Source organism: Hyla sarda, chromosome 2 (assembly GCF_029499605.1).
Source record: "Hyla sarda isolate aHylSar1 chromosome 2, aHylSar1.hap1, whole genome shotgun sequence".
Lineage (NCBI taxonomy): Eukaryota > Metazoa > Chordata > Amphibia > Anura > Hylidae > Hyla > Hyla sarda.
The window spans coordinates 338,931,260-339,003,348 of NC_079190.1; the positions used below are offsets into that span (position 1 = coordinate 338,931,260).

Here is a 72,089-nt window from a genome sequence, read left to right on the forward strand (position 1 = left end):
CTATATGGTTGTGTATGGCTATTGCACAGCATTGTTCAGTGTATGCAATCAAAATATTGCATGTAATAGTACCCATGGTAAAAAAAATTAAAATAAAAAATAAATAAATGAGAATAAGCCCCTCCCTAATAAAAGTTTGACTCACCTTCCTTTTCCCATTTTATTAAAAAATAATGTAAACAAAAAAAAGACATCTGTGGTGTTACCATGTGCAAGAAATGTTTTTAAAATGTTTAAAAGTGTTTTAAACTATTAAAATATAATTTTAATTAAGCCACAAAGTTAATGGCATATACGTCCAGAATCATATATTTTTGGTCACTTCATATACCATAAAAAAAGTTTAAAAAAATTAAAAAGTCCCATCAAAGGAAAAATGGTACTGATAAAAATTACAGATCACAGTGCAAAAAATGGCCCTCATACTTCTCCATATATGGAAAAATAATAGCAGTTATAGGGGTTAGAAGGGTAAAATTTTCAGCATACAAATTTTTGTACAAAAAAAATATTATTTTTTAAAGTAGTAAAACAAAATAAAATTCTACACCTTAATTGTATGGACCTACAGAATAAAGATAATGAGTAATTTTTTCCGAAAAAAGTGCACATAAATTACTTTTTTTTTGTATCACTGTAGATTTGGTGGTGAAATCAGTGATGTCATTACAAAATACAATTAGTGGCGTGAAAAAACAAGCCCTCATATAGGTCGGTAAGTAGAAAATTGAAAGTGTTATGGCTATAATAAGGCAGGGAGGAAAAAACTTAAGTGAAAAAATGAAAAATCCCTGCATCCTTAAAAAATGCTGTCTTGTCAATGCAACTATTGCCTATGTGTCTCTGGTGGGGGAAAATACAGGAAGTGTGGCTGGACAAGCAGGGCTCTGTGCACTTAGGACAAGCAGGGCTCTGTGTAGTGAGGCTTTGTGACATGCCCCCGTCTCACACAGCAGGATGATTGACAAGCCAGGAGCCTGCACAGAGCCCCACTTGTCCCGCCCTCACTTGCAAAGACACAGGCATTAACTACAGGGACAAAACAGATTTTTTTTCACTCATAAATATATACTTTTTCACCAATGTATATTAAAAATAACATATAATGTTACAACGTGAAGAAGAACAGAGGGAGCACTCATGATTAGGAAGTCATTTCAAGTGGTATCTTTAATCTTGAAAGTCGGTGCAGTGCAAACACTCCATGAAACAGGATGCCAGCGGTCCGCGGACAGGTCCTGTCCTGTCTTGTCCACGGACCCCTGGCCTCCTGCTCCATGGAGTGTCTTTCAAGACTAAAGATACCACTTGAAATGGCTTCCTAATCATGAGTGCTCCCTCTGTTCTTCATGTTGTATGTTTTGAACTGTTTTTCTGAGGGGTTGAGCACGGGAAGAACCTTTGCAGTGGTCCCACTTCCGTGCTCTGCTGCTGTTGCTGTTGCTATTGTGCATATTGGAGAAGCTACAAGGTATACACGGCAGTGCTGATCTCTGTTTCTTCCACTACAACATATAATGTTATCACATACAGTACACCATGTTCAAAATTATTATGCAAATTATATTTTTCTCATTTACCCAAATAATTGATGTAGATAACAGCATAATTCTCATGTTATCAACTATTAAGAGTACAATTCAAACAGTATTTTTTTAACCCCTTAACGACCATGGACGTAAATGTACGTCCTGGTTTGGCGGTACTTCGCGCACCAGGACGTACATTTACGTCCTGAGTATGACCGCGAGCATCGGATACCCTTCCCCAATAAAAATGAAAATTGTCAGTTTTTCCCATTTTATCCCAAAAAATGTAAAAAAATTTTTAATAAACATATTTGGTATCGCTGCGTGGGTAAATGCAAAACTATCAAAATATAATGGTAATGATCCCGTACGGTGAACGGCGTAAATGTAAAATATTTATAAAAAGTCCAAAAATACTGCTTTTTTTTGTCACATTTTTTTCCCAAAAAAAATTATATAAAAGTTTTATATATGCAAATGTGGTATCGATTAAAAGAAAAGATGACAGCGCAAAAAATGAGCCCTCATACCTCCCTATATACGGAAAAATGAAAAAGTTATAGGTGGTCAAAATAGGGCGATTTTAGATTACTGATTTTGTACAAAAAGTTTTAGATTTTTTTTTAAGTGGTACAAAAAATATAAAAGTATCTAGCCATGGGTATCATTTTAATCATATTGACCCACAGAATAAAGAACACGTAATTTTTTCCGTAAATTGCACAGTGTGAAAACGAAACCTACCAAAATGTGAAAAATTGTGGTTTTCATTTAAATTTCCTCCCTAAAAAAATATTTCTTTTGAATTCGCCGTACATTTTATGGTAAAATGAGAGGTTTCATTACAAAGTACAATTGGTCACACAAAAAACAAGCACTTATGTGGGTCTGTAGATGGAAATATAAAAGAGTTATGGATTTTAGAAGGCGAGGAGGAAAAAACTAAAATGCAAAAATAAAATTGGCCCGGTCCTTAAGGTGAAAAGGGGTTTGGTCCTTAAGGGGTTAAACATAAAAAACTTACAATGCACTGTTCCAAATTATTACGCAGAGTGGCTTTTATTTACTAAGAATGGAGTGTAGGTTTGTTTGTGGGTTTTAATTCCCTACAATTTATTTTCCATGGTATTTACTAAGGTTTCCCTACATTTTCCACTTACCCTACATTTTGCTTTTTTTACAGCTGAAATTCACCACATTTTCTGTGGAAACCTTAGTAAATATGTTGGGATTTTGTGAAAATGTCACAAACACGCCCCTTTTCCAGAAGACCACGCCCCTTTTCCAGGTTTTCTTGATGGAGAGTTAGTCGGGGTTTTTTCAATTCTGGCGCAGACAGATCTGGCGCACAACTTGACAAAACATGTCGGGTTTGCAATAGTAAGGGCCAGTAAGCTTGTAGGTTGTAAAGAACTGAAAATTGTCATTTGTTGTTTTTGCAGCATATTTACTGAAATCAAAAGCTATTTCAATCAAACTTTTAACAACATTTTAACTTTTTAAACATTTTAACAGGTCACGTTACATTTTAACATAGGACCCCTTATTTGATAGCAGCTTCACAAGTCTTGCATCCATTGAACTTGTGAATTTTTGGACAGTTTCTGCTTGAATTTGTTTGCAAGATGTCAGAATAGCCCCCAGAGCTGCTATTTGGATGTAAACTGCCTCCCACCCTCATAGATCTTTTGCTTGAGGATGCTCCAAAGGTTCTCAATAGGATTGAGGTCAGGGGAGGATGGGGGCCACACCATGACTTTCTCTCCTTTCAACCCCATAGCAGCCATTGGTTCAGAGGTATTCTTTGCAGCATGAGATGGTGCATTGTCATGCATGAAGATGATTTTATTACAGAAAGCATAGTTCTTTCTTCTGTACTAGGGAAGAAAGTGGTCAGTCAGAAACTCCACATACTTTGCAGAGGTCATTTTTATACCTTTGGGGACCCTAAAGGGGCCGACCAGCTCTCTTCCCATGATTCCAACCCAAAACAGGACTCTACCACCGACTTGGAACAGGGTGGCCATCCACCAACCATCCACTACTCCATTCAGGGCTGCACGTCACTCATCAATGAACAGGACTGTTTGAAAATTAGTCTTCATGTATTTTTCTTCCCAATGCAGCCGTTTCTGCTCATGAGCATTGGTTAGTGTTGGCCGAATAGAAGGTTTATGCACAGTTGCAAGACTCTGGAGGACTCTACACCTTGATGTCCGTGGGACTCCAGAGGCACCAGCAGCTTCACAAATCTGTTTGCTGCTATGTGATGGTATTTTAGCAGCTGCTCTCTTGATCCGATGCATGGATCTGGCAGAAATCTTCCTCAATGTGCCTTTATCTGCCCAAACCAGTCTGTGCTCTCAATCAGCCACAAATATCTTAATAGTGTGATGATAATACTTAAGTTTTCATGAAATATCTAAATGTTTTCATACCTCATCCAAGGCATTGAACTATTTCACTCTTTTCCGCAGCAGAGAGATTTTTTCTTACCCATATTGCTTGAAAATGGTGTCTGCTTAATATTGTGAAACACCCACCTTTAGTAGCTTTTCCTTAAAGTGAACCAATCATCAGATTTTACCCTATGTAATGGTTGGCAAAGCATTATATAGGGTGAAATCTTTATCCTTACCATCCCCGAGGGACGCTCCTGCCCCCAGGGATGGTGAGGATATGAACTTATAAACTAGTCACCGCTACGCCCATAAGTAGTCCACTGGGCGGGGAGCTCCTCTCACCTAGTCCTGATCTTTGGACGGCAGCGACACCCCCTCCGCTTGATTGATGGTCTGCGTCATTGCTTTGCTCACTGAACAGATGGAGCAGATGATGATGCGGCCCATCAATAGAGCAGTTTCCCGCCTAGGGGACTACTTAAGGGCGCAACGGTGACTAGTTTATAAGCTCATATCCTCAACATCCCTGGGGGAAGGAGCGTGTCATGTCTGTATTGGTTTGTGTTCACTCACAGCCTATTGGTTTTGCTGTGTGTGAACAGTTTTATGTTTCCTGGCCAGGGAACGGTTAAATGTTTCTTGCCTTTTCAGCCCATGGCCTCTGTTAGCCAATAGCCTTTCGGGTGTGTCCATTTATAGTCAGCCCAGCATAGCCTCTGTGCTGGTGAATACATCATTATATCCTGCCATGCGGCTAATGGAGGCTGGTTGAAACTCTTCTTATTTGAGCTTTTAATCTACTATATCTGTTTTAGCATGCACTTTGTATTTTCTGGTTTTAGCCATGTTTATGTTTAAGCTGTGTTTATTTAGTCGGTTTTAGGATTTGTATATCCTTTCTGTGATGTGTCTGTTCACACTGTGTATTCTCTTGTATCCGTTTATGTGAAGTTCTGTGTTTTATATTTCTGTTTTCCTACTGGGCCAGCATCCTGACCAAACTGCAGTGTGTGCCGCTGGTCAGTAGTCTATTTGGATTTATTATTAATCGCTTTTCCTATAGTGGAGTGTCCACTTTGTCTGTCCAGTGTGAATAGTGTCCTATGTTAGGCATCCCTGTCAGAGGCAGGACACAGTCAGAGGCTATATGCACAGCAGAGGTGAGTTATCATGTTAGGGTCCCATCCGATATGAGGCCACCTCCGTGGGGTGGATGGGGGGACACATTTTGATCAAAAAGTGCGCTAAGAGCCTCAATTTTTTGACCAAGAGTGCTGTTGCAAGTTTCTTTTTTGTACATTTTGTATTTGCCACAGCAGCGGGCACCTGTGTATTAGGTTGTTGTGCTGGCTATTTTTCCTTTTGTTTTTACTTTGTAAGTTGGGGGGTGTGGCACCCTCTTTAGCCGTGCACCCCACCCTTCTCAGACTGGAGGTGGTTTAGTCAATGGCTGATCCAACATGTCACACAGTCAGAGGCTATATGCACAGCAGAGGTGAGTTATCATGTTAGGGTCCCATCCGATATGAGGCCACCTCCGCGTGGTGGATGGGGGGACACATTTTGATCAAAAAGTGCGCTAAGAGCCTCCATTTTGTGACCAAGAGTGCTGTTGCAACTTTCTTTTTTGTACATTTTGTATTTGCCCCAGCAATGGGCACCTGTGTATTAGGTTGTTGTGCTGGCTACTTTTCCTTTTGTTTTTACTTTGTAAGTTGGGGGGTGTGGCACCCTCTTTAGCCGTGCACTCCACCCTTCTCAGACTGGAGGTGGTTTAGTCAATGGCTGATCCAACATGTCACACAGTCAGAGGCTATATGCACAGCAGAGGTGAGTTATCATGTTAGGGTCCCATCCAATATGAGGCCACCTCCGCGTGGTGGATGGGGGGACACATTTTGATCAAAAAGTGCGCTAAGAGCCTCCATTTTGTGACCAAGAGTGCTGTTGCAACTTTCTTTTTTGTACATTTTGTATTTGCCACAGCAGCGGGCACCTGTGTATTAGGTTGTTGTGCTGGCTATTTTTCCTTTTGTTTTTACTTTGTAAGTTGGGGGGGTGTGGCACCCTCTTTAGCCGTGCACCCCACCCTTCTCAGATTGGAGGTGGTTTAGTCAATGGCTGATCCAACCTGTCACACAGTCAGAGGCTATATGCACAGCAGAGGTGAGTTATCATGTTAGGGTCCCATCCGATATGAGGCCACCTCCGTGGGGTGGATGGGGGGACACATTTTGATCAAAAAGTGCGCTAAGAGCCTCAATTTTTTGACCAAGAGTGCTGTTGCAACTTTCTTTTTTGTACATTTTGTATTTGCTACAGCAGCGGGCACCTGTGTATTAGGTTGTTGTGCTGGCTATTTTTCCTTTTGTTTTTACTTTGTAAGTTGGGGGGTGTGGCACCCTCTTTAGCCGTGCACCCCACCCTTCTCAGACTGGAGGTGGTTTAGTCAATGGCTGATCCAACATGTCACACATTCAGAGGCTATATGCACAGCAGAGGTGAGTTATCATGTTAGGGTCCCATCCAATATGAGGCCACCTCCGCGTGGTGGATGGGGGGACACATTTTGATCAAAAAGTGCGCTAAGAGCCTCCATTTTGTGACCAAGAGTGCTGTTGCAACTTTCTTTTTTGTACATTTTGTATTTGCCACAGCAGCGGGCACCTGTGTATTAGGTTGTTGTGCTGGCTATTTTTCCTTTTGTTTTTACTTTGTAAGTTGGGGGGTGTGGCACCCTCTTTATCCGTGCACCCCACCCTTCTCAGATTGGAGGTGGTTTAGTCAATGGCTGATCCAACCTGTCACACAGTCAGAGGCTATATGCACAGCAGAGGTGAGTTATCATGTTAGGGTCCCATCCGATATGAGGCCACCTCCGCGGGGTGGATGGGGGGACACATTTTGATCAAAAAGTGCGCTAAGAGTCTCCATTTTTTGACCAAGAGTGCTGTTGCAACTTTCTTTTTTGTACATTTTGTATTTGCCACAGCAGCGGGCACCTGTGTATTAGGTTGTTGTGCTGGCTATTTTTCCTTTTGTTTTTACTTTGTAAATTGGGGGTGTGGCACCCTCTTTAGCCGTGCACCCCACCCTTCTCAGACTGGAGGTGGTTTAGTCAAAGGCTGATCCAACATGTCACACAGTCAGAGGCTATATGCACAGCAGAGGTGAGTTATCATGTTAGGGTCCCATCCGATATGAGGCCACCTCCGTGTGGTGGATGGGGGGACACATTTTGATCAAAAAGTGCGCTAAGAGCCTCCATTTTGTGATCAAGAGTGCTGTTGCAACTTTCTTTTTTGTACATTTTGTATTTGCCCCAGCAACGGGCACCTGTGTATTAGGTTGTTGTGCTGGCTATTTTTCCTTTTGTTTTTACTTTGTAAGTTGGGGGGTGTGGCACCCTCTTTAGCCGTGCACCCCACCCTTCTCAGACTGGAGGTGGTTTAGTCAATGGCTGATCCAACATGTCACACAGTCAGAGGCTATATGCACAGCAGAGGTGAGTTATCATGTTAGGGTCCCATCCGATATGAGGCCACCTCCGCGTGGTGGATGGGGGGACACATTTTGATCAAAAAGTGCGCTAAGAGCCTCCATTTTTTGACCAAGAGTGCTGTTGCAACTTTCTTTTTTGTCCAACTATCCAAAGCTACAAGTCCCAGCATTGCAGAACTGCCTTAGGATGATACACATTAATAACAAAGGAGGATGTAAGTTACACACTCACCATATTGTCTTTGGTGGTAGAGTACAGGCAATCTTCAATAATCACAGCCTACATCCAGAGAGGAAAGGGTTATAGAGCAGGGCTGCCAGGCTCGCCCGCCCAAGAGCAGTGAGTCAAAATGGTGAGGGAGGGGGAGGAGTCATCAACGTGCAGGCAAGAGAGGACACGCCCCTTCCCTTTGACAAAATGGAAAAGACATTGAGCAGCTGTAATATGCTATTTTTTTGTGAAATATTGATGATAGAGACATCAAAATTAGATGTACATGATCAGGAAGAGGTACTGAGTAACATATAACAGGTTTTTTTTTTTGTGGGATCTGACAGGTACAATATAGTACAGGCACAATATAGATAAATACATTGACATTAACTCTCTAGTAACATTAATGCACTATGCAAAGCCTTTTACTCTCAGCTACACGACAACTTCTTCAAGCTCGAACACTACATATAACTTTTACCATGAACCAAATAGTGCTTATCTCTTGTGTTATTTGGTGTGAAACATGCTTCTCTGTAACATCTATCCATGCAAGTATGTGTGTGTTGTCTGTGTGTATACTACAGACTCTTGATGTTCCTGTCACATAAGCCACATGAAATGATGTCACCACACTTTTTTTGTGGTTTTACTGCAGCTTTGTTGATGTAGGTGTTTTATCTCTTCTCACTCACTCTCCTTTTCCTCCTTGTCACTAAGTTATCTCTTCCCCTGTACAAAGATCTGTGTTGTATTTCGGACCTTTCCTATCAGAACTTGACGCTTTGCACTGATCCAGCAGACTACATGAGCCATTGCAGACAATGACACGCACAGGTGCAAAGCAGAGGGTTGCAAATCCATATGAGGATAATAAATGGTTAGCCTGCTGTCTGTCAATGTCATGCATTTTACAGATCTTGTATCATCTCTCACCCACAAATTATCACTTAGTTTCCTAGCAACCAGCCTGAACGGAGAGGTTGGGGTGAGGGGATTAAGAGGGGATTCATATGATTGATGAAAAGGAATGTGGTAATGAGATTTTAATCTGCAGATTTACCTATCCGTGGCCTCAAATTTACATGGCTCTATGGCCTTAGCAATATCATTTGGATTCTGATATGTTGATTTCCTTGAAAAAAGAAATCAGATAAAATGGTTTATTTGTATGCATATCACACCTTTTCCTAGAGTGGATATGATAAACCAGCCACGTGATGAAAAGAAGAAGAAATAACAGTGATCATGACAGGTGAAACAGCCATTTTTTTACTGTGCATGTTATATATCAAGGTATGCTGTCCAAAATCCCAGCCACAGGTTGGCATCAGATGTTTTATGTGCAGGGACAGTTATGCAGTGGTGAGTGCTTGCCACTGGTTGGCACTGCCCCCTACCTTTACCCTGCGTTTGTGTGTATGATTGCAAATCAGTGGGCTTGGAAATGGAAGCTGCCCCTCCTCCCATCCTGCTCCCCCCCCCCCTCCATCTCTGCTTCTGCATCCCACTCACATCTTCCAGAGAAGAGAGAGGGAGAATACAGTCTGCAGTGCCAAGGAAAAAGGGCAGTGTGGGTGTCACTGGAGGACTGGACTTGGCATCACGAGATATCAGGTTGGATGGTGAAAAGCATTTACCCATCCACCCAGACATTTGACAGATCATTCCTATGTGGAGAGCAAATAACACAGTGACTGCAGGCGGAAGGAGTATCCTGAAGGTAAACATCCTCTGTACACGGGCATCGATAAAAATTAGGCAGATTTATTAGATTTGGCACATCAATAACTTACCGACAGGAAAATGTTCATCGGAGCTGCCACACAATGTCTGTCAGTCCCCATTCCCTACTTTCCCTGCCTTCATGCTGTACGATATATCCGTCATGTATGTGTGCTTCAATACATTGTAGCTCTGGGAAAAAGCGAAGTATCAGTCTCAATATGCAAAAGCTGGTATTCACTGAAGGGTTAATGGAACCATCTTTTTTGTATAATTTATTATTTTACCGTCCCCCTTGTTGCTAGTAGGCAATATTGCTGCTACCAATTTTGAATTTAGGATGACTATTGTTACTATTTTTATGATTATTACTGTTGTATAATATTACACCAAGTTAGATATCCTCACATGTGAATCCCATGCCGTATCCTCCATTTTTACTGTATTAGTGATTGTATTAAATGCATTTGTTATTTGTAAATATACACTATGGAAAAATGAATTTTTTTAGTCATTTTCTTCCATCTTTTACAGTTGTTTGATCAATATATTTTCCCCTGAATACGCTTGACTGTTAGTACTGTGTGTATGTGACATGATGGGGTGCCACATGTTGCAGGCCTCATTCATTTCAGGCTGAATAGTGTAGGGTAGCCTAGGAATGTAAAGCAGATCAAATTATCTCTCACAGGATTTTCTGCTGAAAGTAGACACAGATCAGTCAATGAGAATTTTACATTTATTTGAGATTTATATATATCTGTATGAAAACATCTGCATGCATTTTATTTATATGTACATCTTACTGTATCTACAACATACATTAGATTTCCTAGTCTCACCAGGCAGTCTCTTTTTGTCGGGGTTTTAGGTCCCTTTCTCATATCCTTTTTATTCTCATGTCCCAATCCAAGTGACTGTTTATTCGCTCACGCTCATTCAGATACCTTTATGTCTTTTCGGCAAGTATCTGTTCCTCTTGCATAAAACCCCTCTGTCCCTTTACAGATGGTGTCTATATAGACTGTGTTTCCAACACAAGTAAATGTATGTTCCCATAGAGGTCTGGTGTGTTGGCTTTATGCCTTAGCAGGCCACATTTGATGCTTGTTTCTATGGAAACGGCACATTTTCTATCTTGGATTTGTGTGACAGGTCTGATGGTTCCTCGCTTCAGTGTGAGAAGTGTTCAGCACAAGATGGAGCCTCCTTCCTCTTACATTCTCATGATCGCACCACGATGCCTTTTCCCCCCATTAATGTGTCTGCCTCCTCTGTTCATCTGTTTTTATTGCCTTTACACTTGCACTGGCTCATTCCATCCAGCACACACATTATCTAAGGGGCAATTTTACAAATATTAAGTGAAAAAAAAGAAAAAAAAACAGTAATACAGAAAGCAATTTGAGGCACTGCAGCAGTGAATACGGGGAGCTATGGATTTAATATATACAATTATGAAGGCAATGGAAGGAAAGGCAGGTAGATTGCAGGGGAAAAGCATGTCTGACAATTATTTCATTATTATATGAATACATTGAAATAATTGGGTACTAGCAACAAATGCGTGGGCTCTGACGAAAGTTGTGCACAGGAAGGCTGTGACTCATTCTATACAGTCAAGTGTTATCAGCAGATGTAAGGGTTGGATTGGATGAAGCTTCTGCTCTTGTTTAGTTTAGAAACTGTTTTATCAAATTTAATCTACTGGTTCTTCCTTCAACTAAGTTGTAAATGGATTAAAGTTTTGGATCAGAGTTTGACAGAAAGTGCTTGATGTCATTTAGGGCAGAACTCAGCAATGAAAAATAGCCATTTTCATGGAAACAGTACTGCTACCAAAGTTTTTGGTAACTCATTCACACTTGCATACGTTGCTCCACCTTTTGTCTGTATGGAGTGGATGCAGAATAATCAGCGTGGTGCTATGGAGGTGTTCACACATGTGATGCCAGTTTCCTGCATGCATTGCATATGTATTGTATTGCCTGTGTAAGGGCTTGCCTGTACAATCTTTTCGGACAGTGACCTCAAGTATCATGTGTCACTACCTAGATAGTGTAAAACTGTGCAATCCTCCACCTCTGTACTAGCACAGCAATATCTTGCACAAGGAATCAGATTTACAATATCAAACATGGACCATGCTCTTGTTTCCAGTAAAGAGAAGGGTACTAGAATGTGGGGGTGGTGGGGGGCATTGACAGCACTTCTACAGAAGTGCTCACTTACTTTTAAAACTCTATTTGCACCACAAATCAGCATAAAACTAATTACATTTGAATGCACCATTAAGGCACTTGTTCACACAAGTAAAAGAAGCTCCGAAAGAAACTGCAAAAGAACTCCCAAAAGAAACTTGTTTGTTTTTTTTTTAGCTCCTGTTGACTTCAGTAGGGACATGACATATAATTTCTTTTTTGCTTTTCTCTTTTTCCAACATTCCCATTAAAATCAATGGGAGATGAAAAGCACACCTTATTTGGAGCTGCTATTTGAGCTTCTTAAGGGCTTCTTTCCCAGCTTCTTTTGCTCATGTAAGCATGCCGTAGGGTATTTGCACATGGGACAGTATTGCTGCAGAAATTCCAAACAAAATCTATTCTGAAATCCATAGCACATAGCGTCCCTGTGTATATATGCCCTAAAGCTGGGCTCATACATGGTATTTTGGTCAGTATTTTTAGCCCAAACCAGAAAACGTTTCCAAAAAGCCTCAAAATGTGACACCAGCCTTATTGTTGCATGAATGCCCCAATACAAGTGCAGGTACAGGAGTCCAGCACACAGGTTTGGCTTTCAGGACCATTTGCTGTGTACCAGGAGAACAGCAGAAAAGGTTCATATACGCTTACTAATAGAGAGTATTGCCAGCAGGGACTCTAATATATTGTACGTCTATCATGCTTAAACACCAGTGTATAGATTACATACAGAATCATTCCACTTGAAGGCGAGCTGTCTGTTCTGCTGACATGTCTGTTTTAGTAAATACGTGAATAACAATGATGAGCAACTTTCTTTTTGTGCCTGTCTTTTATTCCTGTAAATGTATGAATAAATTGACAGCCTTTTTTCCTCATAAAAGGATGACAATAGCGTTATATTTGGCACATGATACTATGGGGGGAAGAGGGTTGATGTTACAGATTTTGCATAGGGACCCAAAGTTATGGGGTCCTGGTGTCTCTGGACCAGAGACCAGGACCAGGTATCTCTGGATCAGCACTTTTCTGGACCAGAATGGGAAGAAAAATGGTTAAAAAAAAAGTTGAGGAGTGCATTTCAATAATACTGCAAGTTATTAACTGTCCCATAGATTAGCCAGAAACAATTTTATTTCACATTTAAAAAAAAAAAAAAAAAAAGAATAAAAAAAATAAATAAAATAAAGATATCAATGAACAAAAGACTGGGGAGTGGAAAGGGAGATAAGGGAAAAGGAAGATAAAAAGGATAAAAGACATAATACTGACATCATCAAACCATCAAATATCTTGTGCAGCAGTCTTAAAAGTGCAAAACGTAATGTACATATTAGTGGTTAAAGTAACAGTGTGACATAATTAAGGGTATTTTAATCATACCATACGTATTTATGCATGAACAGTAAAAGGGATTACCACTGAGCTAGTTACCACAGCTTACAATCATATTTGTGTCGGGATGCACACAGGGAAAAAGAACAATATTTTAAGGAGAACAAAATCTATTTTACATGTTTACATGACCTAAGGCTAAATTAGCCTTCTTTATTTTAAAGTGGTAAGGAAGTCAATCCATGATCTCCAAAAACTAAATCAGTAACTGAAGATGCTATAAGTTCCTCCATTTTCTGGAAGTAAAATATTTCTTGGAACCACTTTTGTACGGATGTGGGTTAGGAGTTTTTACAGGGGCATGGGATCATCATTCACGCTGCTAAAAAAAAGTGAATCTGAGTAGATTCCGGGATATACACTTTAAGGGTGCAAGAATCATGGAAAGCAATAAAACCAGCAAGTCATTTGGGATGAATATGCCCATTATATTACCAATCAGATCTACAGCCTTTTCTCAGATGAATTTTGTCTTCATGCCCAAAGCCTACCTACTGTGCTAGCATCCGTCTGTAGGAGATAACACATGCAGACCTGTAGGGTTTTTCTTCCAATGCAGCATGAATTTTGAGATTCTAATGTTCTACCCTGTGAATACGTACATCACACAGGGCTGCTGTATTTTAAATTACAATGCATTTTTTCATAGATGCTTAAAATATATTGGTTATCTTATTGCATGAATAGAATTTAGCTTCAATGACTTCAGGGTGCTACTAGGGCAGGAGAGCTAGTCTAGGCAATAGCTTTAATATGGCACTATTGCACAATGTCACTCCTTCATCCATTTGAGTCATATAGTAAAAGTATGTGCATATGGCAATGTGGCTTTTATGTGTCATCCATTCATTCATAGGGGCCATTGATCCATTTGCTTAACTCATGTTTAGACGAAGAGCTTAGTAAAATAATTAATCTGAATTTGACATTTGCACATAAGTCCTAGGTGTAATACATGACAATGTATTCAGCCCTACATGTACAAATATTTCAAGAATAAATAATGCTTATAGCAGAAGAAGACCTGTAGAGCTAATAGCAAAGCAATAGGCGCATCATACATTACTATTAGAAGAATAATATCTATTTGAACTGAATAGATAACTATGTGATTATTTAACAAATCACTACATTTTGACAGCCTGTACTACAGTCCATATTCATAGTTGAATTCACAGTTCTGCCAGCTATTGTGCTTAAATTATATGCAGGCTTAATGGTAATGCAAAGCTTACTCTGGTGATTTGCATTCTAGTAAGTTTAGTCTTCAGTAAGAAAAATGAACTGTCCCAGAATGCAGTGCAGTCAAGGTAAGACCATACAACTCTTCAGGAAGAGACGTCAGGGAGATTCAAAAACTGGTGCACTTGTATTGCACCAGTTTTGACATAGGATACATTCCCAACCTATAGCATAAGATTTACAGATAGTCCATATGACTCAGCACACCCCAAAATTAATACAGAGACCCTAAATAAAAATTGTACAAACCCCAGACAACACTGTATACAGATCCCAGGCCAGAATGCCAATGTACAAACCCCAGTGCCTGATGAAGGCCAGAGGCCTGATTTTCACCCAATCAATAAGATAGAGGTAGGCCAATATCTGAAACTGTCAGCATTTTTTACTTTACCAGTTCACCTAGTGAGTGTCTGAAACAAAACTGTATACACCAGTCCATGGCAGCTCCTGCTGCCATACTGTTGCCAGTCCCTCATATTTTATGTAGTGTATGTACTATTTTAGCTTTGAAACATATTGCCTATTTACCTAAATAACTTGTAAATATTAGACGAGCACCTGAAAAACACGGGAGAATAAAAAAGACAAAAAAAACATTAGTTACCAGATATATTCTTGGCCACTTCAGCACCATCGCTCTTCTACTCTTCGCTTTGTTTACTTAACTGCACTGCCTGTATACCCACATGACCACTGAAGAAGCACAGAGCAGCAGTGACCAAAAGCTGTCAGAATGTCTGACTTCCTGTACTGCAGAGATCACTCTTCAGTAGTCATCTCATTATCATCACCGGCAGGATTGTAATGAAAGTCAAAGGGGTTGTCCTGGATTTTGAGAAAACTGCCTAAGAGCAGAAAATGTTTTAAAAAAAACACTATGGGGGAGATTTATCATTGCTTTTAGAGCATTTTTTTGTCTATGTTTTGGCGAAGTTCAGGCGCAAGCAGCATATTTAGCGACTTTTATGCGTCTTTTGATATAGACAGTTTCACTCTTTTTACCTACACATAGAACTTTTTCTTTTTGACCATGCAGTGGTCACGTGTTTATTATTTGCGACTTTTGTCAAAAGTAGCTATTTTGTAAGCAAAGGTACTTTTGTAGGCGCAATGCTAAAATCTATTCTACCTTCCGCAATTCAGCCTTTAACCTCTTGTGGACGACAGCATCCCACTCCCCTTCTATGACACGCGCTCAGCTTCTGGCATCTCTAATGCCAGACATCACCGATCACGGTGATGCCTGGCTTTAACTCCTTAGACACCACAATTAAATTTGATAGTAGCGTCTAAAATGCAAGTAAAAAGGTCTCTGTGAAAGTAAGAAAAAACACCTAACCTGTCAAATTCAGGACCCGGGAAAGTGTCTACTTCCCTCCCTCACAAGCTCTAGAAAAAGTGTATGTGGTAGAGCTTTTCCTACCACAGCAGAGCTGCGAAAAATTCATCATCCTGCTGCACCTTCTTGATAAATAAGATGCCCGCTAGTCAAACCCACCACCCAAATAAATGTAGGAAAATAGCTCTACATAGACATTTTTTGATAAATCTGGGCCTATGAGTTAACTATCCATTAAATCCCCTGTGGCTTCAGTGCCACATACTATGACCACTATAGTCAATCACTGGCCTCAGTGAACTTGTGCCGTACATGAAGGCATTAATGCCTTAGCCAGTAGCCACAGTGGTCACTTGAATGATGTATGTGATGCCATTGCTGTATTTTAAAGCATATGCTCTTAGAAAAATGTTCTAATATCTCAGGCAACTCTGTTAATATGTATATATTGTCTAAAAAACATAGGATCAAATTATTTATAATAGATGATGGTCAGAACACTCCACTCTCCCATAGAAGTCAGCAAGTCATATGAATTTCGATGATCCACATGCTGTAGACCATAACTGTTACGCCGAGCGCTCCGGGTCCCCGCTCCTCCCCGGAGCGCTCGCCACATCCTCGCTACTGCAGCGCCCCGGTCAGATCCACTGACCGGGTGCGCTGCGATACCGCCTCCAGCCGGGATGCGATTCGCGATGCGGGTGGCGCCCGCTCGCGATGCGCACCCCGGCTCCCGTACCTGACTCGCTCTCCGTCGGTCCTGTCCCGGCGCGCGCGGCCCCGCTCCCTAGGGCGCGCGCGCGCCGGGTCTCTGCGATTTAAAGGGCCACTGCGCCGCTGATTGGCGCAGTTGGTCTAATTAGTGTGTTCACCTGTGCACTCCCTATGTATACCTCACTTCCCCTGCACTCCCTCGCCGGATCTTGTTGCCATCGTGCCAGTGAAAGCGTTCCCTTGTGTGTTCCTAGCCTGTGTTCCAGACCTCCTGCCGTTGCCCCTGACTACGATCCTTGCTGCCTGCCCCGACCTTCTGCTACGTCCGACCTTGCTCTTGTCTACTCCCTTGTACCGCGCCTATCTTCAGCAGTCAGAGAGGTTGAGCCGTTGCTAGTGGATACGACCTGGTTACTACCGCCGCTGCAAGACCATCCCGCTTTGCGGCGGGCTCTGGTGAAAACCAGTAGTAACTTAGAACCGGTCCACTAGCACGGTCCACGCCAATCCCTCTCTGGCACAGAGGATCCACCTCCTGCCAGCCGAATCGTGACAGTAGATCCGGCCATGGATCCCGCTGAAGTTCCACTGCCAGTTGTCGCCGACCTCACCACGGTGGTCGCCCAGCAGTCGCAACAGATAGCGCAACAAGGCCACCAGCTGTCTCAACTGACCGTGATGCTACAGCAGCTACTACCACAGCTTTAGCAATCATCTCCTCCGCCAGCTCCTGCACCTCCTCCGCAGCGAGTGGCCGCTTCCGGCCTACGACTTTCCTTGCCGGATAAATTTGATGGGGACTCTAAGTTTTGCCGTGGCTTTCTTTCACAATGTTCCCTGCACTTGGAGATGATGTCGGACCAGTTTCCTACTGAAAGGTCTAAGGTGGCTTTCGTAGTCAGCCTTCTGTCTGGGAAAGCTCTGTCATGGGCCACACCGCTCTGGGACCGCAATGACCCCGTCACTGCCTCTGTACACTCCTTCTTTTCGGAAATTCGAAGTGTCTTTGAGGAACCTGCCCGAGCCTCTTCTGCTGAGACTGCCCTGCTGAACCTGGTCCAGGGTAATTCTTCCGTTGGCGAGTACGCCATCCAATTCCGTACTCTTGCTTCCGAATTATCCTGGAATAATGAGGCCCTCTGCGCGACCTTTAAAAAAGGCCTATCCAGCAACATTAAAGATGTTCTGGCCGCACGAGAAATTCCTGCTAACCTACATGAACTCATTCATCTTGCCACTCGCATTGACATGCGTTTTTCCGAAAGGCGTCAGGAGCTCCGCCAGGATATGGACTTTGTTCGCACGAGGCGTTTTTTCTCCCCGGCTCCTCTCTCCTCTGGTCCTCTGCAATCCGTTCCTGTGCCTCCCGCCGTGGAGGCTATGCAAGTTGACCGGTCTCGCTTGACACCTCAAGAGAGGACACGACGCCGCATGGAGAATCTTTGCCTGTACTGTGCCGGTACCGAACACTTCCTGAAGGATTGTCCTATCCGTCCTCCCCGCCTGGAAAGACGTACGCTGACTCCGCACAAAGGTGACACAGTTCTTGATGTCAACTCTGCTTCTCCACGCCTTACTGTGCCTGTGCGGATATCTGCCTCTACCTTCTCCTTCTCTACTAAGGCCTTCTTGGATTCCGGATCTGCAGGAAATTTTATTTTGGCCTCTCTCATCAACAGGTTCAACATCCCTGTGACCAGTCTCGCCAGACCCCTCTACATCAATTGTGTTAACAATGAAAGATTGGACTGTGCCGTGCGTTACCGCACGGAACCCCTCCTAATGTGCATCGGACCTCATCACGAAAAAATTGAGTTTTTGGTCCTCTCCAATTGCACTTCCGAAATTCTCCTTGGACTACCAAGGCTTCAACGCCATTCCCCAACCCTTGATTGGTCCACAGGAGAGATCAAGACTGTCTTAAACCGGTTCCCAGTACTCCCTGCCGTGACCCTGTGGTTCCTCCTGTAACCGGTCTCCCTAAGGCTTATATGGACTATGCTGACGTATTTTGCAAAAAACAAGCTGAGACTTTACCTCCTCACAGGCCTTATGACTGTCCTATTGACCTCCTCCCGGGTACTACTCCACCCCGGGGCAGAATTTATCCTCTGTCCGCCCCAGAGACTCTTGCTATGTCTGAATACATCCAGGAAAATCTAAAAAAGGGGTTTATCCGCAAATCCTCCTCTCCTGCCGGAGCTGGATTTTTCTTTGTGTCCAAAAAAGATGGCTCCCTACGTCCTTGCATTGATTACCGCGGACTTAATAAAATCACGGTAAAGAACCGCTACCCCCTACCTCTTATCTCAGAACTCTTTGATCGCCTTCAAGGTGCCCACATCTTTACCAAACTGGACTTAAGAGGTGCTTATAATCTTATCCGCATCAGGGAGGGGGACGAATGGAAAACTGCATTTAACACCAGAGATGGACACTTTGAGTATCTGGTCATGCCCTTTGGCCTGTGCAACGCCCCTGCCGTCTTCCAAGACTTTGTTAATGAAATTTTTCGTGATCTCTTATATTCCTGTGTTGTTGTGTATCTGGACGATATTCTGATTTTTTCTGCCAACTTAGAAGAACATCGCCAGCATGTCCGCATGGTTCTTCAGAGACTTCGAGACAATCAACTTTATGCCAAAATGGAGAAATGTCTGTTTGAATGTCAATCTCTTCCTTTCCTAGGATACTTGGTCTCTGGCCAGGGACTACAAATGGACCCAGATAAACTCTCTGCCGTCTTAGATTGGCCACGCCCCTCCGGACTCCGTGCTATCCAACGTTTTTTGGGGTTTGCCAATTATTACAGACAATTTATTCCACATTTTTCCACTATTGTGGCTCCTATCGTGGCTTTAACCAAGAAGAATGCCAATCCTAAGTCCTGGTCTCCCCAAGCGGAAGACGCATTTAAACGGCTCAAGTCTGCCTTTTCTTCTGCTCCCGTGCTCTCCAGACCTGACCCATCTAAACCCTTCCTATTGGAGGTTGATGCCTCCTCTGTGGGAGCTGGAGCGGTTCTTCTACAAAAAGACTCTTCCGGGCATGCTGTTACTTGTGGTTTTTTTTCTAGGACCTTCTCTCCGGCGGAGAGGAACTACTCCATCGGGGATCGAGAACTACTGGCCATTAAATTGGCACTTGAGGAATGGAGGCATCTGCTGGAGGGATCAAAATTTCCAGTTATCATTTACACCGATCACAAGAATCTCTCCTATCTCCAGTCTGCCCAACGGCTGAATCCTCGCCAGGCCAGGTGGTCTTTGTTCTTTGCCCGTTTTAACTTTGAAATTCATTTTCGCCCTGCCGACAAGAACATTAGGGCCGATGCTCTCTCTCGTTCCTCGGATGCCTCGGAAGTAGAGGTCTCTCCGCAACACATCATTCCTCCTGACTGTCTGATCTCCACTTCTCCAGCCTCCATCAGGCAAACTCCTCCAGGGAAGACCTTCGTTTCTCCACGCCAACGTCTCGGGATTCTCAAATGGGGTCACTCCTCCCACCTCGCTGGCCATGCAGGCATCAAAAAGTCCTTGCAACTCATCTCTCGCTTCTATTGGTGGCCGACTCTGGAGACGGATGTTGTTGATTTTGTGCGGGCCTGTACTGTCTGTGCCCGGGATAAGACTCCTCGCCAGAGGCCTGCTGGTCTCCTTCATCCTCTGCCTGTCCCCGAACAGCCTTGGTCTCTGATTGGTATGGACTTTATTACAGACTTACCCCCATCCCGTGGCAACACTGTTGTTTGGGTGGTCGTTGATCGATTTTCCAAGATGGCACATTTTATTCCTCTTCCTGGTCTTCCTTCAGCGCCTCAGTTGGCAAAACAATTTTTTGTACACATTTTTCGTCTTCACGGTTTGCCCACGCAGATCACCTCGGACAGAGGCGTTCAATTCGTGTCAAAATTCTGGAGGGCTCTCTGTAAACAACTCAAGATTAAATTAAACTTCTCTTCTGCTTATCATCCTCAATCCAATGGGCAAGTAGAAAGAATTAACCAGGTCCTGGGTGACTATTTACGGCATTTTGTTTCCTCCCGCCAGGATGACTGGGCAGATCTTCTACCATGGGCCGAATTCTCGTACAACTTCAGAGTCTCTGAATCTTCCTCTAAATCCCCATTTTTCGTGGTGTACGGCCGTCACCCTCTTCCCCCCCTCCCTACTCCCTTGCCCTCTGGTTTGCCCGCTGTAGATGAAGTGACTCGTGATCTTTCCACCATATGGAAGGAGACCCAAAATTCTCTTTTACAGGCTTCATCTCACATGAAAAAGTTTGCCGATAAGAAAAGAAGAGCTCCCCCCATTTTTTCTCCCGGAGACAAGGTATGGCTCTCCGCTAAATATGTCCGCTTTCGTGTCCCCAGTTACAAACTGGGACCACGCTATCTTGGTCCTTTCAAAGTCTTGTGCCAAATTAATCCTGTCTCTTACAAACTTCTTCTTCCTCCTTCTCTTCGTATTCCCAATGCCTTTCATGTCTCTCTCCTTAAACCACTCATCATCAACCGTTTCTCTCCCAAAATTGTTTCTCCCACTCCTGTTTCCGGTTCTTCTGACATCTTCTCAGTTAAGGAGATACTGGCCTCCAAGACGGTCAGAGGGAAAAAATTTTTTTTAGTCGATTGGGAGGGCTGTGGTCCTGAAGAGAGATCCTGGGAACCTGAGGACAACATCCTTGACAAAAGTCTGGTCCTCAGGTTCTCAGGCCCCAAGAAGAGGGGGAGACCCAAGGGGGGGGGTACTGTTACGCCGAGCGCTCCGGGTCCCCGCTCCTCCCCGGAGCGCTCGCCACATCCTCGCTACTGCAGCGCCCCGGTCAGATCCACTGACCGGGTGCGCTGCGATACCGCCTCCAGCCGGGATGCGATTCGCGATGCGGGTGGTGCCCGCTCGCGATGCGCACCCCGGCTCCCGTACCTGACTCGCTCTCCGTCGGTCCTGTCCCGGCGCGCGCGGCCCCGCTCCCTAGGGCGCGCGCGCGTCGGGTCTCTGCGATTTAAAGGGCCACTGCGCCGCTGATTGGCGCAGTTGGTCTAATTAGTGTGTTCACCTGTGCACTCCCTATGTATACCTCACTTCCCCTGCACTCCCTCGCCGGATCTTGTTGCCATCGTGCCAGTGAAAGCGTTCCCTTGTGTGTTCCTAGCCTGTGTTCCAGACCTCCTGCCGCTGCCCCTGACTACGATCCTTGCTGCCTGCCCCGACCTTCTGCTACGTCCGACCTTGCTCTTGTCTACTCCCTTGTACCGCGCCTATCTTCAGCAGTCAGAGAGGTTGAGCCGTTGCTAGTGGATACGACCTGGTTACTACCGCCGCTGCAAGATCATCCCGCTTTGCGGCGGGCTCTGGTGAAAACCAGTAGTAACTTAGAACCGGTCCACTAGCACGGTCCACGCCAATCCCTCTCTGGCACAGAGGATCCACCTCCTGCCAGCCGAATCGTGACAATAACGTAGAATCCTGTACACTGGTATTCGGCCAATATGGCTGCCCCCATAATCATGTACAGAACATAGAATAAAAAATATATCAAATTAAAAAGACATTCAAAACGTAGACTATGTATCAGAATTTATCAGAATCTGTATTTGTTTAATAAAAAAGGCGATACATTACCTATAATACTTTAAAAAAAAAAAACTCACTGAAATCTAAATCTGAATGTTTATTTTTGTTTCCATTTTTAAAATTTTGTACTAAGAGGCTCATTTAAGTAATGTATAAAAACTTTTGATAAGCAACAAAATTGTAAAATAAGCATTAAGACTCACTGCTCTGAGATCCTTTCTTTTCCTATTACTTTGTCAATTAATCGTGCTTCACACCCATCATTGTCACATATAGATCTAGTTTAATGATAAGTATTACTATAGGATGTAGAGACAGGGCACAAAGTACGAATAGTTACTGTAACTAGAAGTAAATGCATACAAGAAAGAAAGAAGAGATCAAAAGAAGTAGAAATGTACTTTTTTGCACAGGGTCAAGATAGGGCCAGAGAAGGGGGGCACATTATTTAATCTTAGCCATAGGCACCAAAACAACTTGTCCTAATTCTGCAGAAACTCTTCTTTATTCACACAGCAATATGCACAGCCCAGCAAAACCAGTTTACAAAGAATAAATATTGGCTTTGACCTACAACCTAAAATAAAGACAACAAGCTAAATTCTTTGTTAAATGGGGGCAGTTACAGCTTTATTTTAAGGTGGAATCCAACCATTAATTTTGCAAAGAGCCAAAACAGAAATATACTGTATAGTCAACATTACTTTGAAGCTGTATGCTGTTCACTGGACTCCCGGCGAGCAAATCCGCCATCAAAGCTCCACTATCTGTATATCATTGACTAACTGACTGCTGTGACTTGAATATTCACAAGGACAAAACAGTATATAATAGCAACTAGGAAAGAGAAAACAGCCATAAACACTAAGCCTGTACAAAATGTAAACCATAACAGAGAAAGCAGAAGGAGAAGCAGGCAAGAATGTTCTCCAGGGCCTCTTAATGAGAAGAAAAAGAGTTACCTAAAACAGGCTTCACTTACCACAGGGTCTAAACCATGTCATGGCAAGGCAACAGGAAATAAGACAGTAGACAACTGCACATGTTCTTTTCTCCATCCTGTTTGCTAACGTCCCCCCCCCCCCCCCCCCCCATCCAAAAGGTGTAGTTACCAGACAAGTGACACTGCAAAACCAATCCACAAACAACTACTTTGTACAAAAACACCAGGAGCTCAGGTATAACTTCTAGGTGTCCATGACTTCTAGCTGACCATGGTCCCACCGCATTGCTGCAGTCACCAAGACTTTCACCAAACAATTGGGCTCCACTAAACTCCAGAGAAGGGGTTGCCCTTCAAATCTGCTCCGGATGCAGCTGTCTAACTTTCTTCCAACAAAGGGCCCTGAACCAAATTTGGTAAGGGCTGTGAGATGCAGGACAGATGCCATTACCCTAGGGCCAGATGGCATAAACCCCTTGTATTCGTGACGCCAGGGCGTGGTTTATCCTCAATACCACCCGAAGGTATACCGATGGATCCTGGGCCAAGTAACGTACAATGGTAACTTTACTGAGTGACAGATGGTACAGTCTATACAGTGTAGCCAGGCCCACGGAGGTGACCACTGACTTCAGAGACCTTAAGGGCTTGCTGGGACATGCAGTGGTTTTGGACAATTTAGTGCAGGCCACGTTGACTTGACAATAGATGACAGTAACTGACTTGACTTGACTGGAGACAGACTAAGCTGTGACTTTAGCTTACTTGTAGACTTGTAGCTTGTGACATGACTCACGTGACAACTGATGATTACATGTTAAACTTTCTTAAAGATACAACATACATAACATAGGGGATAATATACAATATACAGTAGAACAGATCCAGGGGGGCCCAGGGGACTCTGCAGGGAGGCTGCCTGACAGGGCAGCAAGGGTATGGGGTAACAATTCCTGTACTTGCCCACCACAAACTCCCCCTCTTAAACACAGCCGTCCTCGGCGCCCAGTCTTAGAGGATGGATGACTGGAAGTGGCCACTGGGGCCTAGACTGACAGTTCCTGGGGCATTATTATCGAATGTCCTTTACAGGTCTGAAAAAAAATAACTGAGACGAGTCCATGTAACATTTTTGTGAAAACGTCCATGCATGTTCCTTTCAATGATTGGACATAAACATGTGGGATTCATTACCCTTATAACTACACTTTTATCTAATTTAATATACTTGAGTCGGATCAGGCTGCCTGAGGCTCTCTACCTGATGCCTTAGTTACTGGGGCCCCTCGGCACTAACAGCTTCTCCCCAGAACTCTATACATGTTTTTATATACCATACCAGTATTACCCTTACATACAGCAACTCTGTCGCTCTACGTGCTTTATTTATATTTTCAGGGGAACCCTCTGGCCAGGAGAGTACCCTGTACATGTGGATGTATTCCTTATATCTTATATCTAGCTGGTAGTTGTCCTTGCATCTCAGGAGCTGGTATTAGTTCAGGACTGGCTAGACTCAGAGTGTCTGGCAGCTGTGCTGGAGAGGCTGGTGACAGGGTTGGCACTCTGGAGACTGGTGTATAGGCTGGAGCCAACGGGGACAAGACTGGGAGGTCTAATGTGGGTGGAACCAGCCCTGGGGTTGGTGAGACACAGAAAATCGCAGGCTGATTTGGAGAAAACATGGGGAAATCCATAGATGGGTGGATTCCCTTGCCTGGGACATACTCTCTCACAGGTCTGACAGCAGGAGGAGGCGGCGCTGGGAGCATTGGTAGATCTTCTTTGGGACATAACTCGAATCAATTCCAGTGAATGACTTGTGGCTCATACCCAGGTTTTTGCACTTCGTAGACATGAGACTCAGCATAGGGTATGGCCGTCACTGTGTACGGTTCTGTCTCCCAGATAGAGTCTAGCTTGTTGGTCCTTGGAAACTTCCATAGCCAGACTTTATCGCCCAATTGAAGTGGTTTGGCAGAGGCATGACAGTTATAGTCCTCTTGTTGTCTCTGTTGAGCCTCGCCCAACTTCTTGTTGACAATTTCTTTGGCTTCTTGGATCCTTCTCTGGTGGTCAGAGACCCATTCTAGGGAGGTTTGCGGAGAGTTGTTGAATGGGGTCCGAAGCCCAAATGCCCGGTCTTTAGGCAGCTGCCCATGTCACCCCATCATCAAGTAGAAAGGGGTATACCACATAGAACAATGGACTGTGTTGTTATATATCTCCAGTAATTTGGGCAGCAGTCAGGGCCACTCTTTTTGTCTTGACACAGAGGCTTCTCGCAACATGTGGATCAAGACTTGATTGATGCGCTCACAGAGCCCATTCCCCTGGGGATGGTAAGTGGTAGTCCGGAGTTTCTTACAGGCATGAAATTGACATGACTCTTGGAAGAGTTGGGCCTCGAACGCTGTTCCTCTGTCCATTAGGACAGACTACGGCCACCCAAGGGTTTGCACCCAATTGGAGTAGAACATCTGGGTCGCTGTCTTGGCTGTGAGATCTTTGACGGGTACAATCAGGGGCGGACATATCGCCTGTGCAGCCGGTTCAGCTGCACAGGGGCCCAGCGTGGGAGGGGGCCCGGCCCGCCCTCACACGCTGGGCCGGTCCTACCATCGGACCCAGTGCACAGGGCCGCCATCAGGGGGTAAACCCATACACTTGTATGGGGCCCGGAGCTTCAGGGAGGCCCGGACGTCCCTGTACTTTTTTTTTTCCGGCTAGTCAGTGAGTGACTGCGACTGTCACTCACTGACTCCTGGCTGGGTACCCGTCAGAACTATGACCGGGCCTCATAGTCTGGGGGGCCCGCAGGACTATGAGGCCCGCTCTTTCTAGGGCGCGGGCCCCTTAAGAAGTACGGCAGGGCCGGACAGGCCAGGGGCTGATGGGAGTCGACGTGCCCCGCGCAGGCACGCACGTCTACTCCAGTCACCTGACCTGTCCCGGCGCGATCTCCAGTCCAGCAGCCTCCCGACGGATCCTCCCCGTGCAGTGACACTCTGACAGGAGCAGCAGCTGCACCGAACCCCGGCATGGTAAGTTAACGGGGTGTGTGTGTGTGTGTGGGGGGGGGGGGGTTGGATGGGGGCTATGTTGTTTGCAGACTACAATGGTGATGAGAGGTGCAGGGGAACTGGTGCTTGGGGTGTTATAGGGGTGATGAGAGGGGGGGGGGGTTATGGGGGTAATGAGAGGTGCAGGGGGTGTTATGGGGGGATGAGAGGTGCAGGGGGTGTTATGGGGGGATGAAAGGTGCATGGGGAGGTTATGGGGGTGATGAGAGGTGCAGGGGGTTATGGGGGTAATGAGAGGTGCAGGGGGTGTTATGGGGGGGATGAGAGGTGCAGGGGGTGTTATGGGGGGGATGAAAGGTGCATGGGGAGGTTATGGGGGTGATGAGAGGTGCAGGGGGGTTATGGGGGTGATGAGAGATGCAGGGGGGGTTATGGGGGTAATGAGAGGTGCAGGGGGGTGTTATGGGGGGGATGAGAGGTGCAGGGGGTGTTATGGGGGGATGAAAGGTGCATGGGGAGGTTATGGGGGTGATGAGAGGTGCAGGGGGGTTATGGGGGTGATGAGAGATGCAGGGGGGGTTATGGGGGTAATGAGAGGTGCAGGGGGGTGTTATGGGGGGGATGAGAGGTGCAGGGGGTGTTATGGGGGGATGAAAGGTGCATGGGGAGGTTATGGGGGTGATGAGAGGTGCAGGGGGGTTATGGGGGTGATGAGAGATGCAGGGGGGGTTATGGGGGTAATGAGAGGTGCAGGGGGGTGTTATGGGGGGGATGAGAGGTGCAGGGGGTGTTATGGGGGGATGAAAGGTGCATGGGGAGGTTATGGGGGTGATGAGAGGTGCAGGGGGGTTATGGGGGTGATGAGAGATGCAGGGGGGTTATGGGAGTGATGAGAGATGCAGGGGGTGTTATGGGGGTGATGAGGGGGGGGGTGTTATGGGGTGATGAGAGGTGCAGGGGGGGTTATGGGGGTGATAAGAGGTGCAGGAGGGTGTTATGGGGGTGAAGAGAGGTGCAGGGGGTTGTTATGGGGGTGGTGAGATATGCAGGGGGCATTATAATAGTGATGAGGAGAGGTGCGGGGGTTATAATAGTGATGAGGAGAGGTGCGGGGGTTATAGTAGTGATGAGGAGAGGTGTGTGGGGGGGGTTATAGTAGTGATGAGGAGAGGTGTGTGGGGGGGGGTTATAGTAGTGATGAGGAGAGGTGCGGGGGTTATAGTAGTGATGAGGAGAGGTGTGTGCGGGGGTTATAGTAGTGATGAGGAGAGGTGTGGGGGGGGTTATAGTAGTGATGAGAGGTGCCTGGGGGGGGTTATAGTAGTGATGAGGAGAGGTGTGGGGGGGTTATAGTAATGATGAGGAGAGGTGCGGGGGTGGTTATAGTAGTGTTGAGGAGAGGTTTGGCAGGGGTTATGGGGGTGATGAGGAATGATGAGGACACAGAGGATAAGAGGTATTATATTTAGTGGGTATAGTGTGTGGCAGGATTATATTTAGTGGGTACAGTGTATAGCAGTATTATATTCAGGGTACAGTGTGTGGCAGGATTATATTTAGTGGGTACAGTGTATAGCAGTATTATACTCAGGTTACAGTGTATAGCATTATTATATTCAGGGTACGGTGTGTGGCAGGATTATATTTAGTGGGCACAGTGTGTAGCAGTATTATATTCAGGGTACAGTGTATAGTATTATTATATTCAGGGTACAGTGTATAGCAGTATTATATTCAGGGTACAGTGTGTGGCAATATTATATTTAGTGGGTACAATGTGTGGCAGTATTATATTCGGAGTACAGTGTGTGGCAGTATTATATTCAGGTTACAGTGTGTAGCAGGATTATATTTAGTGGATACAGTGTATAGCAGTATTATATTTAGTGGGTACAGTGTACAGCAGTATTGTATTCAGGTTACAGTGTCTGGCAATATTATATTTAGGGTACAGTGTGGGGCAGTATTTTATTTAGGGTACAGTGTGTGACAGTATTTTATTTAGGGTACTGTGTGGGGCAGTATTATATTTAGTGGGTACAGTGAATAGCAGTATTATATTTAGTGGGTACAGTGTATGGCAGTATGCTATTCATGGTACAGTGTGTGGCAGGATTATATTCAGGGTACAGTGTGTGGCAGGATTATATTTAGTGGGTACAGTGTATAGCAGTATTATATTCAGGGTACAGTGTGGGGCAGTATTTTATTTAGGTTACACTTTCTGGCAAGGTTATAATGATTATTGTCTTCATGCAGAGGATGAGGATCTGCTGACAGTGAGGAGCCAATGATGTCTGCATGTCAGACTCTGCAGAGAAGATGGAGCTGGGGGAAGACCTGGTCTCTGGACGAGATGAAGAAGAAAAGAAGACGTCACTCAGGTCACTGACATCATTGTGTGTTCTTATGACTGTCCCATCAGAGCTGTAGTCACTTGTAAGTTCTGCAGTGATGATGGGTAAAACTGTGTCCAATCTGTGTCTCTTCAGCTGTTACAAAACTACAACTCCCATTGCCTGATGCTCTCCAGACATGATGGGAGTTTTAGCTTTCCAACAACTGGAGAACCACTTCAACCGAGGTGATCGGTGGGGGTCTCATGCCTTGAGTTGTGTAAGGGGCCCCGAAATTTCTGATGGCAGCCCTGCCAGTGCACATATGACAGGGAAACCAGTCTTGCCCAGTCACTAAACTGCTACTTACATCTGCCCATGGGGACTTCCTGGCTGAGGTGCGTGCAGTGAGTGACGTCATCGCAAGCACCTGGACGCTGACGTCCAGCGCAGAGCGTGCGATGATGTCACTTATAGCGCGCACCTCTGCCAGGAAGTCCCCATGGGCAAATGTAAGTAGTGCAGGCCAGGTAAGAGTGTGTGGGTGAGTGAGAGTGTGTGTGTGTGTGTTTGTTGGGGTTATGCTACGCTACCTTATGTGGGGAATCTATGCTACCTAATGTGGGGAATATATGCTATGCTACCTAATGTGGGGAATCTATGCTACCTAATGTGGGGAATATATGCTATGCTACCTAATGTGGGGAATCTATGCTACCTAATGTGGGGAATATATGCTATGCTACCTAATGTGGGGAATCTTTGCTACACTACCTAATGTGGGGAATATATGCTACGCTACCTAATGTGGGGAATCTATGCCATGCTACCTAATGTGGGGAATATATGCTATGCTACGCTACCTAATGTGGGGCTACGCTACCTAATGTAGGGAATCTATGCTACGCTACCTAATGTGGGGAATATATGCTGCGCTACCTAATGTGGGGAATATATGCTACGCTACCTAATGTGGGGAAATTATGCTATGTTACCTAATGTGGGGAAACTATGCAATGCTACCTAATGTGGGGAATATATGCTACCTAATGTGGGGAATCTATGCTACCTAATGTGGGGGAACTGCTGCCTATCTAATGCAGATTGTGAGTTGCAGTGCAATTTTTTGGCATATTACTTTTTTTTTTGGGGGGGGGGGGGGGGGCCCAGGCACATTCTTTGCACAGGGGCCCTCTGTTGTCTGTGTCCGCCCCTGGGTACAATGACAACCCATTTAGAGTAATGATCCACCATGGTGAGTGCATAAGTTTACCCGGACTCAATCACTTGGATAGCCAGTCTTTTGAAAACGGGGAAAGACATGTTGGTGTTTTTGGACCGCTAACATTCTCAGCTTGGCTTTGTCCCACTTATTATGAGCCCCATCAATTAGTCTGTCCTTTAACACCTTGTTGCCCTGCTCGGGAGTTATACCATCTAATGTTTGGATAGTCTCTAGGTCATTCTGTAGGGCTACGGCATATGCTCTCAAGTTTTCACCTGGCTTTAGTCGCCTTTCATACAACCGGAGATGTACCTCTGATGGAGAATGTGACTCAAATACCTAGTACAGTCCTTCAAAGCTCTACAGTCGCCTTCTCGGAGGCTGGCCAGGTGTGTACTTCCTCTAATGCTGGTCCCTGTAGTTGTCCTGTGAGCAATTGCACCTGTTTATTAGGAGGGAAAGAGTAAAAGACAAACGAACTTAGGATCTTCTCTTTGAAATCCCTCAAGGTGGAGGGGTTTCCATTGTAGGTAGGAAGGACAGGGTTCCCCATGAATGCTGGTGCAGACGCTGGAACACCAGGACTGTTGATGTTGACTGCTGGCAGGGCGGGCAGGGTCCCGACCGCTGGGGCAGGTGATGACCTTGCTGCTGGAGATAAAAGGGCGCTGCCTCTTGGTTGATCTGGAGTTCTGGGTTCTGACATCATGTTGACTTTTGAGTGTGCTGTCGCTTTAAGAGAAATATGGTGCTTTCCCCTTTAAGATGCTTGCTGAAGTGCTGCAGCGGTTTTGACTTTACTAATGGGGGTACTGTAATGGATGCTCCCCCTCTATTTTGCAGGCACCTGGTTGTGAATAGTCTTGCGATCAGACTTGCAGGCACTAACAGGTTAACACTGACAGCTGCTGACACCGGAGACTTAATACTGACAATGGTTGGTGTTTGCAGAGTCTGCGCTGCAGCGGGTGCTTGACAGATAACAGCAGAGACTAGCGCAGGAGCTGGAGCTTTCAATATGGCTGCGCCCAGGGAACTTCCGGTTTCGGTCTGGTCGGCAAAATCTTCCCCTGCTTTTTGGTTCCTCCATGCTGTACTGAAGAGGCGTCACTGCTGGAGACTGACAGGGCGAAGCTGTGACCACTTGCGCGCGGTAGGCACCGGACCAAGTTAACCCTTTCAGGTGCCAACTCTTCAGTTCACAATAGTAAATATCAGTCCTTTCTTCACCTCCCCCTTTATTTCACAATCACCTTGGGTAAAACACTTTTCACTGGTAAAGTCCCGCACACTTTCTGGCACAAATTTTTTTGCATCGGCATGCGATTTTCTGACAGTACTGGACACAATTCAGACTAAAGGAGGAATTTTCGCATAAGGTGCACACCCGTATCCTGTTCATAGGATGCCAAAAGTTGTGGTAAGGGGTGTGAGATGCAGGGCAGATGGAATTACCCTAGGGGCAGATGACATTAACCCCTTGTATTAGTAAAGACAGGGTATGGTTTATCCTCAATACCACCCAAAGGTATACCGCTGGATCCTACGCTAGGCACAGGGGCAATAATGACTCCGACGCCAAGTTATGGACAATGGTAGCTTTACTGAGTGACAGATGGTATAGTCTATACTGAACTGTATAGACTATACCATCTGTCACTCAGTTCATAGGAGGTGACCAGTGACTTCAGAGACCTTAAGGGCTTGCTGGGACTTTCAGTGGTTTTGGACAATTTAGAGCAGGCCACGTTGACCTGACAATAGATGACAGTGACTGACTTGACTTGACTGGAGACAGACTAAGCTGTGACTTTAGCTTACTTGTAGACTTGTAGCTTGTGGCTGCGGACTTGACTTGAGGCCTCCTTTGACTCCGGACACACTCTTAGGCTTGACTGCACCTCAGCAAAGACTCAGGAACTAAGAGAGAGAAGAGACTCCTCTCAGGGCTTTTATGGGGGAGATTCTGGTAGGGTCCAACTGGTGATCACATGTTAACTTTTCTTAAAGATACAATATTCTTACATAGGGGAGGCCCAGGGGACACTGCAGAGAGGCTGCCAGACAGGGCAGCAAGGGTATGGGGCAACAACTCCCGTACTGGGCCACCACACAAATGTTAAATTCTAAACAGTGAAGGACCAGGTGGAAGAGTATCTAAAAGATATGATGGAGGCACATAATTAATAAAATGTCAACAGTAAGTTTGACAACACTGAAATTATGTTACTAAACGGACCATACCAGATCTAAACCGAAATTAAGGTATGGAACAAATATTTCTTCCTCAACATGGGGGAAACTTATTTAATAGAGCCCATAGAGAAGACTACAAGTCTAACTCAGTACTCCCAGGAGCCAGCATACTTAAAGCCAGTGGATTCTGATGATGGTCAAAACACTTTTCCTTGTGACCGAAACGAAAACCACACTGAAATGTTACACAAGTAACATTTCCCTCAAACTGTGATGAAAGGGAGGAGCAGTGGATCACATTGATAAAATAACAATAACATAACAATAACAATAAATCCATCTCATAGCCTTTATAACACCATTGTGGTGAAAAAGCCTGTTTCTTGTGGTCATGTAGTGTTATGAAAAGTGACCCTGCCATGAAAATTATGCACTACAGGGGCATCTGCCATACGGCAATAAAAGTTCATTCTAAGGCCATGTTCACTCAGTGGAATTTCGGAGCAGAATACTGTGGGAATACTCTGCTGCAGAATATCTTGGGAAAGTCCACTGCAGCAAAGTTCCATTGATTTCAATGGAATTCTGCTGCACTGTGCACATGGAGGAGTTTCAGCGGCAGATGTTTCTGCCATGGAAATCCTGATTCCGGGTCCGCAGAAAGAATAGAAATGTCTATTCTCTCTGTGGATTCTGCTCGAAAACACTTTGCCGTCTATGAGACGGCGCAATTCTGAGCAGTCCTAGCTCCAGCATGTTCTACCAGCATCCACAGTCTGCGGAAAGTTCCAGACGGACATTCTGCCATGTGAACATAGCCTAAGGCTGAGTATAGAATATGAAATTTCCATGCGTAATTCCACTTAGAATTTACACTTGGAATTTCCGATGCAGCGGAGCTTAGAAAGCAATTACCATCATGTTTAACAATATGGTGATGGTATATATGATCACAGGTCCCCTTTAAGGTTTTGCTTAAGGTGTTTGGCACATTGGTGGTCACAGACAAAGGGTCTCAGTGCAAGCACAGTGGAATAGTTCTTGCTCTACAACAGCTGACTGGACAAGAGTGAGGAACTCCGCTTCATTATGGTGATGGTATATAAGATCACAGGTCCCCTTTAAGGTTTTGCTTAAAGGGGTTCTCCGGTGCTTAGACATCTTATCCCCTATCCAAGGGATAGGGGATAAGATGCCTGATCGCGGGAGTCCCGCCACTGGGGACCCCCGTGATCTTGCACGCGGCACCCTGTTTGTAATCAGTCCCCGGAGCGTGTTCGCTCCTGGTCTGATTACCGGCGACCACAGGGCCGGCGGCGTGTGACGTCACGCCTCCGCCCCCGTGTGATGTCACGCTCCGCCCCTCAATGCAAGCCTGATTACAAACGGGGTGCCGCGTGCAAGATCACGGGGGGACACCCGCGATCAGGCATCTTGTGCCCTATCCTTTGGATAGGGGATAAGATGTCTAAGCACCGGAGAACCCCTTTAAGGTTTTAGGCACATTGGTGGTCACAGAAAATTGTCTCAGTGCAAGCACAGTAGGATAGCTCTTGCTCTCCAACAGCTGACTGGACAAGAGTGGGGATCTCAGCTTCATTATGGCTCGCCATTTTAGGGGGCTGTGCAGCAAACCTTCGATATGTGTACTTTACGTTTAGCAGTGAAAACAGTCGATACTGCCCCCCCACCCACGGAATTACTTCTAACTAATGCCACAATAAACCAGAAGTAAGAGCAAGGTTAGTCACACAGCACTGCTCGGTGTAATAGTCTCTAGAAGTCTATATCATATGAAGTTATCCATAACAATAAGATTCTTCAAGCAAAGGTACTGCTTTATCCAGCACAGGTTACAGTGAGTTTAGGGGGACCATGATCTGTAGGTAGGTGCAGGTCCTAGAACACACACTTGCATGTATCAGACATTTATGCTATAAATGTCCCAAATGATTCCCCGGGCAAAAACTGAAAATTCTCATGAACACCAAATATTTAATTTACCTGGATATTATAAGACTGACAACTACAGTCTTCTCTGATGGCTTTTTATAAGACATACATGGCACCATAAGACAGACAACTACAGTCTTCTCTGATGGCTTTTTATAAGACATACATGGCACCATAAGACAGACAACTACAGTCTTCTCTGATGGCTTTTTATAAGACATACATGGCACCATAAGACAGACAACTACAGTCTTCTCTGATGGCTTTTTATAAGACATACATGGCACCAACAGCACTTTCACTAAGGACTGTCACAAACCACCTGGCCATCAAAACAGAGAGGATCTTATGGCGCTGATAATATTTAGCAGATGGAGCATTTATGGGTACAGATAATCCAACTGAGAGTATTTAGTGTGGCTATAAAGATGTCCCACCAGTCAGAAAATTTATTGGACCTTTTAGTATTTTTCTTCAAATATTTCTATTCTGTTATACACTGCTCAAAAAAAATAAAATAAATAAAGGGAACACTTAAACAACACAATGTAACTCCAAGTCAATCACACTTCTATGAAATCACACTGTCCACTCAGGAAGCAACACTGATTGACAATCAATTTCACATGCTGTTGTGCAAATGGAACAGACAACAGGTGGAAATTATAGGCAATTAGCAAGACACCCCCAATAAAGGAGTGGTTCTGCAGGTGGTGACCACAGACCACTTATCGGTTCCTATGCTTCCTGGCGATGCTTTAGTCCAGGTCTGGGAGGACATCCCTCATGCCCAGGCATTGTAGGGAGGTCATACGGGCACGTGGAGGCCACACACACTACTGAGCCTCATTTTGACTTGTTTTAAGGACATTACATCAAAGTTGGATCAGCCTGTAGTGTGGTTTTCCACTTTGATTTTTAGTGTGACTCCATATCCAGACCTCCATGGGCTGATACATTTGATTTCCATTGATAATTTTTGTGTGATTTTGTTGTCAGCACATTCAACTATGTAAAGACGAAAGTATTTCATACGATTAGTTCATTCATTCAGAACTAGGATATGTTATCTTAGTGTTTTATGAGCAGTGAACGTTAAAAAAAATTGGAACAGAAATTGGAGGTTCAGCATGACCCCATGGGCCTCTGATAGAGACATATCATGGCTCGTGCTATGTCCAAGCCTTCTTAAAGCAGTTATTCAAAATATTGATTGATTTTGTTCCTCATTTAATTATAAACTTTTTCTTTAAAAAAAAAAAATAATAATAATTTTTTTATTTGAATAAAATAAAATATCTTATATCTTGTTGTTGATTAAAATACCATCCAAATTCCAGTGTACTGCAGATCAGGTCTGTAGAGTGCGTATGGCATCCCAAGAAGACCGCTGGTAGTCGGGGGGCAGTTCTGTTTATAACACTGTTATTTACAAACATAAATGCTGTTTAGCTAGCTGATGCAGAAAAGGCTTTTAGCGACTCATGGTCCATATTATTGATTCAGTCAATAATATGTAAAATGTCAGTTAAATGGGCACTGTCACCAAACTTTTTTTTTTATATGCTGTAGTACTTATGTACTACAACATATCTCTAATATAGATTCATTAATTATTTTTTTTTTCCATTAAAATAGTTTATTTTACATTTGAAAACCGGCCACTAGGAATCGCCCTCCTAGTGGCCGGCTGCAGCCTGCCGTGACGTCACGCTTGAATTCGGGCAATCGGTCCTCACACGCTGGCAATGGCCATAACAGTTATTGTTTTTAATGGGGGGGGGGAGGGACTGTGCTCTTCCCTGTGCGGGCAGCAGCTGATCGGGAGGAAACTTGTGAGAGTCGCTGTGTGTGAACGGGGAATATGCGCCCTGTGGCGGTGTCTGTGTGACTCAGTACCAGCCTGCTCGCTCCTGATCTATCCCTGCGGCTGGACCCTTTTATCAGGTCAGTGTGTATTGAGCAGAGGTAGTGCCACCTGTAACCTCCGCTCTAGCAGGACCACCGGTTGTGTTTACCTTGTATTTATGCCGTCACATAAAACTAGTCCACGTATGTAGGTGTGCACTAGTTCTGCACATCGCACAGGGGTTAGAGGGTTGCTGCTGTCAATTGTTGCTATGGCATTGGTGGATGTCACAGAATGAAGTGCACCTTGTAAGGGGTTTGTAGCTCCGCGGCCATGGCGATAACAAAGTTATTGTTTTCAACACAGGGTGCCACCAGTTGTTTCACCACTACAACTCCCAGCATGCCCTGACAGCCTATAGATGTCAGGGCAAGCTGGGAGTTGTAGTGGTGAAACAGCTGGAGGCACACTGTATAGATGAACTAAGGGCGGAAGTCGGCCACCCCAGTGAGCACACTACCAGGTAGACAAAAAGGCATTTTTCAGATAGTAAAAAAAAATGTAAAGGCAGGGAGGGGGTTAGGGAAAGATGGGCAATAGGCAGGGACAGAAAAAAAAAAGGATGGTGGGAGCTACTCTTTAAGTTTTTCCTTAGAAACATTTTGAATCTTGTTAGTGGTTTTATGTCTAGTATTGCAGTTCAGCCTTTCTTTAAACATTGTGCTGTTCCTCTGTTCTTCTTCCCAGAATTGTAAGAGTAAATTGACAACTGGGTGTTCTATTTTCTTGGTCAATAGAATGTGTTCCTACAGTCTAGGGAAGTAGTATGTCACGGTGAGATGTCCACCCAACTAGCATATGGGGTCTTACAAGCCATGCAATGCTCCGTGGTAAAAGAGTATGCAAAGCAATTTATTTAGGGCAGGGTCACACGGGGTACATCTGCAGCATATTTCACGCTGCGGATGCACTGATGGCAGTTACAAAGGGACTGCAGCGCAAGCTCATGGGTGTGGCTGGGTAGCTCTGTGTGTCCGTCCGTATCGGTGGATTTCTACACTGCACAACGCTCCCAAGTTGCTCTGCAGGGCCACCTACTGGAGATAGCTTCACTTACAATCAGAGACAGAATCTTGCTGATACATCTGGATGCAGATTGATGGCGCATGCGCTGAAGACCTGTGTGTCAATCACACAACAAATCCAGCGCTGAATAAGAGAGGCATGGAGGCCCCAGGCCATTGCAGATCCTTGGCCACAACTATGCGACTGTTGCTGACTCCAGACAAAAAATTTTTTTAGGATGATAAAGGCACAGATAAAACAGATAAAAAATGTCTGCATTACAATACTAAGCTGCTTTTACATACAGGGCAAAGTTTATGGGCTAAATTCTGGTAAGTTGCGCTTTAAATGGCCACTGTCATTTGGAAAAAAAATTTGACAGGACAGGAGAACAAGCCGGGAGAAGTTTGCTTTCAGCGTGTTCTCTCCCAGCATCGCGCCACATGATCGAGACACACTTGCACTGTAAGTCTATGGAGTATGTGTCGATCACATGACACAAAGAAGGGAGAGAAGCGTGCAGCAATGCAGACTTCTCCTGGCTTGTTTTCGCCGATCAAAACTATTGACATTTTTGTCTTGGGGAGGTGTTGAGGTTTACATACCTCCACTAAGTGTCTATATGTGTGTTTTAAGTGGTTTTAATTTTGTCTGTGGAGTTTTTGTTTTATTTTAAAAAAAAATGTGTACCGTATATACTCGAGTATAAGCCGACCCGAGTATAAGCCGAGACCCCTAATTTCAACCCAAAATCCCAGGAAAAGTTATTGACTCGAGTATAAGCCTAGGGTGGGAAATACCTCATCCCCCCCTGTCATCATCCAGACCCGTCATTAACATCCTCATCATCCCACACATCCCCCCTTCATCATCCCCTTGTCATCATCCCACACATCCCCTTATCATCCCACACATCCCCCCTTCATCATCCCCTTGTCATCATCCCACACATCCCCTTATCATCCCACACATCCCCCCTTCATCATCCCCTTGTCATCATCCCACACATCCCCTTATCCCACACATCCCCCCTTCATCATCCCCTTGTAATCATCCCACACCCCCCCCCCTTCATCATCCCCACCCCCCTTCATCATCCCCACACCCCCCTTCATCATCCCACACACCCCCCTTCATCATCCTCTTCTCATCATTCGCCCTCAGTGGTCTTCAACCTGCGGACCTCCAGAGGTTTCAAAACTACAACTCCCAGCAAGCCCGGGCAGCCATCGGCTGTCCGGGCTTGCTGGGAGTTGTAGTTTTGAAACCTCCGGAGGTCCGCAGGTTGAAGACCACTGCGGCCTTCAACATGCGGACCTCCAGAGGTTTCAAAACTACAACTCCCAGCAAGCCCGGGCAGCCATCGGCTGTCCGGGCTTGCTGGGAGTTGTAGTTTTGAAACCTCCGGAGGTCCGCAGGTTGAAGACCACTGCGGCCTTCAACATGCGGACCTCCAGAGGTTTCAAAACTACAACTCCCAGCAAGCCCGGGCAGCCATCGGCTGTCCGGGCTTGCTGGGAGTTGTAGTTTTGAAACCTCCGGAGGTCCGCAGGTTGAAGACCACTGCGGCCTTCAACATCATCCAGCCCCCTCTCACCCCCTTTAGTTCTGAGTACTCACCTCCGCTCGGCGCTGGTCCGGTCCTGCAGGGCTGTCCGGTAAGGAGGTGGTCCGGTGAGGAGGTGGTCCGGGCTGCTATCTTCACCGGGGGCGCCTCTTCTCCGCGCTTCCGGCCCGGAATAGAGCCGTTGCCTAGACAACGACGCATCTGCGTCGTTGTTAAGGCAACGTGACTATTCTGAGGCCGGGCCCGAAGCGCTTAGAAGAGGCCTCCCCGGTGAAGATAGCAGCCCGGACCACCTCCTCACCGGACCACCTCCTCACCGGACAGCCCTGCAGGACCGGACCAGCGCCGAGCGGAGGTGAGTACTCAGAACTAAAGGGGGTGAGAGGGGGCTGGATGATGTTGAAGGCCGCAGTGGTCTTCAACCTGCGGACCTCCGGAGGTTTCAAAACTACAACTCCCAGCAAGCCCGGACAGCCGATGGCTGCCCTGGCTTGCTGGGAGTTGTAGTTTTGAAACCTCTGGAAGTCCGCAGGTTGAAGACCACTGCGGGTGGGGGAGTTCACTCGAGTATAAGCCGAGGGGGGTGTTTTCAGCACGAAAAATCGTGCTGAAAAACTCGGCTTATACTCGAGTATATACGGTATATTTTGTACATATGTAGGTGCAAATGTTTTTTATTTTAGCCAGCTTTTTTCTCTTTTGGTGTATTATTTTCTCTTCTGTCAGCAGCATCACCCACTGTAACCTGCTGGTACTCTATGTTAGTGCAGGTAACAATGATCAAAATGGTGTTTACCTGATCTTCCTAGGTGCCCCAGTTCCCAAGAAATTGTTAAAAATCCAAATATGTAAATGAGGCTTTTGGTGCACTCGGGACATTCCCTAGCCCCAGGGGGCACTGGTTCTTCTTCCGCCAATCTCTTGCTCACACTTCCTAACAAATATTCATTTGTTACCTTTTCTGCATGTAGCTGCGACGTGCTGAGATCCTGTGCGATCTTGGCACATAGCAACTACATGTAGAAGAGGGAACATATAAATATTCATTTGGAGGTGAGAGCAAGAGATTGACCGAAAAGAAAAACCAGTGCCCGAGGCTAGGGAATGTCCCGAGTGCATCAAAAGCCTCATTTACATATTTAGATTTTAAATGATTTCTTGGGACCGGTGACGCCTAGGAAGATAAGGTAAACACCATTTTGATCAGTGTCACCCGCACTAACAGGTTGTATCACCAAGTAAGTACAAGTTATGCTGCCAGGAGATTCTCTTTAAATAAAATCAAGCAATCGAATCATGTATCTCTAATAAAAGCTTAATATTTATATACAGATTTATGACCTGTTCTTATTTAGTTGTATGCAGACTAGCTACTTCTTGACATACTGTAAGACTAGTTGTCACACAGTGTCCTTGTACATCTGTACGTCACAAGTGTGATCTCTAGCTATTACTCTCATACTTTGCTTTGCCAAGGTTACTTTGCATTGGTAACTTCCCCCTTTTGCTATGCCAAAGACAGGCTCATTTTCTTCATGCGGGATTTATTTATTTTCGAACAATAGTTCTATAGCTTTTTCATCCTCACCAGCTCTTCTGAGGCTTTCTGTTTAGGTCTCGCATCTTTTGACTGTGATACTCCTTCCCCCTCATTGCTGGGTATTAAGTGCTGATGCTGACACTGCAGGGGTTATAAATTACCTCTGCTCTTTGCTTCAGTGTAGAGAAGGAGGTGGCTTCCCATGCAGATCCCTCTTCCTCTCTCTTACAAGACAATACAATTGTAGAGGCTTCGACAGCGGCTAGGATTATTACAGATTAAGCCAGACAGATTATATGGTCTGGACTATGGTACATTTTAGAGATTTGTGCCCTTCATATGTGCAAATATGGATAATATGCCATGAAGAATTTTATATTATTTTCCATTTATCTAATTGTGCGTTATTTTGTGACCTTTTAGATATATATTTAAGACATTTTAAGCAAAAGAGAAATGGTTTAAATGATATATTGCTGCAATTACTAGCCCACATTTTCTAAACCTACTGATGTATTTTGCTGGCTGCCTCCATATTATTAACCGTTCACTCAACAAATTTGTTTTCATTCTTTTTATGTTATTTCCTGTCCTCATAATCGAATCCCTTGTTCATCTCCTTTTCTCGCTCTACCAATAAGCAAATACTATGCAATTTTTTTTTTTGGTCTCATGTGATGGTGGTGCAGCTGTGTGGAGGTGAGTTTAATGTAGTTGCATGGGCGTACGATTTTCAGAGCAGCTGCTATACAGCCTAGTGGCTGAGGCGCCCCTTCAGGTAGCAGAAGGTAAATTCGTTTTTTTGTGGGGAACATCTGCTATATGCAACTACTATCAATCTCTTAATTCCTACCTAAAGCTAATGTCCTCCCCAAAACTACTGTTAGGTATTTTTTTTTATATAAGTGGGTTCCAAATTCTGTGCCAACTCATATCTTAGTATATGTGGTTGGAATTCTGTTTTTCCAATACAGAGATCCAAATCCCCTGCTTAAACATACATTTAAAACATAAGGCGCTAGCTACTAGCATCCGCCACTAGAGTGTGCTGCATGCTTTTATACATTGAACTCCACATGAGACCATACGCAATAAGCTGCAATGCAAATCTAGTGAAGACTAAGGGGGGGTCCTTGTGTTATAATTGATATGATAAATAATGGAGATTTGTTTTAAGGCCTGTTTCACACAAGTGTATTGTGTTTTCATGCAGTGTACCTGTCATTTCAGGTGTTAAACATAAACACACAGTGTGTGTTAGTTAGCACCATGGATAGCATTATGGAACAGTACTGAGCTATAACGCAAGCCCTGAGGTGAGATATAACACTCACTACAAGCTGCTGCAGCCTCTCACTGGGGGTTAGTTATCATTGTGTTCTATTGCTTTTTTTTTTTGTCTACATTTGCGAATTTCTGTTATTTTTGCGCTAATTGCAGGTTTCTTTTTTTTCTTTTATTTATTTATTTATTTTTTTACAAAATCTGTCATTTTGACCTTTTGGTGTTGCTAGACCATTTTTTTTAAGTGACGGATGCAGTGGTCATGAATTTATTATCTGCGTGTTTTAGGTTTTTGTGCAAATTTTGCCACAACTATCGCATAAAAAAACACAAATCTAGACCACCTCCTGACCAGGTCTAAAAAAAGATTACTACTGTCTGTTTGCCAAAAAATAAAAATCATCAGCCAGAGTAAAAGAGAGGGAGAGATAGAGAGAATAAGGTAGAGAATAAGAATGCTTAAAAACATAAAAAGTTAAAAATAAAAAAAAAATGTGCAAAGGAAAAGTAAAGCAGTTGTCCATATGAAACAATCAGATAGATTTTTTTAAGGTACAAACAAGGAATGGTTAAGATGTAAGAAATAATAAGATTGTTAGCAATGGCCAACATCTCACAATTTCATGTGCCCAAGTTTAAAAAAATATCCGACAAAGTAATGATAACATAACAAAAAAAAAGTGAAAGGTGAAAAAGAATTAAAAATACTTGTTTAATTAAAACCTTTGTCTCTAGAACAATAAAGTATTTTTTTCTGGCCTCCGGCAAGGTAAACCTCTACTCAAATGTGAGGGAGACTTAATTTGCCTAAAAATTTAAAGTAAAACAAATAAAGCCAAACAAACAGGCAAACAAGCTTCTCAGAAGCAGGGTAGACATGATCTGAAAGCGGCGGTAGAAAATGATCTGAGTGCAGATCTGCGCAAAATTTATAATGGCCACTGCAACTATATGATAAATTTGGACCAAAAAAAAAAAACGCATCTAAATAAACAACAAAAATGATCTAGCCAAGACCAAAATTGATAACCCCCACTGTGTCTATGTTTCTCTCCAGCCATTTCCCCTTCCTACTCATCCCCTCTCTTTAGAATTTTAGGGCAGCTGTAACTAATCTCTGATGGAATGAAGCTGGTTTTTTTTTAGCATGAATCAAATAGAGTCAAATAGCATTGTGTAAATAGAGTTTCATGGGCCCAAGGCAAATTCGGAGCAGCCTCCCTGACAATTACATATCTAAATAGTTCATGAGGTTAAAAAAAGACCAGAGTGCATCAAGTTCAACCTATAACCAATATGGCAATCGGAATACATCTCTGGATCAAAGTTTTGTCCTTAGAAATCTAGTATCCATAACTTGTAATATTATATTTTCCCAGAAAAACATCTAGGTCCCCTTGAACTTCTTTATTGAGTCAGACATCACAACATCATATGACAGAGAGTTCCATAGTCTTACTGCTCTTACAGTGAAGAATCCCTGTCTCTGATGATGGTGAAACCTTATTTCCTCTAGACATAGAAGATGCCCCCTTGTCATAGTTATTGGCCTAGGTATAATAAGAACACTAGAAAGATCAGGCCCCTAAGATGACTTTTCTACAAACTAAATAACCCCAAGCTTGATAACCTATCTTGGTACTGTAATTCTCCCATACCGCTAATAATCTTTGTTACCCTCCTTTGCACCCTCTCCAGTTTAGCCATGTCCTTCTTATATACAGGTGCACAAAATTGGACACAATACTCCCTCTGTGGTCTGACTAATGATTTATACAGAGGCAAAACTACGTTTTTGTCACAAGCCTCTATGCCCCTCTTGAAACATCCAATGACTTTATTATTCTTGGCAGCCCCTGTATAACTCATAATTGTGTATATGTTATTTTTATTGTCCAAGTCCATAACTTTACATTTATTCACATTAAACTTAATTTGTCATGTCTGTACCCAATCACCTTACCCAGTTTAGTGTCCTCTGCAAATATTAAAATTCTACTCTGTAATCCTTATCACTGAACCAGTTGCTAATCCATTTACATATATCCTCCCCTAGTCTCAACATCCTCATTTTATGTACTAACCTTTTGTGTGGCACATTATCAAATGCCTTTAAAAAGTCTAGATGAACAACATCCACAGCAGCTTCACCCCCGATCCAATTTAGAGAATTAAAAAAATACTGTTACTTACCAATTCCAGTATTTCAAGCCCAGAATTACCGATAATACGAGTACAAATATGGTGAGAACTTCCAAACTTTTTGTGTGTTACCAGTAGAAAAACCGCTATGCTATAACCACCACTACCATTATGACTGATTAATGACTAATACCATCATACTGAATAAAAATCCACTATCCATAGACTCATAAAGGGGCATTTACTATGTAGTCTGGTTTTTACCCTGTTTTTTTCTACTTCATTTTTGACTATCTGCGACAAATTTACTAAATTGTTTCACGGCGTTAATAAATTTGGCACACGTAGGCAAAAGTGGGAAATTTACTTCATGTAGTAGACAAAATAGCCTGCTGTCTGAATAGGTTTGGCTGCTAGGTTTCCTTCTGGATCTTTTGTTTTTGAGTTTTCTTTTTAGCTTTTTCACCACATCTAAATAATTCAATAACTTAATTGTAGTCATGGCTCAGAATAGTGGTAAACAGCGTTTAGTGTGTGTGTGTGTTTATTAAATTTTTTTTAACACAGTTTTTTCTCCTTAAATGTACTTACTCTTTTTTTTTTTTTTTTTTTTTGTTACTTCTTCTACAGATCCGTGTATCCTGTGGACTCCTTCGGATTCGGTGGACTACTTCGACGACCATCGTTTTTCTTTGCTTTATGTTAATAAAATTGTTAACAAGGGCTTGTGGGGGAGTGTTTTTTTGTAATAAAATTTTTTTACACCTGTTGTGTATTTTTATTTTTTTTACTTTACTGGACAGGCTTAGTAGTGGAAGCTGTCTTACAGACGGAGTCCATTACTAAGCCGGGCTTAGCATTAGCCACTAAAATAGCTAGTGCTAACCCCCAATTATTACCCCGGTACCCAACGCCACAGGGGTGCCGGGAAGAGCCAGTACTAACAGGCCCGGAGCATCAAAAATGGCGCTCCTGGGCCTAGGCGGTAACAGGCTGGCGTTATTTAGGCTGGGGAGGGCCAGTAACAATGGTCCTCGCCCACCCTGGTAACGTCAGGCTGTTACTGTTTGGTTGGTATTTGACAGAATAAAAATAGGGGGGACCCTATGTGTTTTTTTTTTCAATATTTAATTATTTATTTTAAAAAAACGCTTAGGGTCCCCCCTATTTTTATTCTCAGCCAAATACCAACCAAACAGTAACAGCCTGACGTTACCAGGGTGGGCGAGGACCATTGTTACTGGCCCTCCCCAGCCTAAATAACGCCAGCCTGTTACCATCTAGGCCCAGGAGCGCCATTTTTGACGCTCCGGGCCTGTTGGTACCGGCTCTTCCCGGCACCCCTGTGGTGTTGGGTACCGGGGTAATAATTGGGGGTTAGCGCTAGCTGTTTTTGTGGCTAACGCTAAGCCCAGCTTAGTAATGGACTCCATCTATAAGACAGCTTCCACTACTAAGCCTGTCAAGTAAAGTAAGGAAAAAACACAACAGGTTTTAAAAAATTTTTATTACAAAAAACACTCCCCCACAATCCCTCGTTAACCATTTTATTAAAATCAAACAAAGAAAAATGCTGGTTATCGAAGTAGTCCACCGAATCCAAAGGAGTCCACAGGATACACGGATCTGAAATGAGAAGAAAAAAAATGGGTTAGTACATTTATTATCACCTGCTCACACATCTCCCGCCCCGCAGTAAGGATATGCTGGGAGTTGTAGTTGTGTGGTGCAGGAGATGTGTGGGCAAGTGACAAGCTTCTCCCCTGCCCCCAGCTGCAGGACTACAACTCCCAGCATGCCCTTACAGTAAGGTGGGGTGGAGGCCGGGCACAGTGTTTCCCAACCTTTGGCTGTCCAGGCATGCTGGGAGTTGTAGTTTTGCAACATCTGGAGGCACCCTGGTTTGGAAACACTGTTTTAGGCCAGTGTTTCCCAACCAGGGTGCCTCCAGATGTTGCAAGACTACAACTCCCAGCATGCCTGGACAGCCTTTGGCTGTCAGGGCAGGAGCCCGGGCTGACATTACAGTGCAGCCGCCCAGGCTCCTCATACTGCCTCCCCGCTACCCTCACTTATGGGGACACTGATATCCCCCCCTCCCCTTGTCTCCCGCCCGCGCGGCTCAGCTCCAGCTGCTACAAGACTACAACTCCCAGCATGTCCTCACTGTAAGGGCATGCTGGGACTTGTAGTCTTGCAACAGTCAGCAGACAGATGGGAGTTGTGTGGAGCGCTGGCAGGTGAGAGGGGGGGGGGATGTAAATCACTGCAGTGTCCCGGTAGCACAGTGAGGGTAGCAGGGAGAAAGGCCCGGGCAGCAGTAGCTTTTCCTGCTCCATGTTGGAGCTGGAGTAAATTTAGTCAATTTTTACAGCCGTTGCGACTGTCTGTTGCGCAGCTGCGAATGTCGCAGTTAATAAATACCTGACCACTGCAAGTAAAAAATGCAAACTAGCGTAAATCAAGCAGGAAACATTTTTTTACTTTCTAGCTCTTGCTAGAGAAAGTCGCACGGAAAATAGGGTAGGCACAATTGCGACAATTTAGCGCCAAAAATAGTCAGAAAAAAATTACTAAACCCCTTAGTAAATGCCCCTCATAGTGACCAAATAGTAGTAGATACCAGCTCTACCAAAGCTCTGATCAGAGCCATTCACTTTTTATGGCTGTAACTAGTCTCCACAGAATATGCCAGACAAACATTTTAGGGTTTACATTTTAGGCTTCTCTTTCCAGCACAATCCTTACCAGTGTCCCCATATAGTAGACAGGCCCCTCTGTGCCCCCATGTAGGAGTTAGGCTCCTTCTGTTTACCCATATAGTAGTTAAGCCTCCTTTATACCGATATTGGTCAGGCCCTTTTTGTTCCACCTATATAGTATTAGCCCCCTTTGTGTCCCCACCTAGTAGTTAGGCTCCCTCTGTGCCCCCCTAAATCATGGTAAAGCCTTTCTCTATGCCCCAATATAGCAGTAGGGCTCATTACTGCCCCTATACAGTAGTAGGCCTCATTACTGCCCCTTAATAGTAGTAGGCCTCTCTACTGCCCCATATATTAGTTGACCTCCATACTGCCCTTATATGAGAGTTGCACCCCCCTGTGACCAAGTGAAGAGTGAAGAAAGAAATATATTACTCTTAAGAAAATATAAAACAAAGTTTCTTATGTTCGCTTGCACTACTGATCTATGCTAAGTTTGTTAAAACTTCCTTTTCTTTTTTTAAACAGGACGGGGAGATTTATCAAAACCTGTCCAGAGGAAAAGTTGCTGAGTTGCCCATAGCAACCAATCAGATCACTTTCATTTTTCAGAGGCCTTTGAAAAAATGAAAGAAGCAATCTGATTGCTATGGGCAACTGTCATGTAGTCATGTTTTATTTACTAATACATTGGGGGAGACATTCAAAATTGTGTAAGGGTAGGGTCACACACAACACATCCGCAGTGTATTTGTCACGAGCTCCTGCTGCTTCCAGGTAGCTGTGTGTCAGCTCATAACTAGTGTTGAGCGGCATAGGCCATATTCGAATTCGCGAATATTCGCGAATATATGGACGAATATTCGTCATATATTCGCGAATATTCGCATATTCGATATATTCTCGTTTTATTTTCGCATATGCGAAAATTTGCGTATACGAAAATTGACATATGTGAATATTAGCATATACAAAATTAACATGTGCGAAAATTCGCATATGCGAAAATTAGTATATGCTAATTTTCGCATATGCGAATTTTTGCGCGCCAGTCTCACACAGTAGTATTACAGCCTTCTTTACACCACACAAGCTGGAAGCAGAGAGGGGTGATCACTGTGATGTGAACTGTGAAAAAACAAACAAAAAAAAAAAACGAATATTCGTAATTACGAATATATAGCGCTATATTCGCGAAATTCGCGAATTCGCGAATATGCGATATTCGCGAATAATATTCGAATTGCGAATATTCGTGAGCAACACTACTCATAACTGCCAGTGGGAAATCTGTTGCTACGGACGGACACACAGAGCTACAGGCAGCAGGAATCTTGCTCTGCCATCACTCTGTGACTGTCGGCAGTGCATCCTCAGTGTCAAATATGCTGCGGATGCACTGTGTGTGACCCTACCCTAAAATAAAAAAATTTGTCTTTGTTGCCCATGGCAACCAATCACAGCTCTTATTGGTTGCTATGGGCAACAAAGACAAATTTTCTTTAAGACAGTTTTGATGGCCTTTTCCACTTTTGTAGTGTTCATTTCAACATACATGATGGTTGCCAAAAGTGCAGCAATGTTGGTAGGTAGCTTCTTAACACGGTCACGTTTTTGCTTGTTGAACATACTGGGCTTACTACCATCAGTTTCTAAGGAACACATTCAAAATGAATATCAATATAGCTGCACCTTCTGATCACTTTTCCAAAAAATGGCGCCACACTATTATATTAGGTGCATAAAGTTAAGTACATGGTATCTGCAAGGTTAGCAGACCAAAAGCAACTATGCTGCCTGGATAGACTCCTTTGGCGCTGGGCTATTTTCCCCCATGGATACAGCATCTTAGCACCTGAAACCTCCACGCTGCCCACAGCTCTGAAAGTGAATAAAACAAAATTACCAATTTACCTTTTGACTTATACTACTGTACATGTATCTGACCATTGATATGTAGGACTAGTTTCCACAATAATGTTTTCTTAGATACACTAGGGTCATTTTTCTAGAGTTTTAAGCACTGAAAAGGTGAAGGATGTAGCCTCAAAACAACATAAAGCAGAGAAGGGATTTTTTTATATTATGTATTGTTTTATATTATCGTATAAGAAATCTGCAATGCATTTTAAAGCGCTGCTAAAATAATAAAACTGTATCCCATAGCTGTATCCAGATCTCACAAATTCTGTTCCCCTTCATCATTATGCTTTTGAGGCTAGCTCAGTATCTGGCCAAACTGAATGTCTAATACTTGGTGGTCCGTCACCATGACGACAAGTGAGAGGCTCATTGGAAAGAAAGGGCCATGGAAGAAAAGGCTTAGCCTGTGGGGGCGATGCATAGGGAGGAGGACATGGAAGAAAAGGGAAAAAAAACACTAGGGATGAAGGGAGATAGAAATAGAGAAAAAATCATAATAGAGAAAAGGTGTATGAATCGGAGAAAGGCAGGAGGGAAGAAAGTGATCATTGTGAAGAGTAGAAGGGACCATAGATGAAACAGAGAACATACAATGTGCTAAATCTGATTTCTGCATTTTCAATTCTAACAATAATCACTTGTCTCCACAGATAATATCAAGTGTTGGAAGAGCTGAATGATGCTTTTACTCTCAAGAGAAAGAGTCCAGCATCTTGGCGTTTATGATGATAAAAGGGTGGTCTTAGCTGACACTCAAGTATTCTGGATGCACCTGCTGTCTCATTTTCTCTAAACAATTTTAATTTGTACACTTGATCTACGTGGAAAATGAATTTTGATTATCCCTCTCCTGGCTGCAGGATGAGACTCCTTGTGGTCAAATTAATCCTGTTGTGGGCATCTTCAGCTCTAGCGGGCATCCCAGCTGTGCCTTGGAAGGTGCAGTGTCCATCACAGTGTGTCTGTCAGATACGTCCTTGGTACACTCCAAGATCAGCCTACAGAGAGGCCAATACAGTGGACTGCAATGACCTTTTTGTCCCATCTGTCCCAGATGCTCTACCAGCTGGAACGCATACACTTCTTCTTCAGAGCAACAATATTGCACGTCTAGAACAAGAGGAAATAGGTTACCTGGAAAACCTGACAGAACTGGATTTGTCTCAAAACAGTTTCTCCCATATTAGAGACTTTAACGCCAGGCACTTACCGAACCTTGTAAGCCTCCACCTTGAAGAGAATCAATTAGAAAACTTGCCAGACCATAGCTTTTCTGGACTTGAGAGCATTGAAGAATTGTACCTAAATCACAATCAGTTGAGCGACATATCTCCCCGAGCATTTTATGGTCTGCAGCATTTACTTCGTCTTCATCTGAACTCAAATCTACTGACAAGACTGAACAACCAGTGGTTTAAAGAAATGCCATCCCTTGAGGTCTTGATGGTTGGTGGCAATAAGGTTAGCTCAATCCTAGACATGAACTTTAAAGCACTTTCCAATTTACGGAGTCTTGTTCTGGCAGGAATGGGGCTGAAGGAGGTATCAGACTTTGCATTAGAAGGATTATTTAACTTAGAAAGTCTTTCTTTATACGATAACAAATTAATCAGAGTACCCAAAGGTGCTCTGCAGAGGGTGCCGAGCCTGAAGTTTTTGGATTTGAATAAGAATCCACTAAGTAGAATCCAGCAGAAAGACTTTGAAAATATGGCTCAGTTGAAGGAACTTGGATTAAACAGCATGGAAGAGCTAGTATCTATTGATGAACTGGCATTAGTGAACCTGCCAGAACTGACCAAGTTAGAAGTCACTAACAATCCTAAGCTTTCTTTTATCCATCCCAGAGCCTTCCAGAAACTTCCACGCATGGAAACATTAATGCTAAATAACAATGCTCTAAGTTCTTTACACAGAGAAACTGTGGAGTCACTGCCAAACCTACAGGAAATTGCTATGCATGGAAATCCTCTGAGATGTGACTGTGTTATCCGCTGGGTGAATGCCACAGCCTCACATGTGCGCTTTATGGAACCCCAATCCACACTCTGTGCTGAACCACCAGAATTAAGACGCACACAATTGAGATCGGTCCCTTTTCGTGAGATGAGTGACCGGTGTCTTCCCCTTATTCCAGTACCAAGCTTTTCACCTCGTGTCAGGGCATCCAGTGGACAAAGCATAACCTTGCACTGCAGAGCACTTGCTGAGCCAGAGCCACAAATTTACTGGGTCACCCCATCTGGAGAGAGGCTAGGAGTTTCTGCAAACTGGGGGGGTTACAAAGTACAACAGGAAGGGACACTAGAAATACAGGTGGTGTCATCTGCCCATGCTGGGGTATATACCTGTGTAGCACAGAATCTAGTAGGAGCAGATTACAAAAGTGTTCACCTAATGGTCAACCAATTATACCCAGCTAGAGATGATCCTGTCCAACTTCATGTAGGAGAAGTGGGTGAGCGTCATTTATTGCTATCTTGGGTCCCACCTCTTAATGCACTTGGATGTAGCCTGCGCTGGAGTTGTCTAACACCAGGTGCCAGTGTTGAACGTGCAAGGCTCCCTGTTGGCCTGAATTCATACAATGTCACAAGACTACTTCCTGGAGAGGAATGCAGGGTATGCCTACGAGTCTCCATTCTTGGGGGCAGAGTGAGAACGGCTTGTGCTAGTGCCAGGACTAGGGAGACTGGCACAGGTTACAAACATAGAGGACAAAAAGCACTAACTGCACTAGCTTTCTGCTCATTGCTGGTTGTGATTGGGTTACTTGCCCGTTACCGTCCAGGTGGCAGGTCAGACCCTTCATCACCATGGTCTCTCTCTGGTAGAGTAATTTACCCTCCAGTTATACACCAATGGAACCAGAACAAAAAAGAAGAGCATTTGTCAGGCATCAATGTGCCAGCTACTCCTTTGTGCTAAGGAACTTTTGCCTATGTTGTTTCAGATAGACTTTGGAGAGTAGTGCCTTGGAAGGGATCCAAAAGTGAGAGAATGCCTTAAAGAACACAGGCAGACAGGCGAAGAGACAAAGTCAATATGTGGGCACAGAGATGTTAGTAGAAACAAGTGCAGACTAATACACAAGAACATTTATGTACCAGAAAATCTGAAAACCCAGTGTACACTCACACAGATGTGTAAATGCACAATTGAAGAAAGAGTCCCTAAACACCTGCAAAGAATAAAAGATGTAAAAAAATACAGAAAACGTACGCAAACATTTTACAAGCATGGAAGGACACGCTCAGTATCAGTCTTACAGCTAACACACATATTGCATTTTTGTAAAGAGAACAGAAGCCTAACGTCATGTTAAATCACAAAATGATACAAAAGGTGTATAGTTATGTAAATGCTACACAATGCTGTGAATCTATTGCTGTGCAGTTACTTCCCCTCGAACTTGCAGCTCATTACACTGGGTTATCATTTTGCTAATTTTCTATAGATGGAGTACAGTCTCAGTATAGCCCATGCCAGAACTACAACTTAAAAATTATATAAAAAAATCTACAAAAAAAAAAAAAACAAGGCAGTTTCCCACCTTTGAAGTCCATTTAATTCCATGAAACGCGGTAGGTTTGGGGTCTCCTTGACTGTCACTGGATCAGAAAGGAATCTTGGACTTTGTAGTAAAAGGCAGCAAGACTTCTCTTTAAATCCTTTCCCAACTAATATGTACAATCGTGATTGTTATAATAAAGCTCTAAGTAGCAAAAATGAATGCTGTGTCTGCAATATTGTCTTTGTAGTTAAATAATTATGTTTATTGCTTTACAAGAATGAGTTTCTTACTGTGTAAAGCTAGTTTGTGATATGCCTTCTCACAAAAGATATTTTACTACTAGACCATAATAAAGTAAAAAATATGTGTAAACATTGTTCAAAACGTGAAAATTCAGTTTTGACAGTAAACCTCAGCATGATACTTAGTTATCCATTAATAAACCTTGTTTCCTGTAGAATACAATAGTGATGAGTGGCAGGGGCCATATTCGAATTTGCAATATTTCATGAATATATGGACAAATATTCGTCCTATGTTCGTGAAACTCGCATATTCGCTATGTTAGTTCTCTTTTTTTTTTCATGCGAAAATCCAAAAGGAAATTTGCATAGTGCGCATGCGCAATTATATCTGTCACCTAAAATAGAGGAGGGATCAGTGTCCAGTCTGGAAGTGCCGATATTCTCATAAATAGTTGCATAAATTTGATTTAAAAATAAAACACGAATATTCATCATTACAAATATATATCATTATATGTTCTAAATATTTGCTAAATTGCGAAGTGCCGATATTCGCGGTAAAAAATAGCATTTCAAATATTTGCGCTCAACACTACAAGACAATAATACAACATACTGGAGACTGAGGAGACAACCACTACTTACTCTAGCTACAATATACAAAAATCTATAACTAGGAGAAAAATGTTTTTGAAATAAAAATAAAAAGTTGAAAAAAGTTGGCATATTAGATCTTCTTGCACCTTTAGCAAGGTTAATATCTCCAAGGATGATCTAACCTAAACCCATACTGATCTAACATTATCCTTACAGATGAAGGTTTGCTATGATGTACAAATGTAGCCAATCCTCTGGGAATTAAACACAGTAGCTCAGTAGTCTCTGTTTTATCTCTTACCTACATGCATACATTATAACAAACTCTCCACAGAAGTAGGTCAGATATTAGAAAAAGCAGAAGATTAATTTGGGCTGCTACAAGGATGCTGATGAGGCTGTAGTGCTAATGTGGACGGGCACTCATGCATGTATAAATACACAAAAGCTCTAACTATCACTCCATATTTTTAACTACTCAATATGGAAAAAATGGATCTTAAGCAGGACTGTATAAATGAAGCCTAAGTCCATATGCATATGGTTTACTCATGTGTGTCCCTCCTGTACAGCAGTGCATGGAGTTCAAACTACTTTCAACTACAGAGCCGTACAGTCCCTGAATGCTGTCATGCAAGCTCTATAGGGTTCCTTATGTGCCAAACTACTGTTCATATTGCATCTCAGATTTAAAAAAAAACTTATTCATAGAGAGCTTCAAGAAGCATAGAGGGATGTAGGGATTCACACCATACATTGCCTTAGGTAATACTTAATACCTGCTAACATGTCTGCTATAAAAGCAAGGATAAACTTGAAACCTTTCAGTTAAAATCACATTGGTACGGGTCTATGAAGCATTGAGGGCTGCTCTACGTAAGGTGCTTTCACTTAAGATCTTCTTAACCCCTAGTGATTTCCAGAAGAAGATGGAAGACCTTAGTTATTGGAATCAACATTCTAAGCAAAGAATCATTCTAATGAATAGAAGTAAAGTACAACAGGTAAGACTGCTCTATAGAAAGCTTTCATAATGGAAATTAGTGGAGGTCTGAGATTTCACCTTTCCTATTACCTTCACATTACAGACAGGCACAATGTTAGGATATAATGATTGTAGTTGCAGGGAATGCAACAGCGACCAGGCCTGGAGTGACAGAGATGTCTTTTGTGGCCATTGACCTGGCTCACATGCACAGTGCTGCCTGCTCTGACATGCATACCAGCGAGGTAAGTGGCTGGCTGATGTTTACTTGACAGGGGAATGGTATCAACAGTGACGTAGCTTGGGTTGGTGTCATCTGGTGCAGAAGAAAATGGTGTCACCACCCATGGCGCCTTTGAAGATTCACACTACTTTTTTTTTTTTTATTCAAATATTTTTATAAGTACACAAAAAGGAACAGACTTTTACAACAGTTTACATTCTTATAAATATCCCTGTACATTTACTAAACCCAATACCACCCCCCACGCCCCCCCCCCCCCCCACCACCACCACCACCACCGCTTGGCACAGAAGAAAAAAAAACACAGCCCTTTATTTAAGTCCTCCTGCTCTATACACATCAAACCCATTGTATTTCTATAATTGATTCTATATTGTAATTGTATAACTCTTCCTTGATTCTTTACTATGACACTTTTCATATATTCTGATTTTACCCCATAGATTTTTCCAATGTTCTATTTTAGGTGTTTGAGACAAAAACCAAGTTCTCAAGATCACATTTTTTGCTAGAAAGAAAAGCTTAACAAGAAGTTTATTATATCGGCCATAACCAAATACAGCTCCCAGAATTGGAGATTTCCCTACCCTTGGTGACGGAAAATATAGATTTTTATTAAAGACAGGAGACAAACATTATGCTATTCTTTCTTTACTGTTTTCTATAGCAGCAAACAAAAGGTTAATAGTATATTCCAAGAAAAAACTTTAACAGATGTTAACTAATGTCTAGTGTTCGATTAACAATGATATAGTCCAAATAGATATAATGGCTCATCAGGATAGGCTCCTCCACTTTCTTTGATGTAGAAAAAGGAATTCCAAACAAACTCTTGATGTAAAAGGCATTCTAAACTGTAATATTGAACTGGAACGTAGGATCATCTCGGAATCGATTAGATTAACTGCCAGAGAAAAAGGATCCAACTTGGAAATATAATTTCAATGGAATCCAGAACTTGTTGTTGGTTATACTGAAAAAGAGAAATAATATTAATAGATAGGGTTGGGTCAACTGAGTGGTATAATGTTTGTCTCCTCTCTTTAATAAAATCTATATTTTCCATCACCAAGGGTAGGAAAATCTCCAATTTTGTTAAAATCCAGGAGACTCACATTGTGCTTGTTCAAAGCTTATAAACAATTGAAACTGATAAATTAAAAATATGTTCTAAAATACAGTCATTGAAACATGAGAACTGGGTCTAAAATAAAAAGTTTTGAAAGTAGACTCTGTTAGCAATTAGCAGTTTTTAGTATGTTCCGATAAAGAACCACCAGCTTGTCTATCCTTAGTGGACATGGAACCTCTGGCAGAGTGGGCTCCAAAAATGGATGCATCTATACCTGCTAAGGGCATGACTTGTTCTATCTACCTAGCAAGGTAAGTAAGGTTTACAATATGAAATAATTAATTGAGAGTTTGAGCAGTTTCTAATAGATTCAGTTTTATGTTCATAGGATTTAAGACCACTAACTACGCAAAGATTTTTGGGATCAGGAAAAAACAGATAAAACACCTTCCAGATGTTAGTTTTTGCATGTTTATGTATAGAAAAATAACACCTTGAGGAGTGAATTGTCTGTGGGAAATGTCTAAGGCTTTAACATCAGATACTCATTTGAAAGATATTTGACATAAAAGCATTGTTTTAAGTTTGCAAGATAGAGGTTTTAATGGTAAAACACGCCCCTTGGAAAACTCTTTTAAGGGAGGATTGGGCTTTATCAAGTGAAGAGAAAAAGCTGACATATTTGTTAATTTCTTTAATATATAATTCGCCAAATAAAAAATTATCTGTTGAGGGAATGGACTCAGAAGTGGCTAAATGAATTAATTGGGGATCCAATTTCATTAGGATCGAACTCTTTCTCTCCATACATAGAGAAGAGTTGGCATTGCCAAATATACAAAGGGATCTTTGGGCACATCCTCGAAGGGTAGGAAAGTCAATGGGTTCACCAGAAATGGTTGCCTCCGCAGTGAGGTCTAAAATACGAGTGAAGGGACCTAATAGGTCTAAGAATTTATCTTGGACTGATCTAAATGAACGGTCCACCCTTTTCTTTGGGTTTTTACCTGTTTTGGATAAGAATTTTATCAATGTTGGATATACATAAGGAATATTTGCCAAGTTAAAGGGTAGAGTGGGTCTAGGACATTCAGACTTTAACTTGCTCCTGGCCGCTCTGTCAAGTTTTTATTTTAACCCATTTACAAACAAATTTTGACACTTGTGGGTTGGGGACCCATTCTCCTGATCGTGGGTGTTTTTATATGTCCTGAGTCGAAGTATGGGTTGCCAGCACCATCAAGAATAATCGGTTCAGAGGAATGATTTTCCAACAGGTCGTCCTCTCCCTCTGATATGTCTTTGTATTCTGAGTCATCAGGGTTAGAAATTATACTTTCCTCAAATGAGGAGTGATCAGAGGATATATTATGAGAGGTTGGTCTAATTTTAGAAGAGACATTAATTGCCCCTTTTTTATGTGCTTCCTCTAGGGCTGAGGGTTTAAGGGGTTGATTAGATACCTCTAGAAATGAGCTTTTCTGAGAAGCTTTAGTTTCAACCTGATGCTCTGGATGTATAGATTTTTTCTTTGATTTTGTCACAGAACGATCGCTATTTAGGTGGCGCCTTTTCTGATGCACCTTACCTCTTTTTACACCTGTCATCATGTGAGAGGTTGAGTCTTCAGCAGACCAGAATATATATCAGGAGGGGTTGAGGGACCCTTCATAGGAGAATCATGTGGATTATTGTGACTTATCGCAGATGCCACTGATTTGGTTATCACATCTTGTATTGAAGACATTGCAGATTTGACCGCTGATTGTATGGATTTATTCACTGATTGATCCACCAGTTATTGCAATACATATTCAAGATTGCATCAACATATTAAAAATGTTGTGTCTCAGACATCTTAGTGGTTTCTTCGTTTGCCATGACTGAGGATATCTGTGCAATGATTTAGGATATATATATATATATACATATATATATATATACATATACATATACATATACTACAGGGTGGGATACACCTTAATAAAATGGGAATGGTTGTTGATATTAACTTCCTGTTTATCTTTTGGGTCATCTGAAGGCAATTGTCTATGCTGTGAAGATACGAGATGTGCAGCACCTGAAACTACGGATACTGGAAGCCTGTGCTTGCATTTCTCCTGCGGTGTTGCTATCAGTGTGTGAAGAGTGGGAGAAGAGGGTTGCATTGACAATCCAACACAGTGGGCATCACATTGAACACATTTTATAAGTGGTCAGAAACTTGTAAATAACTCATGAAAGAATAAAGTTAAAACCAAGAACATCATTGTTTTTATTGTGAAATTCCCAATAAGTTTGATGTGTCAGATGACCCTCTTCCTATTAAAAAAACTAAAGTTGGATTCAAAATGGCTGACTTCAAAATGACCACCATGGTCACCACCCATCTTGAAAAGTTTTCCCCCTCACATATACAAATGTGCCACAAACAGGAAGTTAATATCACCAACCATTCCCATTTTATTAAGGTGTATCCATATAAATAGCCCACCCTGTATATATATATATATATATATATATATATATGCATGTGTGAATAGAGGTTATAAGTGGCACTACTAAAAAACAGGCAATGCAGGGGTTAATACTCAAATCACTGAAGGAACTGGATAGTGATGCGGCAATGGAGATCAAAAGCATTAGAGTCTCCGGTGGTGCTGAGATAAATAGGAGAATAGAAGTATCAGATATACAATATCAAGAAGCAAACGAATAAATCCACACTAACCGCTGGGTTCACAACTCAACGCTCCTAGGTAGAAATGCCGGTTGATCTCGGTGGCATGTGATGCGCGGCATGCATCACCTGCCACCGAGATCCACCGGCATCTCTACCTAGGAGCGTCGAGCAGTGAACCCAGAGGTGAGTGCGGTTATATTCGTTTGCTTCTTGATATTGTAAATAGAAATACATGTATGTAGAATTTTTTTTCTTTTAAATCATGTATTTTAAACAGAATATATGTTTCAAAAAACCTACATGCATCTATATCTAACCATTTATATAAGTATACACATACATATTTTGTGGGTGTATGATGTAAATAAATAAATAAAATAAATAGTTATGAATTAATAAGTGTATATATATATATATATATATATATATATATATATATATAGCAATTTTAATAGTTAATAGGATTAATTAATTTATTGTACAAATGTATTCTCTGAGAAATAAATTATTCAGAATCATTTATTGTGAAATAATAGGTAGTAGTTAATTAGTATTATTAGTATTGTAAATAGTTAATATTTCTGCATCAGTTAATATGATATATCACAATCATGAGGGAGTAAGCCTGTAATTTATAGTAGCAGAGTCTAGATATACATACTGTATCATGTACATGAATTAGAAGGATACTCATGATAAGGAAGGTCCCGGGCAGCATTTATTATTGTCGGGGAGGAGAAGTGGAACAATGCTGAGGTAGTGCTCCGAGCTGCTGACAGCATGACAGGATGACAGGACTCAGTGGGAGGATGCGCGTCTGAGGAGAATGACAGCGCGAGCCAGCTGACAACCAGCTGGGGCGGGAAATACCTCAGGGATGCGGTGCGGACCATGTATGAGTTATTTAGATGAATAGAGGATAGTGGTGACGTAGGTGATCTAGAGAATATAGATATATCTATAGGGAAATAGTATAATAGAAAGAAAATAATGAAAATTAAATGAAGTAATGAATTAGATATATGAATTACAGATATAAATATAATGTAGTGACCAATGGACTAAAATGTACACATATACTGTAGTGAAATAACCAGAATATATGGCTATATATAATATATTAGGATAAAATTTAATGGAAATAACATAAAAAATATATATTTTTTTTAGGTATATGAAATTTGTGAGGAGAAAATTCTCAGATACATATCTCTAGTTATAGCAGCAAAGAAAGACGGGAGAAATAGTTCATGAACTGTTTCTCCCGATACTATCTTCCCATAGTATTAGAAAAATCCCATAGACTATAATTTGATTTTCTAACGGCCGTATAGGATTTTGTAACTGTCGTTTTACTGCCGATTTTCTGACAGAACTTCGAAAACTGAGTAATTATGTAGTGTGAAAGGGGCCTTAACCGAACACTAGACATTAGTTAACACCTGTTAAACTTTTTTCTTGGAATATACTATTAACCTTTTGTTTGCTGCTATAGAAAACAGTAAAGGAAGAATAGCATAATGTGAGTCTCCTGGATTGTAATAAAATTATCATTTTTGGATCAAGATTTATTTTATCACCTAGATGAAGTTTCAGACCTCCCTCCAAAACTGTTAATTTTTTTTACAATCCCAAAACAAAGAAAATACTTTCTCTTGTTTCTTTTTACATTTTGGACACTCATTGTCCTCACTACATTTCATTTTCCACAACTGAATTGGAGAATAGTATAATCTCAAAATTATCCTCAACTGAGTGTATTGATATTGTTTATGTAGTCTACAATCTATTCTTTAAGATACCTTCCCATTCTGTGCTACTTATTACCCCTATATCTCTTTCCCATTTACTTTTTATTCTTAACAGCCTATTACCTAGTGTGCTCCTTAATAGTGTCTTATAAATCCTCCCCAAACATCGCCCTCCTAAATTTTCTGATTTCAAAATATCTATCACTGAATGTGTTGCTAGTGAAAAAATCTCTTTATTATTAGTGCATCTATATGCTTTAGCTAATTGAACATACCAAAACTTGTGAGTATCTGCCAAACCAAATTCCCTTTTCATAATTTCAAAGGGTTTTAGAATTCCCCCACACAAAATTGATTCACCAATGCCATTTCCCTATTTGTCAAAAAATCATTCCTCATCCCACGATTATATTCAATTAATTTACCATTTCTCCATATTTTAGCGAACTCAAAACTCCCTTTAATTTTACACATCAACTTTGTTTCTTCCCATATTCTTCTATACATGTTAAAGAGGTATTCCAGGAATTTTTTGTTTATTTGTCTATGCTACAGGCGCTGTAAAGTTAGTGTAGTTCATAATATAGTGTCTGTACCTGTGTGTTCTCACAATTCTTATGTGATTTTCACCCCAATGTGTATTTTTAACAGCATACAAAATGACTGTTGTCTCAGATTTTTCCCAGGTTGCAATGCGGCCGAGACCTGACTCACTAATCAGTGGATGACAGGGAACCTGTCTGCTTCAATGGGTGGAGCGATCACTTGGTGGGAGAGAGATCAATCTGCAACTAATGCAGCAGTTGTAGGCACCCTGATTGAAAACCACAGGTCTTTTGAATGGATGCAGCTCATTCATGTTTCAATGGGTGGGGTGGTTGATATGTGGGAGGGAGAAAAATGGAATTATGGGATTTGTAGGAAAACTCAAACAGGAAATACCAGTTCACAAAAAGCTAGCCACAGTATTATGGTAATCTCCCAACATAGCCATTTAGCCCCAAGACAAGCGCAGATCCTTCCTAAGCATGTCCATTACTGTCTGGCAGGTACATACTAAAATCACTTTATGGTGGATAACCCTTTAAAAATTGACAAGTGCTCCACCCTTTTCTCCAATAGCAAACCTAAATCTACTGCTTCCAGTACATTCTTATAGTGCGATTCGTTTTCTACCAAGTATCTCAACACCCAGTTATGTTTCCCTTTAATGAGATTCTGTAATGTTATAGAAAAATAATAGATTTTAAATTTAAATTTCACCCTCAAGGCCAGTTAATGCTGCATATTTCATGCAAACTTTACTTCAACCCCACAACAATCTACTCTATTTTGGCATCAAGAGCCCTAAACCACTTATGAGCGATCCATATAGGAGCTGCAAAAAGAACAAACATTTTTTTGGGCAAACCACCATTTTAATTAGCCCAACCCTATCTGCTAGGGACAAGGGAAGGTTCTTCCATATCCACATCTTAGCCTGAAGTTCTTTAATAATGGGAATCAAATTTAGTTTTGTAAAACAATCAACTTGCATTGATATTTTCAACCCAAGATATTCTAGCGCCTCCTCCTGTCTTAGCACCTTAATACCTCCAGTAGAGGACTTCATTTGGTTATCACTCTGGAGAAAGGCAGACTTGTCCCAATTCATCTTTAAACCAGATAAATACTCAAATTCCTCCACCACTTCTATCACCTTAGGGACCATTAATTCTGTATCCTGTAAGAATAATAATAAATCGTCCGCGTATAAGAGCAGCTTATCCCTTTCACCTTTCAATCCAAACAGCACCTTCATTTTAGGACATTCCCTAATGGCATTTGCTAGGGGCTCAATAAATAAAACATAAAGCAAAGGAAAAAGGGGACACCCCTGACGGGTTCCTCTTGTCGTATTAACCCTTTAACCCCTTGGGGACGGAGCCCATTATAACCCTAAGGACGGGAGCATTTTTTGCAATTCTGACCACTGTCACTTTAAGCATTAATAACTCTGGGATGCTTTTACTTTTCATTCTGATTCTGAGAATGTTTTTTCGTGACATATTCTACTTTATGTTAGTGGTAAATTTTTGTCGATTCTTGCATAATTTCTTGGTGAAAAATTCAAAAATTTGATGAAAAAATTGTAAATTTAGCATCTTTCTAACTTTGAAGCTCTCTGCTTGTAAGGAAAACAGACATTCCAAATAAATTATATATTGATTCACAAATACAATATGTCTACATGATATTTTCATCACAAAGTTGACATGTTTTTACAGCAGCAATTTTCCAATTTTTCACAAAATTTTCAAAATCGAATATTTTCAGGGACCAGTTCAGTTTTGAAGTGGATTTGAAGGGCCTTCATATTAGAAATACCCCATAAATTACCCCATTATAAAAACTGCACCCCTCAAAGTATTCAAAATGACATTCAGAAAGTTTGTTAACCCTTTAGGTGTTTCACAGTAATAGCAGCAAAATGAAGGAGAAAATTCAAAATCTTAATTTTTTCACTCGCATGTACTTGTAGACCCAGTTTTTGAATTTTTACAAGGGGTAATAGGAAAAACATTCCCCCAAAATTTGTAACCCAATTTCTCTCGAGTAAGGAAATACCTCATATGTGTATGTCAAGTGTTCAGTGGGCGCAGTAGAGGGCTCAGAAGGGAAGGAGCGACAGTGGGATTTTGGATAGTGAATTTTTCTGAAATGGTTGAGGGGCATGTCACATTTAGGAAGCCCCTATGGTGCCAGAACAGCACAAAAAAAACATATGGCACTATTTTGGAAACTACACCCCTCAAGGAACGTAACAAGGGGTACAGTGAGCCTTAACACCCCACAAGTGATTGACATACTTTTGTTAAAGTGAGACGTGAAAATGAAAAATTAGATTTTTAACAATAAAATGCTGGTGTTACCTCAAACTTTTCATTTCCACAAGGAGTAATAGGAGATAATGCCCCATAAAATTTGTAACTCCATTTCTCTCGAGTAAGGAAATACCTCATATGTGGATGTAAAGTGATCTGCGGGTGCAATAGAGGGCTCAGAAGGGAAGGAGCGACATTGGGCTTTTGGAGAGCGAATTCTGCTGAAATGGTTTTTGGGGGCATGTCGCATTTAGGAAACCCCCATGATGCCAGAACAGTAAAATAAAAAATAAAAAACCACATGGCATACTATTTTGGAAACTACACCCCAGAATTTAATAAGGGGTGCAGTGAGCATTTACACCCCACTGGCATTTGACAGATCTTTGGAACAGTGGGCTGTGCAAATGAAAAATTAAAATTTTCCTTTTACGGACAACTGTTCAAAAAATCTGTCAGACGCCTGTGGGGCGTAAATGCTCACTGCACCCCTTGTTACATTCCGTACTCAGAAGGAATTGCGTTCAAATTTTTTTTTCCTTTTACCTCTTGTGAAAATGAAAAGTATGGGGCAACACCAGCATGTTAGTGTAAAAATTTTAATTTTTTTTTACACACTAACATGCTGGTGTAGGCCTCAACTTTACCTTTTCATAAGGGGTAAAAGGAGAAAAAATACCCCCAAAATTTGTAACGCAATTTCTCCCGAATACGGAAATACCCCATATGTGGCCCAAAACTGTTGCCTTGAAATACGACAGAGCTCTGAAGTGAGAGAGTGCCATGCGCATTTGAGGCCTAAATAAGGAATTTGCAAAAGGGGCGGACCCAGATACAAGGATGGCGCTTGTCTCCACCAAAATCCTACAGCAGTGTTTCCCAAACAGGTTGCCTCCAGCTGTTGCAAGTCTATGGCTGTCCGGCAATACTGGGAGTTGTAGTTTTGCAACAGCTGGAGGCTCCTTTTAGGAAACACTGCCGTATGAGACGTTTTTCATTTTTATTGGGGGGGGGGCGTGTAAGGGGGTGTATATGTAGTGTTTTACTTTTTATTATTTATTAGTGTAGTGTAGTGTTTTTAGGGTACATTCACACAGGTGGGGGTTCACAGTAAGTTTTCCGCTGGGAGTTTGAGCTGCGGCGGAAAATTTGCCGCAGCTCAAACTTGTAGAAGGAAACCCACTGTAAACCCGCCGTGTGAATGTACATGGGGTGGGGGGCGCACCAAACCTTCAGCTATGGCAAAATGACAACTCCCAGAATGCACTGACAGACCGTACATGCTGGGAGTTGTAGTTTTACAATAGCTGGAGGCACACTGGTGGGGAACCACAGAGTTAGAAAACAGACCCTAGCTCAGTGATTCAAACCCATTGTAGTTATGCAACAACTGGGGAAGAACAGTTTGGAGACCGCTAAGTAGTGGTCTCCAAGCTGTAGCCCTCTAGATGTTGCAAAACTACAACTCCAAGCCTGCTCAGACTGTCCAGGCATGCTGGGAGTTGCAGTTCTGCAACATATGAAGGGCCAGATATTGCAGAACTACACGCCCAGCATCCCTGTCTGGGCATGCTTGGAATTGTAGTTTTGCAACATCTGGAGGGCTACAGTTTGGAGACCCCCGTCTAGTAGTCTCCAAACTGTACCACTTCAGATGTTGCAAAACTACAACTCCCAGCATGCCCAGACAGTCAGTGCATGCAGAAAGTTGTAGTTATGCAACATCTGGAGGACCACAGTTTAGAGACCACTACACAGTGGTCTCCAAATTGTGACCCTCCAGATGTTGCAAAACTAAAACTCCCAGCATGCCCAGACAGCCTTTGGCTGTCTGGGCATACTGGGAGTTGTAGATTTGCAGCTTTTAGAAGGCCACAGAAAAGATCACTTACCGCGATCTTCACTGCAGCCTTCTGCACACCGCACTTTCCGGCCGCACTCCTCCTGCGTCAATGCCACCGCTGCGGGTGGATGCCGACTCCGCTGGTCCAGGTAAGCCGGCCATGCTCCCCCCTCGCCGCCCATGTTCCCCCCACTCTGCCCCGACTTCGATCAGTGGGCAGAGCGGGGGATATGAACTCTAACCACCCCCTGCCCCCTCCTGCCATTGGTCGTCAGCCTGATCGACCAATGGCAGGGGATAGGAGGGGGTGGCAACACTGCCACCTCACTCCTATCCTTTAGGATGGTCAGAGCTGTCTCTGACAGCTCCGATCATTCTTATTTTCCAGGCGATCAGGTCACCAGTGACCTGATTGACCCGGATCGCCGCAAATCGCAGGTCTGAATTGACCAGCGATTTGCCGTGATCGCCGACATGGGGGGACCCCCCTAGGCATTGCCAAGGGATGCCTGCTGATAGAGATCAGCAGTCATCCCGGTCCAATAACCACCCGGCGAGCTGCGATGATCAGAAATATGGAGGGCGCATGGATAAGCCCTCCGTCCTTAAGTGACGAGACGCGAGAGCGTATGCATACGCCCTCCATCCCCAAGGAGTTAAGGCCCAAGCCCATTTTGGCCTTAAAGGGGTGCTCCGCTGCCCATCTTCCAGAAGTTTATTGTTCCGAACGCTGTGTGTCGGCTTCCGTGTTCAGGTCCGCCCCCTTGACGTCACACCCGCCCCCTCATGACGTCGCGGGCCCCTTCCCATAGACTTTCGCTGAGGGGGCGGGCGTGACATCACGAGGGGCGGCCATGAACATGGAAGCCCGCACGCAGCATTCGGAACAATAAACTTCCGGACGCTGGGGAGCAGAGCTTCCGAAGCAGGGCAGCGGAGTACCCCTTTAAGGACCAGAGCATTTTTTTGCACATCTGACCAAAGTCACTTAAAGAATTAGTAACTCTGGGATGCTTTTACTCATGAATTTGATTCAGAGATAGTTTATTTGTGACATATTCTACATTTATCATACTTCATCATTTCTTGGTGAAAAATTCCAAAAATGTCATGAAAAATTTGAACATTTTGCATTTTTCTAACTTTGAAGCTCTCGGCTTGTGAGGAAAATAGACATAACAAATAAATTATATATTGATTCACATATACAATATGTCTACTTTATGTTTGCATTATAAAATTGACATGTTTTTACTTTTGGAAGACACCAGAGGGCTTCAAAGTTCAGCAGCAATTTTCCAATTTTTCACAAAACTTTCAAAAGCTGCATTTTTCAGGTACCAGTTCAGTTTTGAAGTGGATTTGAGGGGCCTTCATATTAGAAATACCCCATAAATGACCCCATTACAAAAACTGCACCCATCAAAGTATGAAAAATTTGAACTTTGAACTTTATGTTTGCATTATAAAGTTGACATGTTTTTACTTTTGGAAGACATCAGAGGGCTTCAAAGTTCAGCAGCAATTTTCCAATTTTTCACAAAACTTTCAAAAGCTGCATTTTTCAGGTACCAGTTCAGTTTTGAAGTGGATTTGAGGGGCCTTCATATTAGAAATACCCCATAAATGACCCCATTACAAAAACTGCACCCATCAAAGTATAGAAAATGATATTCAGAATGTTTGCTACAATTCCTGTGAAACAACTAAAGGGTTAAAGTGAAGGAGAAAATTAAAATCTCAATTTTATACACTAACATGTTCTTGTAGACCCAGTTTTTGAATTTTTACAAGGGGTAAAAGGAGAGAAATCCCCCCAAAATGTGTAACCCAATTTTTCTCGAGTAAGGAAATACCTCATATGTGAACATAAAGTGCTCTGTGGGTGCACTACAAGGCTCAGAAGCGAAGGAGCGACAATAGGATTTTGGAGAGTGGATTTTGCTGAAATGGTTTTTAGGGGGCATGTCACATCTAGGAAGCCCCTATGGTGCAAGAACAGCAAAAAAAAAAAAAAACACACATAGCATGCTATTTTGGAAACTACACCCATCAAGGCATGTAGCAAGGGGTCCAGTGCAACTGTCATGGATATTATACCCCCCAGACTAATACCATGATAGTATAGATGATGACACTTGTAATGCAGCTGTACTTTTGGCTGCTCTTTATCACTCATTATCAGCAAGAAAATAGTTTTATTGGGGGGGTATTTATCAATAGTTGCTGTGCCTTGTCATTTTTTACCCTTCTTTTTTTCAGGTTGTTTTCCACGGACGTGCGCCAAATTTATCAATTGTCACACGTCCGTTAATAACTTTGGCTTAAGTTCCGAAAACCACATTAGACCGCGTTTTCCAGTCAGGAACGGCCGCCAGAACTCCCGCGCTTCAAAACTACTTTCTCTGCTGCTTTTAATCGTGAGTTTCAGTAGGTATTAGTTTGTTAATGAAGCTTGTTGGTTTGAAACATGTAATTTTGGTGATGTTAAACATGTCACTCACTAATTGGGCTTTTAACTGTTCTTCCCTAACGTCCTTATATATATATATATATATATATATATATATATATATATATATATATATACATATATATATATATATATATATATATATATATGTTACACATTTCCCAAAAGTCATGCAAAAACGCTAACCTTTGCCATTGACTCTTGCTTAATGGGGTACCTAGAGAGGTTTACGGGTTGCCAGTTTAAGATAACTAAGGGTTATGTGGAGACATGTAATTTCATGGCGGCCAGATGCAACTAAGTTGTGGGAAAAGTGAATCATGTTGCGCCAAACCAGCATTGTCGCAGTTAATAAATTTGCGTCCACTGCAGCCAAAGTAGCTATGCTGCGCTACATTACAGTTCAACATGATTTTTTTCGGACCACGATTGTCGCAAGCAAAGTCGCAAAAACACAAGCGCAAGACATATGCGCCAAAGAACCGCCGAAAAACCGGAGTAAAATGCATGATAAATACCCCCCATTGTGCTTTCAGCAACTGTCGGATAGGCATGGCTGGAGATCGTAATGCCCCACCTCCACCACGCCTATCCCCTGTAAGTGAGCGCAGGGACCACTGTGTGATTGACACACATGTCCCCACCCCCGATGTCCATGATATGCGGGCCGGTGTGATTCCAGTGAGCCTTTACATATTATGTGCACCATTATGATATACAGTGCCCATAGTCCTCTTCTTTCTTCTCCTGGTGCCGGAGACGCACTGCTTCTGCTTTCACTAGAGGCACAGAGCTCGCTCCCTACCTCTAGCACTGCACAGACAACAGGAGTGAACGCTTTCTCTCTGCCTCTAGTGAAAGCAGAAGCAGCGTGTCTCTGGCACCAGGAGAAGAAAGAAGAGGAGTACGGGCACTGTATATCATATATCATAAAGGTGCACATAATATGTAAAGGCTCAGTGGAGTCACGCCGGCCCGCACATCATGAACATCGAGGGGTGGGGACCTGTGTGTCAATCACACAGTGGTCCAGCGCTCACTTACAGGGGATAGGTGTGGCGGAGGTGGGGCATTACGATCCCCAGCCACGCCTATCCGACTGTTGCTGACCGCACAATAAAACTATTTTCTTTCTGATAAAGTTTGATAAAGAGCAGCCAAAAGTACAGCTGCATTACAAGTGTCATCATCTATACTATCATGGTATTAGTCTGGGGGTATAATATCTATGACAGTTGAGCTTTAACACCCCACAGGTGTTTGACAACTTTTTGTTAAAGTCGGATGTGTAAATAAATTTAAAAAAAATATTTCACTAAAATGCTGGTTTTTCCCCAAATTTACCATTTTTACAAGAGGTAATAGAGAAAATGCCCCCAACATTTATAACCCCATTTCTTCTGAGTATGGAAATACCCCATATGTGGATGTAAAGTGCTCTGCGGGCGAACTATAATACTCAGAAGAGAAGGAGCGCCATTGGGCTTTTGGAGAGAGAATTTGTTTGGAATGGGAGTCGGGGGCCATGTGTGTTTACAAAGCCCCCATGGTGCCAGAACAGCGGACCCCCCCCCCCCCACACCACCACCACCACATGTGACTTAATTTTGGAAACTACACCCCTCACGGAATGTAACAAGGGGTGCAGTGAGCATTTACACCCCACTCGCGTTTGACAGACTTTTGGAACAGTGGGCTGTGCAAATGAAAAATTAAATTTTTCATTTTCATGGACCACTGTTTCAAAAATCTGTCAGACACCTGTGGGGTGTAAATGCTCACTGTACCCCTAATTACATTCCATGAAGGGTGTAGTTTCCAAAATGGGATCACATTTGGGGGGGGGCGGGGGTCCATGGGGGCTTTGTAAACACTCATGGCCTTCAGTTCCAGGTAAATTCTCTCTCCAAAAGCCCAATGGCACTCCTTCTCTTCTGAGCCCTGTAGTGCGCCAGCAGAGCACTTTACGTCCACTCATGGGGCATTTATATACTCAGAAGAAATGGTGTTACAAATTTTGGTGGGGCTTTTTTCCTTACCCCTTGTGAAAATGAAAAAATTGGGATAACACCAGCATTTTAGTGAAAAAATAAAAAAATTTCATATTCAACAAAAAATGGTCAAACACCTGTGGAGTGTTAAGGCTCACTATACCCCTTGTTACATTACGTGAGGGGTGTAGTTTCCAAAATGGGGTCAAATGTGGGTGTTTTTATTCATTTATTTTTTTGTGTGTGTTTATGTCTAAACCGCTGTAACGATCAACCACCCCTGTGCAAATCACCTCAAATGTACATGGTGCCTTGTTGTGCTCCCACATATGGGGTAGTTCCGTACTCAAGAGAAATTGCGTAAAAAAATTTGGGGGGTCTTTTACTCCTTTTAAATCTTGTGAAAATAAAAAGTATGGGGCAACACCAGCAAGCTAGTGTAAAAAATAAAAAATTTTTACAATAACATGCTGGAGTAGACCCCAACTTTACCTTTTCATAAGGGGTAAAAGGAGAAAAAGCCCCCCAAAATTTGTTTCTCCAGAGTACAAAAATCCCCATATGTGGCCCTAAACTGTTTCCTTGAACAGGGCTCCGAAGTGAGAGAGCGTCATGCGTATTTGAGGCCTAAATTAGGGATTTGCATAGGGGTGGACATAGGGGTATTCTACGTCAGTGATTCCCAAACAGGGTGACTCCAACTGTTGCAAAACTCCCAGCATGTCTAGACAGTCAAAAGCTGTCCGGAAACACTGGGAGTTGTTGTATTGCAACAGCTGGAGACTCCGTTGTGGTAGGGGTATGTGTATATGTAGTGTTTTGCCCTTTATTTTGTTTTATAGTGTAGTGTAGGGTTTTTAGGGTACATTCACATGGGTGGGGATTCACAGCGAGTTTCCCACTGGGCGTTTGAGCTGCAGCAGAAAATGGGCTGCATCTCAAACTTGCAGCGAGAAACTCACTGTAAACCCCCACCCGTGTGAATGTACCCTGTACATTCACATGGCAGGGGAAGGGGGGAGCAAACCTCCAGCTGTTGCAAAATTACAACTCTCAGCATGCAGTGACAGAAGTGCATGCTGGGACTTGTAGTTATTGAACAGCTGGAGGCATACTACTACAACTTACAGCATGCTGTCCATGAATGCTGGGTGTTGTAGTTGTACAACAGCTGGTGGCACACTGGTTGCAAAACACAGAGTTTGTTACATAACTCAGTGGTTAACAACCCGTGTGCCTCCAGCTGTTGCAAAACTACAACTCTCAGCATGCATGGTCTGTCAGTGCATGCTGGGAGTTATAGTTTTGCAACAGCTGGAGGTACACGGGTTGGGAAACACTGAGTTAGGAAACAGACAATGTTTCCCAACCAGTGTGTCTCCAGTTGTTGCAAAACTACAACTCCTAGCATGCCCAGACAGTCGAAGGGCATGCTGGGAGTTGTAGTTTTGCAACAACTGGAGAACAGCTTGGAGACCACTGTGTAGTGGTGTCCAAACTGTAGCCCTCCAGATGTTGCACAACTTCAACTCCAAGCATGCCCAGACTGCCCAGGCATGCTGGGAGTTGTAGTTCGGCAACATCTGAATGGCCAGGCCTGGACTGTCTGGGCATGCTGAGAGTTGTAGTTTTGCAACATCTGGAAGAGCACAGATTGGAGACCACTGCACAGTGGTCTCCAAACTGTGGCCCTCCAGATGTTTTAAAACAAAGTATTTTTCACAGAAAAGGATTGCAGTAGCACATGTTTTGCTATACTATGTTTATTCCCTTTGTGTGTATTGGGACTAAACCAAAAAAAAAAGGGAGGAAAAAAAGCAAATTGGACATAATGTCACACCAAACTCCAAAAATGGTCTGGAGAAAATTATTGGCACCCTTTCAAAATTGGGAAAAATAAGATTCTTTCAAGCATGTGATGCTCCTTTAAACTCACCTGGGGCAAGTAACAGGTGTGGGCAATATAAAAATCACACCTGAAAGCAGATAAAAAGGAGAGAAGTTCACTTAGTGTTTGCATTGTGTGTCTGTGTGTACCACACTAAGCATGGACAACAGAAAGAGGAGAAGAGAACTGTCTGAGGACTTGAGAACCAAAATTGTGGAAAAATATCAAAAATCTCAAGGTTACAAATCCATCTCCAGAGATCTAGATTTGCCTTTGTCCACAGTGCACAACATTATCAAGAAGTTTGCAACCCATGGCACTGTAGGTAATCTCCCTGGGCGTGGACAGAAGAGAAACATTTATGAAAGGTGTCAACGCAGGATAGTCTGGATGATGGATAAGCAGCCCCAAACAAGTTCCAAAGATATTCAAGCTGTCCTGCTGGCTCAGGGAGCATCAGTGTCAGCGCAAACTATCCTTCAACATTTAAATTAAATGAAACGCTATGACAGGAGACCCAGGAGGACCACACTGCTGACACAGGGACAAAATGAACTTGAGTAAGCCAAAATCCTTCTGGGAAAACATCTTGTGGACAGATGAGACCAAGATAGAGCTTTTTTGTAAAGCACATCATTCTACTGTTTACCGATAATGAAAGGAGACCTACAAAGAAAAGAACACAGTACCTAGAGTGAAATATGGTGGAGGTTCAATGATGTTTTGGGGTTGTTTTGCTGCCTCGCACTGGGTGTCTTGAATGTGAGCAAGGCATCATGAAATCTGAGGATTCCCAACAGATTTTGGGTCGCACTGTACAGCCCAGTGTCAGAAATCTGGGTTTGCATTTGAGATCTTGGGTCTTCCAGCAAGTCAATGATCACAAACATGCATCAAAAAGCCCCCAGAAATGGATGGCAACAAAGCGCTGGAGAGTTCTGAAGTGGCCAGCAATGAGTCCAGATCTAATTGCCATTGAACACCTGTGGAGAGATCTTAAAATTGCTGTTGGGAACAGGGACGTGCACACATAGGAGTGAAAGGGGGCTGGAGCCCCTGCCCTTTTCCTCACCTGCCCCTCTAGTGCCCTCACAAAAAGAGCTGCAGACTCAGGGTGACAGGTGAAGTAAAAAGGATCCATTGCTGGGGAGATTTGTAATTGGTTTAATGGAGGGTGCTGTGCCCTCCCTGCAGCAAGGGGGCGCTACTTACCCTGTCATTATCTGCCATTTCTCTTCTTCTCTCCACACGGAGGAGACAGGAGGAGAGGAGGCAGAGAGAAGCCCCGCCCACAGCATGTCCGGCCACAAACCAGTCTATGCAGCCCTTACTGTAAGTAACTGTAAATATATGTGAGTGATTGTATGTCAGTGTGTGTGTATGTATATATGTGAGTGATTGTATGTCAGTGTGTGTGTATGTATATATGTGAGTGATTGTATGTCAGTGTGTGTATTTATATATGTGAGTGATTGTATGTCAGTGCATGTGTATGTATATATGTGAGTGATTATATGTCAGTGTGTGTGTGTATGTATATATGTGAGTGATTGTATGTCAGTGTGTGTGTGTATGCATATATGTGAGTGATTGTATGTCAGTGTGTGTGTATGTATATATGTGAGTGATTGTATGTCAGTGTGTGTGTATGTATATATGTGAATGATTGTATGTCAGTGTGTGTGTGTATGTATATATGTGAGCGATTGTATGTCAGTGTGTGTATATGTGTGTGTGTGTGTATGTATGTATATATGTGAGTGATTGTGTGTCAGTGTGTGTATGTATATATGTGAGTGATTGTAAGTCAGTGTGTGTGTGTATGTATATATGTGAGTGATTGTATGTCAGTGTGTGTGTGTATGTATATATGTGAGTGATTGTATGTCAGTGTGTGTGTATGTATATATGTGAGCGATTGTATGTCAGTGTGTGTATATGTATATATGTGAGCGATTGTATGTCAGTGTGTGTGTAAGTATATATGTGAGTGATTGTATGTCAGTGTGTGTGTATATGTATATATGTGAGCGATTGTATGTCAGTGTGTGTATATGTATATATGTGAGCGATTGTATGTCAGTGTGTGTGTATATATATATATATATGTGAGTGATTGTATGTCAGTGTGTGTGTATATATATATATATATATATGTGAGTGATTGTATGTCAGTGTGTGTGTATATGTATATATGTGAGCGATTGTATGTCAGTGTGTGTGTGTGTATATATATATGTGAGTGATTGTATGTCAGTGTGTGTATATGTATATATATATATATATATATATATATATATGTGTGTGTGTGTATCTCTATGTATGTGTAGAGAGTGATGGCTGG

General features: G+C 42.8%; 1 protein-coding gene across 1 annotated transcript; it reads left to right on the forward strand.

Annotated features, from left to right (window-relative positions):
• The first annotated feature begins 9,169 nt into the window (after positions 1 to 9,169).
• On the forward strand, positions 9,170 to 51,135 carry LRRN2 (leucine rich repeat neuronal 2). Its single transcript, XM_056558095.1, has 2 exons — positions 9,170 to 9,369; positions 48,246 to 51,135. Exon 2 carries the CDS (start codon positions 48,424 to 48,426, stop codon positions 50,521 to 50,523), a length of 2,100 nt encoding a protein of 699 aa, XP_056414070.1. The 5' UTR covers positions 9,170 to 9,369; positions 48,246 to 48,423; the 3' UTR covers positions 50,524 to 51,135.
• Positions 51,136 to 72,089: the final 20,954 nt, after the last annotated feature.

Excerpts from the sequence above, each read along its gene's own strand:
- LRRN2 (XM_056558095.1), top strand. The coding sequence starts at position 48,424 with ATGAATTTTGATTATCCCTCTCCTGGCTGCAGGATGAGACTCCTTGTG.